The 72,089-nt window shown below is 33.1% G+C and overlaps 4 protein-coding genes across 4 annotated transcripts; all 4 read left to right on the top strand.

Moving 5' to 3' along the window:
• Nucleotides 1–5,356: 5,356 nt before the first annotated feature.
• Nucleotides 5,357–5,960, top strand: LOC132038207 (nascent polypeptide-associated complex subunit alpha-like protein 3). The gene is made up of 3 exons (XM_059428915.1): nucleotides 5,357–5,471; nucleotides 5,549–5,667; nucleotides 5,757–5,960. The coding sequence occupies exons 1-3, from the start codon at nucleotides 5,357–5,359 to the stop codon at nucleotides 5,958–5,960; spliced, it is 438 nt and encodes a 145-aa protein (XP_059284898.1).
• An 18,125-nt stretch (nucleotides 5,961–24,085) lies between these two features.
• Nucleotides 24,086–27,572, top strand: LOC132036250 (F-box protein SKIP27-like). The gene is made up of 4 exons (XM_059426535.1): nucleotides 24,086–24,240; nucleotides 25,586–25,812; nucleotides 26,336–26,410; nucleotides 26,514–27,572. Exons 2-4 carry the CDS (start codon nucleotides 25,615–25,617, stop codon nucleotides 26,721–26,723), a joined length of 483 nt encoding a protein of 160 aa, XP_059282518.1. The 5' UTR covers nucleotides 24,086–24,240; nucleotides 25,586–25,614; the 3' UTR covers nucleotides 26,724–27,572.
• An 18,913-nt stretch (nucleotides 27,573–46,485) lies between these two features.
• Nucleotides 46,486–51,931, top strand: LOC132037368 (sugar carrier protein C-like). Its single transcript, XM_059427869.1, has 4 exons — nucleotides 46,486–46,714; nucleotides 47,454–47,776; nucleotides 49,731–50,354; nucleotides 51,174–51,931. The coding sequence occupies exons 1-4, from the start codon at nucleotides 46,573–46,575 to the stop codon at nucleotides 51,660–51,662; spliced, it is 1,578 nt and encodes a 525-aa protein (XP_059283852.1). The 5' UTR covers nucleotides 46,486–46,572; the 3' UTR covers nucleotides 51,663–51,931.
• Nucleotides 51,932–56,990: 5,059 nt separating this feature from the next.
• Nucleotides 56,991–65,124, top strand: LOC132035896 (uncharacterized). The gene is made up of 5 exons (XM_059426050.1): nucleotides 56,991–57,232; nucleotides 59,938–61,240; nucleotides 62,147–62,416; nucleotides 63,519–63,674; nucleotides 64,479–65,124. Exons 1-5 carry the CDS (start codon nucleotides 57,225–57,227, stop codon nucleotides 64,596–64,598), a joined length of 1,857 nt encoding a protein of 618 aa, XP_059282033.1. The 5' UTR covers nucleotides 56,991–57,224; the 3' UTR covers nucleotides 64,599–65,124.
• Nucleotides 65,125–72,089: the final 6,965 nt, after the last annotated feature.

Below are 72,089 nucleotides of genomic sequence, written 5' to 3'. Positions count from 1 at the left end.
AAAGGACTGGAAAATAAAAGGGACATGTGGGAAAGAGTAAAAACGACAGTAGGGGATCAAAGCTTTGTCAACAAAATAGGCAATGTGGTAATAAAAGAACAATTCGACTAAAATCAATGAACTAGATGACCGAGAGGTTAATTGGGGTAAGAAGTTGATTGTTGGGCTGATTTAGACAAACTAGATGTCCCAATGGAATTGAAAAAAACAAATAAACTTTGATGTATATACCATATATTTTCTGTGTATATTACATGTAGGATTTAATATTTTTCTAACTTATGCCCTCCTGGCAGGAACTGCCAGGAGAATGTTTCACAACCCAACTGCACCTTGGGCTTCTACTCATATATTTCTAAATATATAAACCATTCTTCTCAGTCTTCTCGTGTTTGGAAAACTTTGATGCTTGGTTGGCAGATGTGTCAAAAAGGGATTAAATGGATGCTTGTACCAGCTGCTTCCGTAGCAGAGTGCTTTGACTATGCTGTTATCTGCCGCCTAAACAGCTGTTGGCGGAGACTGCTCAGCGTTTATGATTCTAATTCTTTGATATTATTGGGTTTTGAATTAATAATTTGTACATATTTGACAAACAAATTATTACAAATATATGGCTCGGATCAAAGCTACTGGATTCGGTCGAACCCACGCCCGTGGCTCAAGGGATTCGTGCTTGAATGCCGAAATCAGGGGGACTCTATCAATTTATGCGGCAAATCTGTTTGTGGTGGAAAAAAGAAAAACCGGAAGTCCAAGCGAGCCGGGCTGATATTAACAAAAAAAGATACCCTCCTAGAAAGGGCCTAAAATCAAAGACCCAATCAGGGATAGAGTCTCTTCAGTCTATCGCTTTATCTAAGCTCCAGTTAACTCAATGAAAGATGGAGGGATCTGTAATCAGAATGTAGAACTAAATGATCTCTCTTTCGGCATAGCCAGTTAGAAAAAAAAAAAGGCGAGTGCAGCCTAGCTCACCCAGCTCAACAATAGAAATCTTTGCAGTTCAGCGAATAAGTCTTTCTTATAGCTCTTTTCTCCCTTTGCTGTGGTTGTGTCTAACCGCGCTTAAACACAAAGAAAGGGTTATTTAGCTAATAGTAATAGTTCGAGCAGGTAGCAGAAAGCGAACGAGCTAAATAATATAGTTGTATATGGAACCATAGGCTCCTACGCTGGGAGCGCAGCGTAACTAAGACAGTCATTCCATTTAGGGAGAGACAAAATGGGCTGGCACGGACAATCTGGTGTTTGGGATGACCGGAATTAGTGGATTCCTTTTTTTTTAATACTTTTCTTTAGTTTTGGTTTTCCTGCAGCTCTTTTCCTGATCTTTTTTCTTCATTAAAAGGCTTTACAAGCTGCAAACATATGGCTAGGGAGTGTCATCCCTAAAAAGGAAAAAAAAAAGAACTCTGTTAGAGCTAGGACTTAGTTTAATCCTACTAAAAGAGCAGTAAGTGACCTAAATTGAGTAGGAATAAGGCAATATCCCCTCGTTGCCTAGGAGCTCTCCTAGGTACATTGAGCAGGTCTATTTGTCATTTTATTAAGTTCTGGACAGACAATTGGCTAGATGCACAACTTAGTATGAGACAACTTATAGCCTATAGTATGAGACAGCTAAGTATTTAGTTCATCATATGCACTCATCTTTAGCTGACTATAGAACTAACAATAGCTGGGATTTAAATCTTCTATCGATCAGTTGTTCTACCCATGGAAATTGTGCATAAAAATGAGTCTATTAATTCCCCAAACGTAGTCTCACATGACAAGATCACTTGGTCCCTCACCTCCACAGGCCAGTTTACTATTAAATCTATTTATCATGCTATTTCAAACAACTTCGCCCCTCATGTTGCCAAAATTCAAGCACTTCCTATGGCTAAGTTGTGACAATAGACTGTCTACAACAGCCAATCTTCATCATGCTAAGATTACTAATAACCCAAATTGCAAGCTATGCAATATGAATGCAACTGAAACAGCTGCAAATATTTTATTTGACTGCCCGAATGCCATTCAACTTTAGCAATCTATAGACTTAACATGCTTTGTTAACAATATCCGCATTTCTCCTCCTCCACAACTCCAAATGATAAATATTACGCTGTATAAAAATGGTGTTCATCCAATCCCTCAAAGTTTTACATTGTTTATACACTGTTAAAATTAATTTTTATGTATATATAGTAGACATTGAACCCCCTTTGACTTCTTCGTGTGTTTATTTTTTTATATTTTGAACCCCCTTAGTGAAATCCCTGGCTCCGTCACTGATTCAAAGACCAACATCTAGCACTATCAGTGTCTCTCCTGAAGTCTTTATCCCTTTCTACTTATGGCACATTTGGACAACGCTCAAAAAACACCTAATAGAAACCCAAGGTCCCCAAAAATATTTCTCAGTTGATTAACCGTATTATGATATTCTACTACTTTACCTAAAGTTGAACCCTTCGCAAGCAGGTTACTATAAGCTTAACGTCAATGGTGCTGCCTCAAATGACAGGGAATATTGTGGTATAGGTGGTGTCATACGTGATGGTGATGTTCATTGAATCATAGGCTTTGCAACAAGAGTATCCACAACATCAATTGTTGTTCTTCAACTCTGGCCCTTCTTCAGGGGTTAAATGTGGTACATCAATTTAATATACATCCATTGGTTGTTGAAGCTGATTCTCTGATACTAACTGATAGAAACTAAGAGTCCACCAAACAGTATAGAGAACCAGGTTCTCTATCTATTCCCTCAAGTAAACAGAACAGGAAGTAAATGAGACACAATATTTACGTGGAAAACTCCCTGCTCAAGGGATTATAAACCACGACCTATCGGAGTAAGATTTCAACTTCAATAACTGAGCAACTTTGAGATTACAACCTTAGCAACCTGTGAATTAAACTCTTAATCCCTCACCCCTTACAATAACTCTATTGTAAGCTACAACCCTTAACTAACTCTAGCCAAGCAACCAACTCCTATTGACTAACTCTAGCCAACAAACTACTGACCTTGACTAACTCTAGCCAAGACAACAAAATAACGAAGGTTGAGAAACTTTTTACAATGACATTTCTCGAAAGTAGTGTAGGATTACAAGTAAGAACAAAGTAACAAAGACTTAACAAACTTTAGGACTTAAGATATCTTCAGTTGTTGGGATCTGGTCCTTGAGTTTGATGAAGCTTTGTTCTTGAAAGCACCAAGAGAGTAATGGCGGCTACACTTGAGAGAGAATGTATTTTCTGATTTTGTAAACGATACATTTAACCTAGTAACATGTTGTATATACATTGGGGAGCATGTGAGTAGCACGTGACCATGGATAGGACCTTTCATCTTTTACAATTGGCCTTTAGCTACAGGTTTGACCTTCAAAGACGCCGCACCGTGTTGTTGCGTTCGCTAGCCCAAGACAAAAAGTACCGCAGCTTTACAGCTGTGGCGCGTTGATTGTACTGCACTCAGGGGACCTAATCGAATAACTAGTCCCTCTAGTGTTTGTCAAATCATCAAAACACAATTGATTTGCGTATATCACATAATTGATTAGAGTATATTGCGTAATTGTGCTCTTTTTTCTTTTTTTTTTAATCACGTAATTGATTATTTCGTCAGTAGTATATCAAGAACATGGATCCAGAAGAAAAGTCTCAATTACTACCATTGAACAACTTATTTACAAATAGCAATCCTTTAGTCATCGGAAGAGGGAAGAATTTCTAAAACTTGGTAGAAATTATAGTGATCCTTCTCTCTTGGGTTGTGAGTCTAGCCAGGGAAGGAGGCGTAAGGCGGGGCATTTTACATTTGTCTCGGCGAGGCATAAGCCCCATGGGTATTTAATTTTTAGTATTTCATAAAAATTAGTGGCCTAAAGCTAAATTTAAATATGAGGCCTTAAGTATAAACACATATACAAAAAAATTAGTGTTGCCTTTTTATTTTTCATACTTGTTGTCTTTTACTTCATATAGTAACATTATTATTTATATTAGTAAGGATCAATTCAAGTCAAAAAGATACCAGCCATGTGTTTTAAAGACATTACCTAGGATGTTATTGTAAAAACTTTATTTAATAGTATGATGACTGGAGTAGTTTACTTCAAAGTTTTAAAATATTGCTCTTAAAACGTAGATAGTGTTTTTTCTTTCTTTTGTTATATATATTTTGTACTTCTTTTTACAATCTTCAATACCATAAAATTCATCGGTAAAATTTTTTTGGGCCAAAACCAAAAGCTTTACTAGCCTCACCCTTGAGCCACCCTTGCTTACAACTTGTAATTATATATAACATAATTTTACAAGTATAAACAATACAATGAAATAAAAGCTATTGTGCAATACAAATCAACTCTAACATCTTAACTTTCAAATGATGAAAAAAATCAAAATTTCTTAAAATGATATTACTATCATACTGTTCATTTTATAGCAATAAACTTTATTAGTATTATAATTAAAACTTAACTCCTTCATGAATAAAATTAAATTACTTTCAAATAACGAAATAATAAAATATGATAATTTTGATACATACGACAAAAGACCAATGACACGCGAAAATGTACGAATCGGCTATGTATTTTTAAAAGAAATATTAAGTGATATTCACCCTCACGATGTTCTCAAATAGTAAATATGCAATACTACGACTTATTATTTGAGTTACACACAATCTTATTATTTATATAGATGAAAAACTATTAAGTATCATTCATTTGTTAAAGAAGGGTCAACGATTTTAATTAAGGAATTTAACATATAATTTGTGTAAGAACTATTAGGCGAGCCACAACCATCGGGCGTGTTTAGGGCGTACCGTCGGGCGCTTAGGGCGTAAGCCTCACAGGGATTAAGCCACGCACGTAGCCCTGGGGCGTTTAGCCAGTGCCTCACCCTGAGGCGAGCCCCGGGATGATTCCTGAAACTGCCTTTTAAAACAATGATGATGACGACCTTGTATCAACTAAACTTGAGATCTGTACCTTGCTCCATTTCTATAACTATGAGTTGAACATTTTTTATGCTAGGCGTAGGGAACAGGATCTGTATGGTAATAGTGGAAAAGACTTCTTATACGAAATCAAATTCATATATATGATGATTGAATATCTCATATATCGCATTGAGAATTTTAATATAAGTCTCAGCCACTTCACAACAATAAGGGAAAGGAAAGAAGCCGCGGAACTCCTCCGTTTGAGGAGGATGACAAAGAAGATGGACATAACTGGTTCTGTTGTTGAGTCTGAAGAGTCTTTGCGGGAATGACATAAGTTTGTGTGAAAGAAAAAGGGATGAGGCTAAAGCTCACGCGTAGAATATATTTGGAGAATTAATGAAATTTGAAGTGAAAGTCCAAATACTTGGAGCATTAAAGGATCAAGCTACTATTTTTGAAAATCTTGCTGATGTTTTCCTCAAAGATGTGCAAGCGTTGAAATATAGTCAAGGTATATGAAACTTCAATAACTTTTTATGCGGTCCACAATGCACCTAATTACCTGAATTGCCAAATAACAAATTGCAGGGACTAGTGGTAGCTCAAAGCTGAGCAGAAGCAAGAAGAAGAGCCGAAAAGCTATGATCAGGCTTGGAATGAAGCCATTCCCGGGTGTAAGCAGTGACACGCTCAAAAAGAGCGAGAATGTTAGTTACTTATGTTACTGATTTCTTAATTATGTTACTGCTTTGTTGCTTTTTCTTTTCCGGCATTTTTTTTTTTTTTTCTGTTCTAGTGCTTAGTTTTCTCCTTATATTTTCTTCTCTGGTTTCAAATTCTATATGTCATCTCGGAACCGGATGTTAAGAGCCCTGCATCAGACACATATGTTATATTTGGTGAGGGAAAGGTTGAGTACTTGAGCTCTCAATTGCAGTCTCAAGCTGAGGATGTGGATGAAAGGAGAGCTGAAAGATGCCAAGATCATTCCAGATGCTAAACACTGCGTTTACTTTCAAGGTAAGAAGCAATTTATGCGTTTCAACAAAGTTGTTGGAGGCAGCAAGCACTGAGAGTACTTTGGTCTCAATTTTCAGAGTAGTAACTGACCTGTTTTATATGTTTTCCCTGAGGGGGGACTTTAGGGTTGAAATCTCCCTAAAATCCCCCAACTATGTTTCTTACGGATAGTAGTGTGACTATGCTATTAAAGCTACTGGTTTCTGTTTTTTGCAATTTTCCTGACAATTCTCCCTCTATGAGGAATCTACCGGTACTATAGTATGTCATTTTGAGACCAGCCTTGCAATTTATGAAGTGCATTGAGTTTTTGCATTTCTATCCTTCCCCTGCTTCCTGAGTTGTTGCAGTGTTATTGCTATTGTAAATTGATTATTGATTGTTTGTTGAATTGTGTTTAACTACGTAGTTATTTTAGATTTTCAGAACTCAATTCGCCTTTAACTCACCTTGACAACCATTTTCCGGTTTCTTGGCACTCCAATATCTTTTCTGTTTTGTTTCTGATCTTTGGCCAAGGTGAACAGGTTATGTTGTTACTAATATTATGCAATATCTATTAATGCTTCTTAGTTTAAAGCTTAAGAAATTTGAGAGTTCACAGTATTATGGTGATGGGTACATTTCTCAATTTTCAGCTCAGTTTTGTTATCAGGTAATCAGGAGATTTGTAAAGTTAATACTCTTGTTATCAGTTTTGCACTTATTTGATTGTCAAGGGGTGTGATTGTTCCATAATGGAACTTCCGTTTACTAACATTTTCACGTGGCTCGGAGGAGTTCGTCCCTCTTATATGAGTATCTTTTTAGAACTTCTCCCAATGCAGTGATATACCTCCAAAAAGATTTATTCTGGAAAAGTAAATGAGATACATACATATAGGATTCAGCAAATTGTAATGATTTCAATGTTAAATGAGTTTGACTTACAATTGCCTCTTTGCTTTTTGTTTGCAACTCGAAAGAACTTCTGTTTTCCCATTCATGCATTACACTAGTAACTTTTATATTACAGTGAAAAAAAACTACGAATAAGAACAATGGATTTCGAAATTTTTATAAAATTATTAAGTCATCAAAGGAAAGAGAGGGGTTCAAACCCTCAGTACGATTTCCGAGATACAACATCAGGCCTATCTAGGTTAGGTTATCAGGGGACGTTAGGAATCGGAATTTAAGAAGTTCTCTCCTTTTTTTTTTTACAGTGGATTTTGCTCATCAATTTCTTGTTTGATCTGCCGCTGTTAGAACACCACATTCTTATGCATCAAGATATCCAATTAGGTTATTATGGTTGGATTCTATTATAGATTTCTGACCATATTCTCCATAGGGCCGGCCCTCTATTCTTAAAAAAACATATATATTTTGGTTTAACCCTGCAACAGAGGAGTAGGAAAGGACATTCTAAATTCTCCTTAAGAAAACCCTGCAAAATCTCAAGTTACTCCAGAAGAAATTCTCCACTATTTAGAGTTTTAAATCATAGCCACATAACCTCATTTGCCATGTTTTTGAATTCAACCCAAGTAACAATGCAACTTCACTGTTTTCCAGCGACTTCTATTCATGTATTGAATTTGAATATTCAATTTTAATTGAATTAGACCAATTACTTACTGATAATTCAAATAAAAAGTTTACATAGTAATCCTACGAAGATCAACTTTTCTTGTTTACAGTGAATTTAACTTTCTTCTCTTTTTCCCCTTGCTTGCTTTTGTTAAAGCCTCAATAAACAAATCTCATAGCTCACGTAGGACTAAGAGCTAAAAGAACAGCCCAGCGCACAAAGCATCCCGCGTTTACGCAGGATCAGGGGAAGGACCGCACCCAATGCAAGAATCAGTGGCGCTGATTCCACGGCTCGAACCCGTGACTTATAGGTTACACGGAGATAACTTTACACATAGGACTGAGAGCGAAGCACTAAAAAAAGGAGAGGAGAAGAGAGACGAAAAATTGAAAGTGATTGGACAATTTGCACCTAACATTGCCATTGTTAAACAAGTATAGAAAATCCTCAATGACCTTCTCAACACATACAGGCATACAGCTGTGTACAGCCACAACATACTACTAATTTTGACACAAGAATTCTGGTGATAGCACAAAATTCATCATGAATCAGAACTCATAAGCAGAAGCAGGGCTTAACATCATACACTCGGAATTTATCGATTCACTAATCACCAAGAATGATATACACGAAACAAAGGCTTATTTACTATGTAGCTCGGACTCTTCAAAAATATCGACGCGTGTCTCAAGAATAGTACAGTATTGAAGAGTCCGAGCATTATAGCTTATTTACATACTGATTCTTTTTAGTTCTTTCAATTGCTAAAGCCAAAAAAGGAAAAAGAACCCAAAATTCTATATAGTTTATTTATTACTATATGTTTTGGGACAGAGAATTTAGTCTATCATGCTTAACCAACCTCAGATATGTCAAATAAATAAGACCTCTATTAATCAATATCCATTGAAATACAGGTAGACATGTATTTGGCAGTCTATCAACGAATAAGTCCAAATACTAATCACCAACTCGTCAAGGAAAGTCAAATAGCTATAAAGATTAAATGTTCTGCACACAAGCAAGTGAAAATTCTCCAAATAAAATAGTCAATTTAAACAGCAAAATCCATAGCTAATTGATGCAAGGATCAGACCATCGAACTGGATCACAGTGCACAAGCGGTCGCAGAATTGATTAGTTAGTTGTAAGTCCCGTTAGTTAGTTACAAGTCCCAAAAGTAGTTAGCGTCAACTTAGTGAATTCAATTGATTCATTCATGTATAAGTACTTGTAATACACATTCAATCTCATGTCATGAAGTAAAAATATCTTCCTTCTCTGTCTCATTTCTCTTCAACTAACATCTCGAAATCCAGCTCCTTTACCCTCCTAGCTAATTATGGCTTCAAACTAGCTCAATTAACAAAGGGGAGCCTTGGCGTAACTGATAAAGTTGTTGTCAACAACTGGAGGTCGTGGAATTGAGGAAAACAGATTCTTGTAGAATGTAAGATAAGGCTACATACAATAGACTTCCCGCGCAGACGCTCTTCTGACCCCGCACATAGCGGTAGCTTAGTGCACCGGCTGCCCTTTAAACTAGCTCTATAAACAACACTCTGTAAGATCAGTTTGGTCACAACATCCTGATTTTTAATTTTTACTTGAAACACTCTTTGATTCCTCCCTTGCCACAAGGTGTAGGTGCATCAACATATGACAATTCTAAGCATCTCATGTGAAGCATTCCTAATCATAATTATTGCCACAAGGTGTAGCCAGCCTTTTTTTTTTTTTTTTTAATCTCACCACACTTATTCATAATGTCTTAATCATAATTATTGATTACTTCCTTCAAATTTAATTAAATTGCTTATTACCTTAAAAGAAAAGACTATCTTTTTATCTCCCTCTAGATATCTTTTATTTTTATTTTAGTTAATTATTTGAGTTCCTTCATTCTTAGGTTGGTTTTTATTACCTTAAACAAAGACTACCTTTGAGTATCTCTCTTTTAATTATAAGTAATTATTATTCGGGTTTCTTCATTCTTAAGTTTTTTTTATCCGAAACAAAGACTGAATTGTAATTAAAATTCGTGATTATAACGAGTCATTCTTAGGTTGAGAGCATGTTATTTAAACATTTGCCTTTTGATTTACTAAATTATTTGGTATAAAGATGTCTCTGACACAAGAAAAAAAAGGTAAACATGGAAGAAAAGGTTCCGAAAAGAAAAAATAAAAAAAAATAAAAAAAACGCCGCAGGAATGTGATTAAGACGTAGTGGCTACCACAAATTTAAAAATGTGAACTATTAGTTCGAAATAACTGTTGTAATAAATTTCCTACAAAAGTTTTCACCATGTTCATCTAGTTTAATTAGTGCAATCTGTTGTAATTCCTCCATTTTAATTCATGTGATATAGTTTGAACCAATATAAAAGCTATTTTAAAAATAAAATAAAAAAATTGTAGTCTCAAACATGCCATAATAATTACATGGTGATAAAACTTTTGAAGTTATGGTCTTACATATAGAGTCAATCCCACTTTATTCCCCTAACATTTAGGGGTTGGGAAATAATACTCCCTCCATATATTGAATGGGAACGATAACCCCCTTATGCAATATTTTCCGTTGAGAATTTTCTTTTTTTGAATAAATGTTTTATTTTTAGTTTTTAGAATTAAAATACAAAAGTATATAACTCTTATTATTACCCCCGTTCACCTATTACGTTGAAGATAATGTACTCCTTTTAGGATATAATTTTAGAACACAAAAAAAAAAAAAACATAAATAAATTAATACTTTATATAACAACAATTCCATCATCTTACTAGCAAAAAAAAAAAATCCTTCATCTAAATATATTTCATAAGAATTTCTAAAATTTCACATAAGATAATTGACTAATTTTGTATATAATAACTTTTTCTCTTGCAGAAATTTTAGCAATGATTTCAAAATTAAAAAAAAAATCTTAATTTTTTTGCAGAAAGTAAGAAAGACGAAAGCAAATTTGTTTTGGATGAACATATTATACTTCTCCGTTAAATAAAATGCCATGTTAAGCTCAAGGTACATAAGAAATAATCACAGATCCATAATTTTAATAAGCGAGAATGTATGATACATGCTAGCAATCTTATGTGAAATTTTAGAAATTCTTATGAAATATATTTAGATGAAGGAATTTTTTTTGATAGTAAGATGAAGGAGTTGTTGTTATATGTAACGTATTAATTTATGCATGTGTGTTCTTTGTTTTCTAAATTTATATCCTAAAAGAAGTACATTATCTTCAATGGAATAGGTAAATGGGATAATGATAATAGTTATATATTTTTTGTATTTTAATTCTAAATAGTAAAGGAAAAAAGATTTTTATTGAGAAAAAAAAAAGATTCTTACTGGAAAATAGCATAAGAGGGTTATCGTTCCCATTCAATATGTGGAGTGGGTATCGTTTCTCAACCCTTGAATGTTAGGGGGGTAAAGTAGGATTGACTTTTAAATATACCTACTAAAGTTTTTACCATTTTCATCTATTGTTTTTTTTTTTTTTCGGTAACTAACAGATTATAAATCTCCAATAACATTCATTACAAAGTTAGCACGGCTACCACAACTTGCTAAGGTTTCAAAAATAAATCACTAAATACTATTACAGAACTGAAAATTATGAATTAGGCTCAAACCTTGGTCAACACAGTCTTACTCTTGGTTTCAAATAGTCTCTGATTTCTCCCAGTCCACAAAAGCATAGGAGCATTCAGCCAATACCTTTTTGAATATCTGGCCAGGCTGAGCTTTCCCTTTAACATGTATGATTCCTATTGAACCAAACCTTCCCATGTAGTAGCACCACAAGCTTGATTGTTACCCCATCTCAAGACTCAAGCCCACATTGTTTGGGCAACAAGACATGTGACAAATCAATGCTCATGCGACTTAGGAGCTTGTTGACACATAACACAAGTTGGAGAAGCCTCTATACCCTATTTTGATTAGTCTATCAAACAGTTAATAACCTTTGTTGCAGATACAACCACATAGTAAAACATGTTTTTGGTCTAGTTTTGTTACCAAACATCAACCATTTCCACTTATTGTGGTGCAATCTATACTTTTTTTGTTTCAACTTATTGTGATATCATTTGAATTGGTACGGAGTTTAAAATAAAATTGAAGACAAAAACTTATTATCTTAAACATGTCATCAAATTATGTAGTTATAAATATTTAAAACTTGTGATATTAAATATATTATAATATTTATGTGATTATAAAGATATATGAGGATAAAAATGAGGAATATAACTACTTACAAATATATAAGTCAGCATATTTCTGTCAATAAGCACTTTTTTCTTTCTATTTCTCCTTAAACTTGCTACCGAGTTCCATTTTCCAACAAGAAAAAAAAATCTATTTATTCAAATAGAGTCAATCATTCCATTAGAAATGGATAAACACACAAATGAATTGGACAAAATTAAAAAAGAACAAATGAATAAAAGATACATATAATGAATCTTCAAAGGTCAGTGCTTACATGCTCAAACGTGGCACATTCTCAATTAACTACTCCATATGTGGTTACTCCAATGAATTAGAAAATAGTTATAAACAAGCAATAATTTGTGGGAGACATCAATAAATATACTTATTTTAGGTGGAAACAATTCACTTTACTTTGTACGATTGTCCTATAGTTCCTTATGTCCCGTGAAAAGTAATAAATTCATCATTAAGGATGCGGTGGAATGATAGATATTTTATTCCAGCCCTTTGAATGATAGTGGCGGATCTAGAAGCTTGGTTACGGGTTTACAAGAATTCAGTAGCTTTTGTCCAAATTATTTATGCGTGTATATATGGTAAGAAACTACTTAAAATATGTATAACGACAATTAATTGTTATTATAGTAGTAACTTGAGATACTAAATAATTAAACAAAAAAAAAGTGCAAAAATCCACTAGAATTTTTTTTCTCTCATAATGACTATCAAATATAGTATGATTAATTACCAGGGTAGTTGGCCAACTCCAACCGATATAACTAGAGAAAAATTTATACACCAAACTAAACCAATAAAATTCGAAGTTTTCTATCTTTAAAAATCTTTCATATACACTTTTACTTCAAATATTTCTTTAGTCCTATTAAGATGGTGAATTGCCGAGAAGAGTGATGACATTGCATTAAAATATTCAATAAAAGATAATAAAATCGAATTATTGTAATTAATAAGAGTTGATAAATTTCAGATACTAAATAATTAAACAAAAAAAAAGTGCAAAAAATCCACTAGAATTTTGTTTCTCCTTTTTATCCGGAATGAGCTATCTGCAAAAGTATAGTATGTATTAATTTGAGAACTAGGGTAGTTGGCCAACTCCAACTGATATAACATCATGTTTTAGTTGAACTAAATCTCAATCCAATTTTAACTATATTACCATACTTCTTCTTTTCTAGGCCATATCTTTCAAATTTGGCAGCTATTATGACCTAAATTGTCATAATTTAATGTGATAGCAAATATAGGAACTAGGATTTTTTATGCTTTCGCTGATTCTAACTACTCTCTTCCCTTGAAATTATTTGACTCTTTCTTTTGAAATATTCTAAAATGTTTGACATTATTTTATCGACACATCAATATCTTTATACAACTTTAAGGAACTCAAACTTATTCAAGTCTAATTTCAAACAATCGATGTTTTTCTACTAAATTAACCGTCTAATTTCATACAATCGATGTTTTTCTACTAAATTAACTTCTTAACCATTCAATTGATTGATTATATCTCAATTTCAGAACAATTGGAGTGTGCTTAATAAATCATTTATGTTACCCCCGTTCATCTAGATCAATTTCATTCCAAAATGATAAAACAATTTAATATTTGTGACTCAGTTCCAAGCTAGTTGAGATTGCCGGCATAGGAGTGTTCTTACTTCTGTTTCTCTATATGTGAATAACATGTCATTTCATTATTCGATAATTACGACTTATCCATAACAAAGATGAATACAAATTGACTAAACCAGAAATGCAATGGAAGAAAAAATTTAAAAACAAAAATTGAATAAACAAAAGTGAAGTTGTATAAAATGAGCCAAATGGACTATAAAAGGAGGAAACAAATAAACAAATTAATGTATTAAAGGACAAAGAATGAACAACCAAACTTAGCCGGTCATTACCGTGTGGCTGGACTTTAATCACAGCAGGTGGCCACTATAAACAGATTTTGACCCTCAAGAGGGATATCAATATCGATAATTAATAAGGATTTCACTCATAATTAAATAAAATAGACGAAAGAAACATGCATCGAATAATGTGTATAAAAAAGTATTAAGTGAGATACATGTCATTATATATGCGCATCTCATAAAAATTAAATAAGTAAAAAGTTACATGTATCAGATCAAATTTTAATTAGTCATCTTTATATATTCGCTTCGCTCAAAGGTGGAAAGAAAGGTCAGCACTTGAGACACTTGTTTCGGTAGGAATCAAAATGAAAAGGCTCAAGAAGGAACTGCACTCAAAGAACGGAAAGTCGAAAGAAAGGGCACTCGTCAGAACCAACCCTATCTTAGGCTGATTCGCGTTGTACGCAACTTGGAGGTTTTCTAAGTGGGTTTTCCCACTTAGAAAACCATTCAGAAACGTGGCCCACAGATGGCCAAGTGGGAAGGGCCGGGGGCCGGCCGCCCTTAGAATCGAATTCTAAACCGGCGTGGTGCTGCTGGATGCTTCTGATCAATAGAACACCTCGATGTTGACAAACAAGTCACTATGATGATTTATATTAAGCAACCACAATAACAACATGTTACGCCTCTCGTTCTCGTCGTAGTAGAACCTATGGTTTCATAGTCGGGTATGCCCTTGGAATTGAGATTCGTGTCCGATTTTTGGAGATAGAAAGTGCCTTACCCCGTGTACAAAGATACCAGCAGGTATTCCTGGCAATTTACAGAGTTAGAAGTTGAACGAATCGAATCGACACGATCTGAGCTGAATTTGAGAAATCTGCAAACACCAGTCATCGTCGACGAGCCGTCAACATGGTCGATGGACCTTCGTTGTGCGGCGTCGATAGGGTTCCGCAGCTGGAAATCTATAGGCGCAGGTCGACGGACGACGACCCGTCTGTCGATCCGCACCGTTGGAGCTTTTTAATTTCCAAGTATAAGTATGTGGTTCACGACCTTATTTCTTATTTTCCTCCATTCCAAATCAGAGAAACCCTAATATTTTCTCTCCCAATATTTTCCATCATATTAGTGAAGATTTGGCAAGATCCGAACCCCGTAAACCCAAGCTTGTAAAGAAGAAGGTTGATTCTAGGGTTTCTTCAAGATTGCAAGTGATTCTTGGAATCTTAGGCCCCTAAAGGTAGTATATATTTATATATAATGTTGTTATTGTTTTTGTGGTTGATGTTGAGGCTATTTTAAGATTGAATGAGATATATTTATATATATGGGTTGTTAAGCTTATAAGGGAAATGTTGCCCATAATTTGTCAAGCTCTATTCGTATTTAAAATGATTAGTAAGCGAGGTAACTAGTCTAATCAAGGCTTACGTTATGTTAATTGTAGACTTCCAAGTTCAAGAGGTAGAAGTTGGACGATTGGGTATACTTCAAGGTATGTTGAGGCTATCCTTTCTTTCTTTTGGCATGACCTTATGACATGAACCGAACGAGTAAGCGAGCGTCCATATTACTCCACTCTTAGCAGCACTAGGAGTACTTCAGTCTTTGATGTTCCTGTACTCCGTCTATGATCGTTCCTTCTGTTCATGGGTCTTGAGATTTCTTATATTGATGGTGATAGCTCAGAGAAGGTTCATCGGAGATATTACGACCTCATGTCACTCCGAGAGTTCTATGTATTCATTTCATTTATGCATTGCATCCATATTCATATGCACATTGACCCATGACCAGAAGGCGTAATATACGCACTATTATATTATTATATATATGGATCGGGTCTTACGTTCCTCGGCATTATTATATTATTATATATGGATCGAGCCGTACGTTCCTCGGCACTATTATATTATTATATATGGATGGGGCCGTACGTTCCTCAGCACTATTATATTATTATATATGGATGGGGTCGTACGTTCCTCGGCACTATTATATGATATATGGATCGGGTTATACGTTCCACATCACTATCAGTTAAACTATGACCTATATATATACATGAGCATGATTATCATCGAGAGCATGCATATTGTGCAGATACACACAGTTACTAGTTTATACAAATACATGCAGATAGCCATTTAAGTTTATGAGTTTAGATTTTATTCATGATTCTCATATATATATATATACATGTTGTTCTTATGCCTTTCATACTCGCACATTATCCGTACCGACTCCCCATTGTTCGGGGGCCGCGTTCATGCCCGCAGTTCGGTAGACCGATTGTGTGGTCCAAATTTTAATAGACTTCTATCCGTGCGGGTCAGTGCGCTCCATTGATCCGGAATTGCAGTCTATTTTGGTATGCTAGCCCTTTTGAGATGTATATGCATATGGGTATGACGGGACCGTGTCCTGTCTTTTCTACAACTTTCATTCCAGTAGAGGTCTGTAGACAGTTGTATGTATTAGTTAGATGATGTAGCCTTGTCGGCTCCTATTCTTTTGTGTACGATATGTAGCGGCTAGCCGGCTTGCACTTTTCTTCGCATGTATGCGTGTATACGATTGTACGAGTTTTTGATGTTTTCCTTTCACGAGATCGCCTATGCCATTTATGGGCCCTTGATGTTCAGTATGGTTCAGATATGTGTTTAGGGGTGTTTGGTCGCTAGAGGTCAGACACTCGTCACGACTCATCGGTTTGGGTCGTGACACAACATACCCAATGTAATCCCACAAGTGAGGTTTGGGAAGGTAGAACGTATATATATCTCACCACCTTTGTTGGGTCGAGATACTGATCCTGACAGACTCTCGGCTCAAAAGAAAGTTTGCAAAGCGGAGTTGCGAGAAAAATATGACAACGAAATATCAAAATATAAAGCAAATGAAGTAACAAATAGTAATACACATTAAAGAATAAGAAACTAAACGATTATTAAATAATACTATTAATAAGGAGAAGCTAACTTTTCCCCTACTTCTTCCACATAAAGTGCGGCAACACTCAACTACCTAGTAACATTCTATTCTAGTCATCGACCTTCATATCTTCTTATCCAGGGGCTGAAAGTATGCTATGTCTCGTCTAATTCCCTCTCTCACTTCTTCCTCAACCTATCTCATCATGTCTCCTAACTCCTGTTATAGCTAACCTCTCATACCTCCATATTAAGCAATTTATAATTATTTATTCAAATTTTTATATTACCAAAAAACTTGTAATAAAATATATATAAAGACAAAAGAATGAACAACCAAATTTGGCTGGTCATTACCGTGTGGTTGCCCCCACCAAAGACATCAATCGTAACTGGTAGCTGCGTAAAAACAGATTTCGACACCACCAAAATGGATGGACGGTGGATCATCTATTAGTGAATGAAATGAGTTAAGAATTATGAGGTTTCAAGTTTAAATTTCTATAAAAATAAAAAAATATTAAGTAATTTCTTTCTGTTTATTTTAATTTTGATGGACAAAGTTACCTGATATATGTTACTGCCTTACTGGTGAGAGTTGACAGGAATCTTATAAAATTAGTCGAGTTATGCCCAAGACAACCGGGATACCCCGATTATTTAAAAGAAATTGGACTTAATTCCCTAGAGAATTTGAATATGTGGAAATCATTTTACGCTGAAGTTCTATTGTGATAAAGACAAATACGAGGCGACTTGCTAACGCTAATGATATATAGCCCCAAGAATAAAATAGCCCATAAAATTTAAAAAGAAAAAAACTCAAATACTACGAAAGTAAAGTTATATAAAATGAGATAAGTGGAAAATAAAAAGAAAGAAAAAGTGATGAAGTATAAAGTGGTGGTCATTACTTTATATAAAAGAAAGAAAAATTTGTGATGTGGCTAAATAGTTTGCTCACTTTTCGTCGTCAGTCATATTTAAAAAAAAAAAAAGGTGGTGGTCATTACTAAAAATATAAAAGAAAAAAAAGTGATGAAGTATAAAGTGGTGGTCACGCTATAGTTGTGTTTGGATAGTGATAATAAATATATTTTATATTGCTAATAAACATTACTTTATATAAAAGAATGAAGAACCAAATTTGGTGGTCATTACCATGTGGCTAAACTTCTGATAGCTATTATAGGTGGTCGTTATAGTTTTATATTTTATATTTAATAAACATATATAAATTTGCAGACATGAGTGAGTTTGGGGTCCACTTTTTTTTTTTTTTTTTTTTGTGTGTACGAGTTGGAGGACGGACGACGTCCTCCTCCAAACTCATCATTTAAAATATATTCTATGTTCAAAACACGATTAATATAACATCCCATATAAAACTTTATTATATTAGGGTTTCTACGAATATCAAAGTTTGTAAAAATTTATTAATTTTTACTATATAGAAGAGAGTTTGCTCACTTTTTCGCGCATCATTAAAAAAAAAAAAAAAAAAAAAGGTGAGCCCCATACTAAAAACGCCAAGCAATATGGCGTATGCCCGGGCGCATGGATTATAGTGTATCTATGTGTATGTAGTTGTGTTTGGATAGTGATAATAAATATATTTTATATTGCTAATAAACATATATAAATTTGCACTGTTTTTACATGAGTTTGGAGGTGGTGGGGTCCACTTTTTTTTTTTTTTTTTTGTGTGTACATGAGTTGGAGGACGGACGACGATCCTCCTCCAAACTCATGTTTCTATAATAGTAAAAATATATTCTATGTTCAAAACACGATTAATATAACATTGTAATTTGTGCTACGTATCCAAAACTTTATTATATTAGGGTTTGCTACGAATACAAAGTTTGCAAAAATTTATTAATACTTTTCAAAAATACATGATTGATTTTTTTAAAGCGTATGTAGAATAGTGATAATAAATATATTTTATATTGCTAATAAACATATATAAATTTGGTCACATGCTTATTTTTTTTTTTTTTTTGTGTGTACATGAGTTGGAGGACGGACGAGGTTTCTATATATAAAAATATATTCTATGTTCAAAACACGATTAATATAACATTGTAATTTGTGCTACGTATCCAAAACTTTATTATATTAGGGTTTGCTACGAATACAAAGTTTGTAAAAATTTATTAATTTTTACTATATAGAAGAGTGAGTTTGCTCACTTTTTCGTCGTCAGTCATCATTAAAAAAAAAAAAAGGTGGGCCCCATACTAAAAACGCCAAGCAATATGGCGTATGCCCGGGCGCATGGATTATAGTGTATCTATGTGTATGTAGTTGTGTTTGGATAGTGATATATATATATATATATATATATATATATATATATACACACACACACACACTATAATAGTAAAAATATATTCTATGTTCAAAACACGATTAATATAACATCGTAATTTGTGCTACGTATCCAAAACTTTATTATATTAGGGTTTGTTACCAAAACTTTATTATATTTTCAAAAATACATGATTGATTTTTTTCAATACTTTCCTATATATTGGGTCAAAAATTTATATATATACTTTTTAAAAGAGAAAAAGGATATATATATATAGACACACACACCATTAATATAACATTGTAATTTGTGCTCCACATCCAAAACTTTATTATATTAGTGTTTGCTATGTAAAAGTTTAAAAATTTATTAAAAAAAGAGAAAAAGTGGACCCCATATTAAAAAAATCATGTAATATTTTTTTAAAAAAAGCGAACCCCATATTAAAAAAATCAAGTAATATTTTTTTTAAAAAAAAGTGGACCCCATATTTAAAAAACAAGCAATGTCAAAAAAAAAAACGTGCACCCCATATTAAAAAATTAAAAAATATTCATGTAATTCCCAAAGTATCCCCATTAAGTCAATAATGGTGGATTCATTGCCGTGCATATCAACCCATTAGTGGGAGCCAATGAAATTATTGTACAGTAAAAAACATGGACCTCATATTATTATTTTTCTTCAAAAGGTTAAGTAGTCAAACCATACAATTTCCTTTCTTTTCTTATATTAGCCTGAGATCTAATCTAGATATTTAACTGTTGTATTTGCTATTCCGCCATGTCATTTATTTGTTATGTTTACTAAAATAAATATACTTAAAATATTTATATTTTAAAATAAGATAGAATTTAATTACTTTTTCATTTTTTTCCTTACTCTAATAAATGTGAAAAGAGGTTAATGTCGTAAAAGAAAAAATAATATTAAATGGATATCAAATAATTAATAAGGTAAATTAGTCAAATTATAATTCTAATTAATGTTTTCTTAAAAAACCGTGCAAAAGACAATATGACAAGTAAAATGAGCTAAACCAAGAATATTTACCAAAAATTAAAAAACAGTAGTTCTTGGTTTAAATAGAAAATCAAATTTCTACTTTGTTTCATTTTAAACATGTAAAATTAATTTAATAATTTGAATTAGAATTATCCAAATCAACATTTGATAAAAAAATAATAAGTATTGTTTAGGTCCAATCTACATACATTAACAATAGAATATTTTACACCTTTAAATTAATTGAATTAAAATTCAAAGTATCAACTGATGCTTAAATATTGCTATTGTTTTATCTCAAAGAGAGGAAAATAGTTTCCTTTTAAACAAGTTTTCTCTTTTAAAAAGTATTAATAAATTTTTGCCAAGTTTGTATTCGTAGCAATACTAATATAATAAAGTTTTGGATACGGAGCACAAACTATAATGTTATATTAATCGTGTTTTGAACACAGTATATATATATATATATATATATATATATATATATATATATATATATATATATATATATATATATATATATATATATATATCACTACCCAAACACAATGTTTATATATATATATATATATATATATATATATCTACACACACACATACACATAGATATACTATAATCCAAAGTGCGCACCGGCATACGCCGTCTAGTTATATAAAAGAATGAAGAACCAAATTTGGTGGTCACTACCATGTGGCTAAACTTCTTATAGGTAGGAGTGGGCTTTTCTGGATAAAATGAAAACTTGATTCATATAACAGGAGAAAGATTTCTCATAGATACCGATTATCATATCGAAATCAAAAAAAATTATATCGCGATTTTGATATTATGGTATTTGATACGGTATTTGGTATGTATTTTTAAAAAGTTTGATATTCGGTATGGTATTCGGTATTCATAAAGAAAATACCGAAATATCGAATATCATATCGAAGTATATAATTACATATATAATTCATATATCTTAGTATTATCATACTAACAAATATATAAACTAGTATTATTAGAAAACTAATTGTTTAAACGTGGAAACTTTGACTACTCTATCTTAATTTAAATGTCTTTTTTATGTAATTGATTTACGAAAGAGATTGCTTGTACTTTCTTATATATTTTTATATGTGTAAGGTGTTTAGTACATAATAATTGAGACGTTTCTTCAGTAGTGTAAGTCATAATTCTCCACGATATGAGTATATGTAAGTCTGTGTCCGACAAATTATAATGTTATGTCCGATAAATTATAGTACCGATTTATCGTACCATAATATACTAAAATCGTATTTTAAAATACCGAATCATATAAAATTAATTTGGTATGATAATGATCTATATTTTAGAAACCGAAAACTAAAATTATCGTATCGAAATTTCAAATACCATATCATATCGTATCATGTCCACTCCAACTTATAGCCCCCACGAAAAACTTCAATCATAATTGGTAGCCTGCCTTAAAACAGGTATTGACCCCACCAAACCCCGCCTGCAAATGGATGGGCGGTGGGTCACCCAATTTCCCAGTTCCACTGTGTGAAAAAACTAGTAGTATCACAGCCGTCACTATTTGTGCCGTCAATCCTCACTCCTCAGCCGCAAAATTAGAATTTTTTGAGAAAAATTTCGGTAACCTACAATCTACTGTACAAAATTATATTTATATAGTTATATTTTTAAATTATATTCGCATAGCCATTTTTTGATGGTATACAATAATATATAACTTTATATACCTATTATAGACAATATATAAATTTTATATAATAATATATAAAACTAATATACAATATTATATAAATTTATATAAGAGATGTTTATACATGAAACAGATTTATATATAATGTATAAGGGGTGTTTATAGGCTGTACAGTGGCTCGTGGTGGAGGAGCTAGTCGGACTCAATGGAGCTCGTTAGAGATGATGGAGGAAGCAAGAATAGAAGAGTGAAAAAGTGGCTATAGCAGATAATAAAATAAAAATGGGCTAAATCGGGTAAATATTTTGCCATAATTGAGATATAGAGTCTGTTTGGCTAGGCTTATTTTAAGCAGCTTATAAACTGCAAACAACTTATAAATTGCTTTAGATAAGCTAAGCCAAACGGGCCCAATTATTTTTTTGAGCTTATTTTAAGCATAAAATGATTTTAAACGTCATAAAAACACTCAAAAAAAGTTCGAAAACAAACTTGACTTTATAAGCCAATCCAAACGGGCTCACACTGTTATTTTACCCTTTTTTTGGTATATATTTAGAATTAATTTTTACATTTGGGGATTCCAATTTACAAGATAACTATTGTCCCCCTCACCAACTCCACTAGAGAGAACCAATCATATGGGTACTTGGAATCAAATTATTTTAATAATAATAAATCTTTGGATAAGAATGAAAATAAATATTTAATAATTGCAATTAGGTAATAAAAATTTGTTAAAAGAAATGTTTTTTCAAAAAGATTCGGTTCTAAAATATATTGATTCAATTAATCTAAATTTACCCTAAAGAGGTTTAACATTAGTTTTTACGGGTGTTAATTAATGATCAATGAAGTGGATTGAGAATTTTAAAGTCTCACGTTCAATTTTCAAGAGAGGCAAAAATATTAGTAGGTGATTTTTCCCTTCTGTCTAAGTATTGGTGAACAGAATTATCCGATACCTATATTGTTGTAAGTAACAAAAACCTCATCGAATTAACCGAGATGTGCACAAGTTGATCCAAATACTATAGTTAACTCATTATTGTCTTGTATTTACTTTACACTAAAAGAATGAATGTAAGATATATATCGTGTATATGCATATAACTCGTATTTAAGGCCTATCTACACACTCCAGTTTGCTTCCTTTTGAGCTAGTCAAGGAGGCGTTGAACATGATTCTATTCGTGGAAGTTAATTATCCAAAAAGTCTCCTACCTCCATGCGTCATTGCTCCGTCAAGTTTCACCCATTGCACAATATTTCTCATAGCTACCTCCCGTAGGAGTCTAGGTCGTGTTTTTTTCACTTACCTTTGTGTTAAAGGGACACATATTTTCACTTTGCTTATAACATAATAAAATTAAATTATTTAATTTGATGTAAATATAATATATGCCAATAAAAATTAAAGAAAAATTGGAATACTTTAATATCGAAGCTCGAAATTACTAATTAAGATAAGAAGTACACCATCGAAAGTTAAACCATCACATGTAATGTCTAAGCATTTTGCACAATCATTGTACATTATATATATTTATAATATATATTTTTTAATTTATAGTATACTTTTATACAACCTTTTAAAGGCGTAAAAAAAAAAGGCCCGACATACCAACGTGGACAGTACATATCGCCGCATCATCTAAATTTTTTTTGGGTATATTATTTAAATGACATTCCAAAAATCTTTTTTCACAAGAAAATTCTATTCCCTTTTCTAGATTAAGAGAATCTTTTCACAATCTTTCCATACCATTTTAAAAATACGTCTACTATAATTTCTTAGAAGCAAAGCATACACTGTAGGATCAAGCCAAAAAAAAAAATAAAAAAATATCGTGTTTTTGGTCCCTCAATTATTTGTAAATTCTTATTTTGGTTCATGTGATAAGATTATCTAACACATTTAACATTCAATTAATAAAACATGTATTTTTGGTCCCTTTTCATAAGAAAATAATCATATTTGGACTATTTTTAAAAATATATTACCCTTAAATACGAGGTAATAATACACATTTAACATAATACATGTGTAATTAAATGACGGAACGATCAATATTTCTGAAAATTTCGTTAATATTCATAAGTAAAGCAAATCGAAAGTGCATATTTCAAGTAATTGCAACAACAATAATAACATATTCAGTGTAATGTGTATGCAGACCTTATTCCTACACATAGAGGTAAATAGATTGTTCCTGAAAGACCCTAGGCTAAAAAAAAAAAAAAAAAAAAGCAACCACGTCAATCCGGTAAAAAAAAATAACAGCAGTAATGAAGTCTTAAAAAAAAAAATACTACATAAAGCATGATCCACATTTTCAATAATTAAAAATTAAATATGCTCAATAAAAATATTATAAGAACTTAAATTAGAATTTATCAACAACCGAGGGTCCAAATATGCTATTAACCCTTTTAAAAAACCCTCTCTATATATATAAGGAAAAAAAAATCCAGTCATTACAGTAAAGTATGAGTAGTTGCAGTTGAGAAGTGGTTCTTGTTTCCTTCTACATAAACAACCGTTACTTCAATTAACAATTTAATTTTTTGCCTTCAATTAAGGGTTCTTTTATAAGGTTTGTATATCCTATATATATACACATATATTCTGCTGTTTTTTGAAAGAAAAAAATAATAATAACATATGCTGTTTATACAGTTGGCTCAAGCTATTCATAATATCTTTTAGGTATTGATTGATTTGATAGATTAAATTTGATTTGGTTTTTGGTTTAAGTTTTGGTACATATTTACAAAGATTTTATTTTTTTAGTGTTGGATTATGCTTAGAGTTGGATTGGATTTTGGTTTCTTGGTTGTTGGATACTTTGTTGTTCATTTTTGCTAAGTTTGGGGTATATTTTTGTTTAATCTAATTGGTTATTCATTATAGTTATGTCCATTTCCAAAGATTCCATTTTTATAGTGTTAGATTATGCTTAGAGTTATTTTGGATTTTGGTTTCTTGATTCTTGATTTCATCTGGTTTTGGTACATATTTACAAATATTTCTTCTTTTTTTTAAGTGTTGGATTATCCTTAGAGTTTGATTGGATTTTTGGTTTTTTGGTTGTTGGATACTTTGTTCATTTTGCTGAGTTTGGGTTTTTTTTTTTTTTTTTTTTTTTTTTTAAAAAAAAAAAAAACTAATTGGTTATTCATTATAGTTATGTCCATTTCCAAAGTTTTAATATTTTTAGTGTTGGATTTTGGTTTTTTGGTTGTTAGATACTTTGTTCATTTTGATGGTTGGGGTATTTTTTTTTTTTTTAATACTAGTTGCTTATTCATTCCTTTCGAGTTCCGCGTACCCTACCTTCTCCCAGACCTGTTGTGGGATTTCACTGGGTTGTTGTTGTTGTTGTAGTTGCTTATTCATTATAGTTATGTCCATTTCCAAAGATTTAATATTTTTAGTGTTAGATTAGGCTTAGAGCTTAGTTGGATTCTGGTTATTTTGGTTGTTGGACACTTTGTTCATTTTTGCTGAGTTTGGGGGTTGATTATGTCCATTTCCAAAGATTTGGTTTTGGTTTTTTGGGTCTTTTTAGTTTGGTGCATTTCCAAAGTTTCACTTTTAATTGTAGATTATGGTTAGAGTTTAATTGGATTTTGGTTTCTTGATTGTTGGATACTTTGTTCAGTTTTGATGAGTTTTGGGGGTTGATTATTAGGATAATACTGATTGGTTATTCATTTTGGTGTCTGTTTGGTGGAAAAATATGATCTTGCACTTGGGTTTTTGGGTATTTCTAGTTTGGTTCATTTCCAAAGATTTCATTTTTAGTGTTAGATTATGCTCAAAGTTTGATTGGACTTTGGTTTCTTGGTTATTTGGTACTTTATTCATTTTGCTGAGTTCTGGGGTTGATTATTGGGATAATACTGACTGATTGATTATTCAAAAATTGGATCTTGCAGTTGCTTTTTTTGTGAAGAAGAAGGAGAAAATGGCATTAGTGAACAATTGTGAAAATTTGGGGTTAGGCATTGTGAGGAGTACCTCGTTTGGACGAAAAAGAGTCACTTTATCGAATACAGTAGATGTCGATTTCATTTCAACGACACCTACGAAGAAAATTTGCAGCCAGAACTCGTTTTCTGCGAATGAGAAATCTCCTCTTGAAGCCCTGCCTAAAGATATCTTGGTTAGTTCAGAATCTGTTTCCCTTAATCTACGTTGTTTTTGTGTATCTCTTCTATATTTGTGCTGATTCTTGATGTTCATGGCTTCATGCTATAACGACATACCCGGCATGTTGTTGTTTCAAGGTTGTAGCTTATCCCCTCTTATGATAATTTTTGAAGTGTTAAAGAATTAGTTCATGCTATGAATTCAAATTTGTTTTTATAGTTCAAGATTGTAGCTTATCCCCTCTTATGATAATTTTGGAAGTGTTAAAGAGTTAGGTTTTTTTTTTTTTCCTCGAGAAATTGATATAAATAACCGCCCACAAACATAATAGCCAGCAAATCTATATTTCTTATATATTAATGCACATAATATATTTTTTTGATACATACTAATATATATTTGGCTAGTGAATGTAATTATTTTTGGCTGAGCGGCCGAATGTGTAACTTGCCCCTTTTTGTTCCCTGTATAGCTTGGGAGATTTGAGCTTAGTTTTGCTGAAACAGGATGTGTTAACTTTACTCATTATTATGCAGATAAGAATAGTGTGTGGAGTTGATCATGATGATTTAAAGAAACTATTCCATGTATCAAGGGCATTTAGAGAAGTGGTAAGCTTTAATTATCACTGAAGTATTATCAAATATTAGTAATTAATGAAGTGTTAATTAGTGTAAACATTGATGAGATATTGTTTTTTCTGATGGCGTTCAGTCCCTGATTGCAAAAGGATGGCATTTTGATTTTAGTACGCCCCGAAAGACGCTTCCATTTCGGAATGCTCTTGAGGTGGAGGAGTTAGGAGATACCGATGAGGTAGAAGAAGCGCCAAATGCTCCGATGCAATCGAAGATTGCAAGGTCTCGGTTGAGCAGGAAGAAGCTGGCTGACATCTCGGTAGCCTTGTTTGCCTTGGACGATTAAGAAAATTGGCCGCGAAGAGAGTAATTGATACAAATGGAAATGGAGGTATGGAGCTCGAAACTGATTAGGTATAGGTATTGTATAGTAGGAACTCAAAAAGGATATCGTTGTCGAACGAGGGGCTTGATGTGATAGCTTTATTGGGTGGAAGAACAGATTGGGGGATCGACGCCCTTGAAGATCACTTGCCAGTTATGGAAGGACATGAGTGGAGAATGTAGTCGGAACTCTATATGGATATCTTAGTCTATGTTGCTCGGACTCTCCGAAAATGCTCCTGCACTTGTGTCGGGTCCTCCAAAAATGCAACACTTTTGTTGGGCCTACGACCCGACACGCACCCTTCTGCATTTTTGTAGAATCCGAACAACATAGATCTTAGTCAAACTGAAGGTGCTTGACCTAATGCCTTATTGGGAAGAGCGTATCAGATGCCCTTGAAGAACACTTGCCCAACTCTGGAAGGACACAAGTGGAGATTTGTCACCGAATTTGACCATTCTTCGATTCGATGTTCATCGATAGACGAAGCTCTCTCTTTTATCGTTTCGTGTGAAAAGCAACGTCCTTTTTCCTAATGTGGTTCGCGCCTAGCACCCATGGAAGTCCGTTCAAACGGTAGACTAGGCTACACGCATACAATAACAGTTGAAAAGGAGGCACATCAGAAGAGTCTTTACACGAGCCATTGTTCTTCAACCCTTTCATTGGAGATGGGCTGGCTTGTTTGTATTTGCTTGTACATTTCATAAGAAATTTCCTGTTGTAAATACTAAAGTCCACTCTTTCTTCTGATATTAGTATTAAAAATTGATGTTAATGGAATGAAAGTAATTTCTTTTCCACTTCCATCACCCAAAAAATTGACTTTTTTCATTGATTTATTTCTATTTAGATCATACTTTCTTCTGTAGTCTAATGCATGAGAGTCTAAAATTATGGGCTTTTTTCACTAGGATGTGTTTGGCATGGAGGAATAAGTTTTTTCTATGTTTGACGAGAACATTTTATCTAGGAAAATAAATTCCTTGAAAATGAAGAAAATAACTTCCTTATTGAACTTAGGAAAAACAAGTGACATTTATATTAATTGTCTCCTTTCCGCTTTCCAACAAAACCAAGCTTATATCTACTCCCATATAGTCCCCATACCTACTACCGCACACCTTATCCCACACCGCTCACCTCCTAGTGTTTGCCTGAATTTTATATGAACGTTTTATAATATTTTTTACTTACGTACCGGACATAAAAATAAGAAAGAAATCACTTATTTCTTACCAAGCACACCCTCAATTTCACTGCCAATTGTATCATAAGCATGTGATTTTGGTGAATCTTGACTTTATCACGGGAAATAAAAGACAAAATAGGGAATCCTAAGTTGAAATAAGACGTGGTAGAAGACAAACTCAGTGTCTGTGTCTTGTGTAGCATAAGTGTTTTGGTGGTACAAATAATTTACCTAGGGAGCAAGTTCAATTATGCTCATGTCTCTATTAAAAATTGAGCAATTTTATTTTTTTGTAAAATTACAACATTTGATTCTACGCCCGCTATTAAGATAAAGTCTCATTTTTGCACTTAACTCTTATGAAACTCTTCACTATAAATTGAAATCTTCTTCAAATTTGATGCACAAATAGATAGAATAGCAGCAACTTCAACCTAAATAATCTTAAACCATTGTAAGAACTTAGGGGTCGTTTGGTACGTAGACAAAACTATCCCAGGATTATAATCCTGGGACTAATTTATCCCATCTCTTGGGACTAATTTATCCCATCTAGGAGATGGGATAAAATAATCCCAGGATTAATGGGATAAGATGGGATATCCCATCTTTAAGTTTCGGATGCACTTTATACTTTGTTTGGTACAAGATATAAATTTATCTCAGGATAAATTTAATACGTGGTACAAATTAATCCCACAGTTAGTGTTGGGATATCGCAGCTAATACCATGTACCAAACGACCCCTTAAGGTGTAAATATAAATATTTTTTTCTAAGAATTTAATACGTGGAGTTTACCTATTTAACGTAGAATTCTGTTAATTATAAAAACAAATATGAGATTATTGTACCAAAATATTAACCAAGGACAAAATATCAACGTACAAAGGCAAACTTGAATCTTTCACATTTATAAGCCGGTCAAATCAGCTTATAAGTCATTTTTAATTTTTTTAGTTGTTTGGCAAAATAGAAAAGTGCTTAAAATTAGTTTAAAAGTATTTAAAATAAGACAAAAACATGAAGTTGGGGAATCCCAACTTTTTTCTTTGGCTTAAAGTCATTTTGGTTTGACCAACTATTTTACTCTTTTATCCCTTATACTTCCTTCTAATTCCAATATTACTCTCACTACTAAAAAGCCTAAACTATCATCTTTCCCTTTCAACAACTTATTTTCAACTTTAGCGCTCTTCTCCAAACACGTAACTGCTTATTTATAAAATAACTTTCAGCACTTATACTTAAAATGTCACTTTTTTTCAGTTCATCCAAACGGGCTCTTAATTGTGTTTGCTGGTTTATGGAGTCCGTTACATAAAAAATCACTAAATTATTGGAAATTAACAGCCATATAGAATTCTTTTTTCCTCAATCCACATGGAATCAATCACTCTTATCACTTACATTTGGCGAAAAAGGTTGTATTAGTGTATTTAAATTGTTTTTTCCTCAATCCACATGGAATCAATCATTCGTCTCACTTAAATTTGATGAAAAAGTTGTATTATTGTATTTAAATCTTTGTACGTGGGCACAGGTTGTAAGTGACATAATAATTGGTGTTATTTTGAAATGCTAAAATTAAGGGTATATATGTATTTTTTTTAACGAGAGTTATATCTGTTATAAATTGCAAAATTGAGTAGTAAAACTTTTCCCAATAAGGAAGTACAAAAGTCCATTGCATACAAATAAAAGTGAATGAGGAAATATTCAGTATAGTCATCTTTTTATTTCATAACCATTCTGCCGAAATTTGTACGAATACATTCAAGAAAAACTAATTTGACACTTTATTTAGTCCATTATATACCTTTTTTTTTTTCCTCAATCCACATTGAATCAATCATTCCTATCACTTAAATTTGGTGAAAAAGTTGTATTATTGTATTTTAATCATTGTACGTGGCCACAGGTTGTAAGTGACATAATAATAAATGGTTTAAAGAGAATTTGCGGCCTTCATGCCATTGTTAAAGCCTTGATTGCCTTTAATCAGTACTAGTAGCAGTATATTTAGGGATTGATTTGCCAGCTTGTGAACCTCCCATTTCTCTCTGTTTATAAACACTTTCGGCTGACACGACTGGTTTTGCTGGAAAGTCATGACCGCACCGGCGGATGTAAAGTTCAGACTACAGCTTTTTCGTTTGGTGGAAACAAGTTATCCCGAGATTAGTTATTTCACTCTCTCATAGGAATAAAATAACATTATAATTTCGAGATTAGTTATACCGCGATTTTATCCCAACCAAACGTGGGATAAACTCATCTCAAATATAATCCTGAAATTATTTATTCTTATCTCTCGTACCAAACGAGCTACTTTGCAATTTGCACATCATAAAATAAATACTCACTCTGTTCATTTTTATTTATCTATTTTTAATTTTGCAGGCCTCTTAAGAATTACTCCCTCCGTCTACTTTTATTTGTCATGTATTGACTTGACACCTCTATTAGGAAGTCAAAAATAGAATGACAATTTACTTTATCACCCTTTGAATATAGTGATTGCAATGTTTTGGGAAATGCATTGAGAAGTGATTATAGTAAATAATAAAGGTAAATTAGGAACTAAGTGTTACATTCGGTCTTAGTTTTCTAAGCGGGTGAAAATCATCCCCAATTTTACTTTAAAAATCAAGTGAATAATACATTCAAACTTCTATTTTCTAAAGTAATATTATAAGGATAATCCTTTTATGAATTTATCACAAAAATCTAATGTTATTTTTTATGATTGATATTTTAATATTACATGCATTCATCAACTATATAATATGTATGTATGTGCGCGTGTGTGTATGTATATAAATAAACACACACACACACACACACACACACACACCAATATACATATATAAGTATATTTATGTATAGTCTCTCTTGAAAAATGAGTAATTAATGTTAATATATAAAATTGTCATTAATGGATTAAAAAATAATTTAAAATTCATTTATAATATAAATAGATAATCTTTTAGGAATTTGTTATAGAATATACCTCCATTTTTTAATAATTATTTTGAATTACAAGTAAATAGTGAAAAGTTATTATTAACTGTTATTTTTACTTGTATAAATAGCTATCAAAGTTTTGATTATTATTAATAAAAATATTCTTATTCTTCTCATTTGTTCAATTATAGAATGACATTAATTTATATATTTAACTAGTATTTCTCACTTTTTTTTAAATCCCAAAAATATTAATAGAAAATTTGTTACATAGATTAAAGAGATAAAAAAATCATAATTTTAAAAGTAAAAGAAACACAAATAATGTATAATTTATTTTAAAGGGGAGAGAATATGTTTTCAAAAGTCTTCATTTCTTGATTTTCTCCTAAACTTCGTATCTAATCAAATTTTCTTTCATATCAGGATAAGTAAAAATTGACAAAATAAATAAAGTATTTATTTTACCATTATAATAAATTTAAATTTGAGTTAATTTAAATAATAAAGAAAAAAGTTTATCTTTCTCTTAAATTATACTAGAGATAAACCAAATAAATTTATACTCCCTCGTCCCAATTTATGCGATACACTGTCCTCTTTTGTCTGTCCAAAAAAGAATAATACATTTCTATATTTAGAAATAATTTAACTGAAAAGCCGCACAAAAATCTATGATTTGTTTTAAACTGTATGTTTCAAAAGTCTTCATTTCTTTCTTAAACTCTATATCTAATCAAACTAGTATGTCACAAAACTTGGGACGGAGGGAATAGTAAATCTAAATTTGAGTTTATTAAATTTAAAGTGAAGATATGTCTCAATTATACTAGAGCTCTAAGAGTATAATCAAAGGCGAATTTATGTTGAAATATTGGGTCACGTGAACCCATGGTCACCCGAATAAATTCGGTATACTATATGTATAATTTTTAAAATGTATCTAATATTAACTGAAGGAACATATAGTCAAACCAGACCAAGTGGAGCACTGGTTAGGCGATGAGTTTAATTCTTCAAGGTCGAGGGATTGAACCCTATTGGTTGCACTTTGGCATTTTTTTTATATCTTAAAAGTAACGAAAAAGGCTCAAATATGCTATCGACCTATTGAAAATGGCTCATTTATACCACTCGTCAATAGTTTGACTCATTTATGCCATCGCACTGAATCATCCATGCATTTTTTTTTTTAAATACCTTGATAATGGGTTGGATTTTTTATTAATTTGTTTAAAATTGGGCTATTTAATTAAACCACATGTCATATCTCAATGAAAATGTCATAGATGAGTCATTTTGATCCTAGATTCATAAATGGGCAGCCTATGAGTATAACTAAATTCAATTGAACTTGTGATAGTTCTGACACATTTGAGCCTTTTCATAAAAGATGATGAGGTATCAATTAGTAGTAGTTACCAAAGTCAATCCTAAAATAATTTAAGAAGACAAGATATGGACCAATGACCTCAACATTACGAGCCTTGTGAGCTCTATATTGATTGAAACAAAGTGCTTAGAAATTGAAGAAGAAAAAACTATTAATTTATGAGTTTTGATTGAGTTTGACTTATATAAATATTTATCAAACGTGTGGGTGAGTAAAAAAGTGTTTTAGTCTATTTAAATGTAGCTTTTCTGATCCAAAGAAAATGATGAGATTCAAAGTCTAGCTTCTGTGAAACATCTCAGTCCAAATTCTGAGATCATTTTCTAAATTTTTGAATAAGATCTACAAATTGAAAAGTTATATAAAAGATTATACATTACTATTTTTATAATTATAAAAGTTTGAAATTGTTTGAAAACATAGTTTAACAAAGTAGTGTTTGGTTCATTATTGTGATTCAAGTTGTTTAATTACTTTCTAGAATTTGTTACCTCGTATATACCAAGTTGCTTCCACTTTCCGTAATCAAACAATGGAAGGGATATAACTCAGCACCGGAATGCTATCTTGACATAGTGAAAGTCATCAGTTCGAGCCTAATCATCCTCAAGTTCAATGTAAGTTTTTTAGTTGGATTTGCTAAAAAAGAATCAATGTTAAGTAATTTTAGACAAATATTCTGAAAACAAATTACGCTATATAGTCTTATATATAATGAAGGTTAAGATGTAGATACTAAATTTTGGATCTTAAAAATTATAACTAGTATAATGCGTGACAAGATATATAGGAGTAAAATTAATCAAGATAATCAGTAAGACAGATTACGGCCATAAGTTGTTGTAGTGAACTGTTGTAAGCAAATGCTATAATTTTGACCAAGTCCTTTAAAATGTGCTTTAGGATCGTTTGAGTTAAAATAAGGTTATTCAGAATTATAATTCTAAGATTAATTATAATCAAGATAAATAATTTCATCTTTTATATGTGATAGATAATCTCATAATTTTGATATAAATTTTATCGTGATTTTAACTATTACCTTCAAGTAAATACTGAACAAATTTAATTTCAAATTTTATAATGAGATAACATCTAATCCCTCTGACCAAACGGCTCCAAAGTGTTTTACCTTCTACATTGTGGGACATAAGCCCCAGATATAGGGCATTACCCTTGTAATTTCTCCCCTATTTTATAAGTATAAAATAATATAAAAGTACAAATTTAAAAATACATGAAAGTTGTAAAAATATGAAAGGATTAAATTGAAGAATGTCATTCATTGTATTCTCTAATCATGGCAATATAATATTAATCCCACTACCGGATCCTAAGACCGACAAATCTTCTGGTACAAAATTAACGTATAATATCATTTGAGAGGAATACAATATTATTGTGGAAAGAACAAATAATATCATTTGAGAGGAATACAATATTAAACACTTCACGGTTTAATAAATTATTTATATTATAGAGATCCGTGAAAATTAGAAAAACATTTTGTTGTCACTAGGACTTATATTTTAATTTTTCCTCGAAGTACGGTGTAATTGGCTTATAGTGGGTTTTAAATTAATTATCAGCACTAATTAGCAAGTACATTGTAATTGGCTTATAGTGAGATAATGTACTTGATCAAAATAGGATTGTTAGCTGATGAATAAGTTGGGCTAAAATAAGCTAAAAAACGAGTCATAATTCAACCCGTCCGCTTTTTATTAAGTTTTCATTTTTTTTGTTTGTTCTTTTACACAACTTTAAGTATCTAATAAAAAAAAAATCTTTATTATAGTTATATATATAGCCTTTATCAAATAAACATATGTAGTTTTGAAAAAAATGTGATAGTTTTTTATGGATCAATTTGGGCTACATATCAGCCTAATTTTAGATGGACTGAACTGAAGGGGTAAAAATGGCTGAGCAATAAATGGGTGAAAAGCGAGTTGATCATGTTTTCATGGGCTAATTTTACTGCTCATTAGAATAGCCAATGGAGAATCAAGAGGTAGATTTTCGGGTGAGGGGGTTGCTATGTTATGAGAAAGAGAAGTAATAATAATAAAAATGAGGTGAAAGAGAAATGTAAAACTAGGCAGGTTTAGCTTTACATGACAGAGGACTACTTTATTGGGCCTCCAATATTGGTAATGTGGGCTGTGAGTTGTGACCATAGTTATGGCAAGCCCATGTCCTTGTAAAAATGGGAGGAGAGTACATTTTGAATAAGGAAAGACCTTCAAATACACGTGAATTCACATGTATTTTCTTTGATGTTAGCTACGAGCCGTAATTGTGAAATGGTGGCTTTGAATAAATTCTACAAAGGTAGTTATTGAAATCGTTTATTACAGACAAGAGGACTCCTTTATTGGGCCTCCAATATTATTGGTAATGTGGGCTGTGAGTCAGACCATAAAGGCGGGAGGAGAGTAATTTTGAATAAGGAGCCGTTTGGACATCTTTGGTCAAACTATTGTTGTATTTTTCTTTTAGACATAAAAACCCACAAGTTGTGAAAACTATCAAAATATTCTCAACTCTTGTACAATCTTACCAAATGAGCAAGTTATAGTTCATAACAAAATTAATACGCTACTACAAGGCCTTTCTGAAAATACAACATCAATTTATCAAACTTTAGTTCAATAAAAAAGAAAATTTAACATGAATAGTAATATAACTACTCTTTAATATAATCCTCCCACATGATAGACATAAATAAAGGTTGGTAAATAGTTGGTATGAGTAATTGTTAAAAATATTTACCAACTTATGAGTCTTTTTTTAACAAAATATAAGCTTATAGTCAAGTTTTATATTTAAAAAATTTGAAACCATGAGATGAAATACATGTCCAAACATTGATTTCATCTCATGGTTTCAAATCGCATGTCCAAATGCCTACTAACTATGAAATGTGTTTCTATCATTACAATTGTCAATTAATTCATGTGGTAAAATGAATAAAATACCTCAAATCTTAACCATAAATTTAGAACCCGTTTGGCCATGAGAATTTTTCACTTTTTCCGGAATTATTTTTCACTTTTTTGGAAAATTAGTGTTTAGCCATGAAAATTCCAAATAAAATTTGGAAAACAACCAAAACCTTATTTTCACTATTCTCACTTTCTGTTTTTGACCCTTGCTTTTGTTTTTCCTTTTTCAAATTTTACCTTAAATTTTTTATTTTTATAAATTTAACCCTTTTTGTTCTAGTATTGATAGTGTTTACAACTATTTGTTTTAGTTCTTGTTGGGTTTTGGTAATGAAAAACAGGACGTTGGTCGAGATATTTGCAAAAACCAGAAATTTGCAATAGCAAATAAGATTTTGTAACTTAAATTTGTAATAACAAAGACCGTTGTTATGTTCCGCTATTAACTTTCTTTCTTTTTTAATTTTTTTTTCTTTATTAAAAAAAAAAAATGAATTCTAGACCTTAGTTTATTATTTATGGTTAACTTAACCGAGATGGTCAGAAACAACCGGCACAGGATAAGTTTTTACCATTCTTCCTCAAATGAGCTTTGGTTCCTTTTTTTTATTTTTTATTTTTATTTGCGGGGCGAGGGTCATGGTCGCAGTGATTGTATTGCACTCAAGTTTTCATTCCCGCTCGAAAGTTGCTTTCACTAATGTATTTGTTTCTTGATATAAATGTAATCGCCTATTCTGATTCAACCAGCTGGTTATGTCTATGAATAATTTTTGGCGATTTTGCTAGTTTTTAGAAATTAGGGATATAAATTATATTTCATGTTTTTTAGAAAAGTACATAAACTACCAAATATTATTTGCAAAAACTATAACCAAACATAACTCCAACCCCAACTCGAACTTCAAAAATTCAAAATAAAGTGAATTTTTTTTTTTTTTTTTAAGTTTCTATGGCCAAACGCCTACTTAGGCGCTCGAAATTCTCCGAAAATAAACTTCTTCACATGGAGCACTTGCCTCCTACGCGGGCCCTATATTCTTGTTGCGCGAGCTGAACACAAATTGCAGTTCCAGTACCAATTAGTATTCTATTTAATGTGGGCTGTGGCACCCGTACTTAAAAATACAACTTAACAATGTTTGTTTATTTTCAGCTGTATAATATTTGAAGAGAATGGATTTTTTGTTCAAAAGAAAGACCTAAGAAACCTAATTAGCTTGTAAAATTCCTGGGCCTTAATAGCCAATTTTTTTTTTCATGGATTGTTCTTCATTTGGGGTGCGTCTTTAATTTTGTCCTTCAACTCTGGTGGTCTTTAAGTTTTTGCTTCGCCTAATACTCCGAAGTGGCCGGCTCTCAACTCCGTCTCATTAAAAAAAAATCACAAGGTAGAATTTGCAAATCTGTCTATGCACAAGAGAATTTCGCCTTGGCGCAAAATTCCTTAAGGCAGTAAATTTGCAAAATTCTCATTGCGAAAATTCTACCCGAGGCAAAAGTTAAAGACCACCATTTTGAGGGACAACAATTAAAGACCACCCCCAGTGAAGAAAAATCCTGCAAATTGCCCAAAATATTTCAAGGGATGTATTGTTGATATAATTGGCCCAGACAGTTTGTTCTGGCCCATTTAGGAGAAATAAATTCTTGCTCAGTTTATTTTTCAGAATAGGTGCATTAGCAGGGGAGACAGGTAGGGCCAAGGGGGTCCGAACCCCTCCGACTCGAAATCACTATATTTATACACGCTTAAAAATTATTTTATATATATATATAAGTAGATATCAATCTCCTTTCTTTTTTCGCGTGTTTACATTTCTTCATATTTTTTAACCCTTAAATAAAATTTTGTTTGCCATCAAGCATGAGAAAGATGCCAGTTTTCAAGGCATAATACATAGAATAGATTTTGTCTTGGCATCCAAGAAGAAACACCCAACTTTTTTGACGCATATCCAAGATACCCTAACTCACCATCAGTATCTCGTGGAACACCCGACCTCGACGTAGCACATAAATTTTAGGTGCATTCACGATCATTTTCAGGGAGCTGAAATTTCAATTATATAGTGGAGACGAATCGAGGTTTAAATGCATTCTCAAAGTTGGAATGTTTAGTTGCCAGTTGCAGTCAAGTATGTGTCTATCTATGTATTACGCCGTTTTTCAACTTGTACAAGGATCTTCTTCGAACCTGTTGATCCACTTTAATTTCTTCAGTCTTATCCAAATCCTATGCAAAAGCTTAAAGAATGATGTGATAACAATTAAAAATCAAAATCTGAATCCATAACCGACTTACAGTTGGAATAGTTTTCATTTGGTGGATAACAACATTAACTGTGTTTAGGGTTGGCAAGCATATATTGGCTGTCAATTTGTTTCGTTAATTTACGCCGGACCTTCTCTTCACAAGCTTTAAACCATTTCTTATCCAAACTTTATTCACATTTCTGTTTTTATGGTGTTATTCCCCACATATATGTGACGTGGACTTAATGTAAGATATTAAATCGATAACCGTAGTAGAAATTACGATATAATTATATAGGTATAAAATTATAATCTTGAGTTAAGGTCAAAGAAGAAAACCATTCAACTCCATCCGCAAGGCTAGCAATCTTCAGATAAGCATGAGACCAACTATCACAAACCACTAGCTAAAGCATGACGGGTAATTTTTACTAAGTGCCACAAAGATAAAAAAGAAATATACGACAAAATCCAAGGTGTTCCACACAGTGTGTGTGTATATATATATATATATATAAAAATTTCTTAATTTTTACGTTTTTACACAAGATAAATTTTTCTGGCGAAGTGACAAATATGGTATGTGGCTCCGCCACTTCTAGCTATCAGTCGTTACCATATATTCATGGACAAACTATACTTGAGTTCTTTCTGACGGTTAGAAAAAGAGAGTTGACTACACATTACAAGTCAATACTAGTTAATAGGCATTGTTTATCTGCACACACAATAATTTAATAGTAGGCCTTTATTTTATCTATCTTTTTTTAGGCTATAACCCATTAACGTAAGTCCATATTCTAATATATATCTAAGTTATATAAAATACCAGTGTAAATAATTTCTCATGCCATCAGTGTAAATATGACATTTTATAAACTTTGTTCCCTTTCTTAAAGATTATCAACTCATATTTGTTAGAGAATAATGTGAACACATTTAAAGTTCGGAAGAATATACTGTCTTACAGTTGGAATTCTAAGTGGATAAGAACATTTAGGTAGGTTACCTTAACACTTTATGATAAGGATTCCATACATTTTCATATATGATCTAACAATAGGTAAGGCCCTTTTTCCTGCCTATTTGTAGGAGACCAAATACGTGCATGGCATATGATATTAAAATGGACAAATGAAGTTCTTTTCTCTTTTATGTGAACAAGTGTGGAGATTCATATAAACGTAAACTAGTGGTGCACTTAAAACGCGTATGATAAATGCATAGGCATTTTAGGGATGGCAACTGTTAGATGTATATATATATATATACAAAATTTACAGTATTGGAAAAATGGACTAGTTTCTTTTGATTGTTGAGGAATCATTATCAAGTCCACATTTAGTTTCCTTTCCATTTTGAGGAGATCGTCAAATGTGGTATGTTGGGTGAAATCGTGTGGGATACTGGGCTTGACCTAAAATTGACAGTAACATATTGTTAAGAATTCCTTTACGCTGGTTGCATGCGATTGATATTTAAATATTATGGTTCGGCAAGACAAGTATGGATATGATAGCGATAGCGAGGAGCTTGGTGTACTATCTTGATGACGCCAAAGTAGCTTGGATACACATATACAAGAAGAAACTAGCTTATGGGCTTTAATGGCCATAAATACTCAGTCGATGTGAGTGACACACAATTAATCTCCAAATAAGCAAATTATGGGCCACTTGAAACTTTGGTTTGGGGAGGGGGCTTGGTGATGGGTGAAGCCGCAGATTGTTAAATTTGCAAACAAGTCAAATTGTAGATTGAAAAGAAAAGGAAATTGCATATAAGGTGTAATATTAAGATTCTCATATAATTTATATTTGTATTAGTTATATGATGTTTGCTTCCGATAGTAAATTCCGCATAAATTCTATTGTAGTATTAGTTGTATGGAGGATTTTATACTACATGCCAAATACCGTATAAATAATACTGATTATTTAAGCCGTAGAAGGGGCCACTAATGCTTGCGTTAGGGTAGGCCGTCACACCCTCGGCGCGACCCTTCTCGACTCGCTAACGCGATGCTTTCTTGTTGCGTTAAATTGGTTCCGCTTTTTTTATTGTTTTAATTTGCTCATACTTCTAACCAGACGTACACTACTATATTTAGGAAGATTCACAGCTATCATCCTTGGAAAATATTGCAATTTCAACAACCTTGTTCGTATATAAATGCACCTCCTAGCTAGAATATCACGGAGTTTTCTTGTCTATTTTTTCCTTAATAATCATGGATAAACCCCACCGTCCACTCATCAATGGCCAACTTTTCTTCTTTTTGGAGTAAAAGGTCATTAACTTTATTTTATAAACGTATAACTCTATCCAAAACTTTTATTACTACTAAATTATATAATTTCAAGCCCGACCCATTGGATTTTAGCTGTTTTTCTTTGCCAATCTGGTAAAGCTTTCTACAAAAGACAAATGAATTTATACAAGTGCTATTAATTCTAGAGAAGATACCTTACTCGCACCTTAAATTAATGTGGGAACATGAGAATCTTTTAACTTCAATTGATAGAATTTTTCATTGGATAAAACTTGTTTTGCAAGAAAAACTATTTAAACTCAGCATGTTCTGGCAGGTTACATGTCGTATGGATATACTAATAATATCCGATATATCCGTTGACAATAAACCCATATTTCCAACCAAGAAATTGAATGGTCAACCTCTAATAAAATTACTCCCTCCGTCCCAGGTTACTTGGTCACTTTCCTTTTTCACATCCCTTAAAAAATCATAAATAAAAAGATGTATTTTACTACCTTACCCCTATCTCTCTCCAATAAATACATTCTAATCAATATTGACTATTTTCAAGAACATTTAATACTAAGGGTAAGATGGAAAAGATTTAATTAATTTTATCTTGATTTTATAAATAAACAAGTAATTTGAGACATGTATTTTTAGTAATGTGGCCAAGTAATATGGGACGGAGGGAGTAATGTTCTTTTTCTCAATGTGAGCATTTATGTGCCACTTAGCTACTTTTGAATGAAGATAAAGAGAGCCATAATGGGTTCTTGTAAAAAGAAAATGAAATTAGATATGAACTTCGTTGCTAATATGTTACTGAATTGCTCGTAGAATCGTAGCTAGCTAAATTACTTGATAAACTACCACTAAATAAAATTAGCGATGAATTTTACTATTTAATTACAGCATTCGCCCGTCGCTAATTCCTATATTTTTAGTAGTCGTTGACCAATACCTAAAACGTAATAATTGACTATTAAAAGTGTGGTGAGTAAAATTGCATCTATTACTCGTGTGTGGTAATGATGATGGATCTAATATAACGACACATACTTTTCAAAAAATTCCTAAAAGAACACACACATATAAGAGCCTTAAAGTGAAACTTTTCGCGTGAATTCATATTAATTGGGTTAAAAAGGAATACCGAACAACGAGTGGAAAGAAAATAAGAAAAAAGGGTACGTGAGATAGGATGCAAATATGGAGTGAAAAAAATTAGATTTAATCTTTTAGTCACAAGCAGAAAGAAGACCACCTACAACCTCAAGGTTCCTGGTTCAAGTCACCAAAAGAGTAAAGTGAGGAAGCAACCGGGAGGGGTCAGGAGAAAAAAGAAGATAATGAGTAAATTAATATCTCACTTCTCGTTTCAATTTATCCAACCTATTTCCTTTTAACAAGTATCAAAATGAATGGCATTCTTTCCTAATTTGGAAACAAATTCACTTTATGAAATAATTTACAACCACACAAATATTCAACACTTATTTTGAACCACAAGTTTCAAAAGTCTTCACTCTTTTTTAAATGTCGTGCCCAATCAAATGGGTTCACATAAATTGAAACGGATGAAGTGTCAAATTCACCCCAGTTGGACCTACAATATCCAAAGGCCACAAAAATCTGCAGCTTACTGAGATTTTATGTGGGCCCTTCAAACATGGGCCCAGTCAGACCTAATGACCTCTAAGTCAAAGTCAAGGTCAAGCCCAGTAAAACCTGGTTTGAATTTTATAAAAATTTGCTCGAATCAGTTGAACAATTTATTTAATCGCTATTTGGAATGTAATTGAAAAATAACTCCTTGTGAGACGAAAATAACACTTGGATAAAAGATTCTAACTAAAACATAAAATAATTTAATAAAAATTTGTTGGAGTTTACTAAAGTTCAAAGTTTTATTACTTCAAACTCCGAGAACGATTTGTGAATTTTAAACTGTACATGCTCAAACTCCAACAAATTCTTTTTTGAAGTTTTTTCATGTTTTAACTAGGATATTTTTTTCAACATTTTATTTTTAAATTAAAATAGGGGCTAAAGATTGAATAATTTTGGAATGCGAGCTAAAACTTAATTAGTGATCCCAAAACAACTATTTACAAATTTCTCGAATTTACTGATCTAAAATTCAACAGTAAATCTGAACTAAAAAGGGGACAAGTTTTGTTTCTCTTCTAAGAGTGTGCTTGGTATGGAGGAAACATTTTTTGGAAAATATTTTTCAATTTTCCCATGTTTGGTTGGTCAAAATGTCTTGGAAAACATTTTCTCTAGGAAAACAAGTTCTTTGAAAATGAGAAAAATAACTTCCTTAATGGAAGTCGGGACAACAAGTTTTTTTTGGTTAAACAGATACTACTGATATATATTTATAGCAAACATATCTACATCTTAGTTACATTAGAGTTACCGGCTCCAGCGCCATTTAGTTGTCCAAAATTATCACCCCCATGGGTGGGATCAAAATTTACAACCCGATTAAATAAAGTACCACATTGGTCATCAAAATATACATTTCTAACAAAAATAGGAGGGACTTCCAATAGCTTCACTTCATCAAACAAAAGTTGCTTCTCCTTCTAGCAAGTCCGCCACCTTGTTCTCGCACTCGGCTATGCCTTAGCTCGGACAACAAATTCCAAAGAATATCAAGTTCATTGCTTCCTCCCACCCGCCCAATACCCCCAACCCCTACCCCTCGACCTTCCCATACCCCGCCACTACCGAACCCCCACTCATAACCCCTACACCGCCCAAACTACCCCACCCCACCCCCACCCCCACCACTTAACCACCCCCACCCTCACTACCTCCTTCCCCACCCCTATGACCACCTACCCCACCCCTACCCCTATAACCACCTACCCCCAACCCCTACCTCTCACCTCCCTATCACCACCCCCTATCTTCAACTATGCAAAACTAGGGACTTTGTGAAAGTAGTAACTTTAAACAATAGCAACTTTACAAAAGTAATCACTTTATAAAAGTAGCCAATTTTAAAAAATATTACTTGCGAAAAGTAGCTACTTTTCAAAATAGTTATTTTGCAAAAGTAGTCACTTTTAGAAAATAGCCACCTAGTGAAAGTAGATACTTTTTAAAAATACTCACTTTTTGAAAGTAGCTAATTTTCATAAATAGTCATTTTGTGAAAGTACTTACTTTTAAAAACTAGCTACTTTGCAAAAGTAACCATTTAGTAACCATTTTTAAAATAGTCTCTTTGTGAAAGTATTAAAATAACAATTTTTGCAATATTCCCTTTCCAAGATAGTGGCCACTTTTGTAAAGTAGTCATTTTTTAAAAGTCAAAGTGGTCATTTTTTTTAAAATGACAAAAAAGTTTCTATTTTTCCAAAATCTGCATTTTCAGTCTTTTTGCAAGAAACACTTTTTTGCAAAAATAGCCATTTTTATGTCACTTTTCAAAAAATGACCAATTTACAAAACTAGCCATATTTGTGTCACTTTTAAAAAATGGCTACTTTACAAACACCGTCACTTTTTTTTTGTTGTCTTTCAAAGTGCAAAGTAGTCATTTATTTGGTTGTCTTAGAAAAAGGCCACTTGCAAAGGTATGCACATATTTGCAAGTAAAAGTAGCATCTTTTTCAAAATTGGGAGTGGAGGTAGTAGGCAAGGTTAGAAGAGGTAGTGAGTTGGGGGTTGGAGGTGCGTGTGGTTAGGGGTTTGGATTGATATTTCCGTCAGATCAAGCACTAGAAAATGTTTTCCTCATCCACCCAAGCACAAGAAAATAAGTAGCAAAATTACTTGTTTTCCAAGAAATCATTTTCTAGGAAAACATTTTCCATCATACCAAACACACCCTAAATGTATCCCTTTTTTCATTTTTGTCTTTATTGGGACCGGATCTATTTCGTTAATAATAATAAAAAAAAGATATGCATCTCGCAAAACAACTAGGTTTTGATGCATCTAATTGTAGAAGTATTACCATAAATGAAAAAGGTACATTTATGTGTAATATTAAACAACAACAAAATTATGGATAAGGCTGTGTTTCCATCGTTTGGCGTTCGTTTTTTATGATTACGGCCTCATAATTTATTTTGTTATTCCATTTTATACATTATGAACGCTTGACTGAATTTTAAAGTGTTTAATTTTAGTAATTGAATTTTTTCCCTTAAGTATCTATTTAAGGTACAGAATGACTCAATGGCTAATCTGATAATATGACGGTTGATCATTATGATATCTTGCTGGTGGACGGTGGTAATATTATTAGCTTTAAATGAGTTACAAGCTTTCTTTTTTCGTTTATGAGTTACATACTTTATCTGTGATTGAATTGAGAAAACAAAAATGGTGTTGGTTTTTTTTTAAAATTTTGCAATGTTGGTTTATCTTATTTCACTTCAAGCACTTATGAGAAATTTTGTTGTTGTGCTGAGATAATCCATTCACTGTTCGAAATAGTTTCAACCTATGTGTTGTGTTTTTTTTTAAATTTATTTAATTTCAGCCCTTAATTTTGCAATGTTGGATTTATCTTATTTCACTTCAAGTTAAACAGAACGTCACCCTTTTTTTTGGGCTTTAAAAGGCTCAAATTTTGTTGTTATACTATTTGAAATCGTTCAATTGTCATATGTTATACTTTTAATTCATTCACATCCCTGTGCTTAGCAAATTCTATTTGGCTTTATCAATAACTGCCCCACTACTAATACCCGACACCAATTTGAAACCATATATAGAAACCATAAAAACTTTCATTTCCCCCAAAGATTGGAGTGTATTTTCCATGCTGAGTTCGTTTCGTCAAGCAACAACACACAATGAAATGTCATTCTAATACTTTTAGAGTAGATAAATCAAGTCAAACTTATTTAGGAAAAAAAGAAAATACTGTATATCCCAACTGCGATGTAAACATATTCATTTTTTGGTCATTGGAGTTAAAATCAAGAATAACAGTGGAAAATGACAACGTTTGACTCCCTAAAATCCTATTGCTGTATTTTGTCTAAAGTTTGTTGAAGTTATTATTTAACACGAAATTCATCCCTTTAATTGTAATGAAATACATGCAACAACCATCCAAACAAACCATAAGGGATATTGTGGGATGAATCATGAGATTTACTTTATTCTTAATTAGAAATCATGAATTCAAGCTCTAAAAATAAAGAAACTTCTCATAGGACGCTTTCCCTACGAGTCTTGCGTGACACAAATTCAAATGTGTAGTATAACGTTACGAGTACTGAACACCAGATATGATGAAAGAGAAGGGATCAAAAATCGTTTGGAAGGAAAAGATAATGAAAAAGAAAGGGCAAAACTATGAGGGGTCGTTTGGTAGCTGGTTAGAGTTATGCAGGTGTTAGTAATACATGGATTGGTAATGATGGAATCTATGTATTCTTTTATGCAGGTATTAGTTATGCGGGATTTAGTTATTCATGTATTAATCATTCCACCTTTTGCCCTGCATAAAATAATACAAAAATACGAGGAAATTAGTTAAAAGGGGTCTTTACAAAATGAATAAAGGTATATCACCCTCTGTATACATGGGCGGTTCTGAAATAACGAAGGCTATCTGTGTTATTTTGGAGAGAGTCATTTAATCAATTCATAACTTATACATGTATTAGTTATGCGGGTTTTTAAATTACAAACCAAACACCATATTGACTTTATAAGTCAATAACTTATTTCTTAACCAGCTAGCTACGCACCAAACGCAGTATTACTTATGCAGGATTTTAATGCATGAATAGCTAGGTTGCTCCTAATCAGCTACCAAACGACCCCTCAATGTTATGGTGGAAATTTATTGGCACGTAGGTGCCATTTCACTTCCCAAAATATTAAATAAAAAAGATAAGGATAAAATTGTGATGACTAAAGGCTGAGTTTACATGCCACGGTGTGAATCCTTCGTTTGACTTACGTCTTATCCCACTACAAAACCCAATGAGAATTAATTAGTACACTAATTTTTATATGGATAAAGTTAATTTTTATATGGATAATGTTAATAACTTAATATTTACATAATTAAGTTACTTAAAAATTTAATCACATATAGTATTCTTAAATAAAATGTAAATGAGTTACTTAAACAATAAGGTAATTATTGTTATAGTGCAAAAAATACTTTACATTATGATATATATGATGACAAGACAGTCGAACATCTTGATTTATACGTGAATCACACGTTGATTTCTTATTTTGTAAAACTTACTTACATAAAAAACTTATAAGTTAAAAAAATTCTTAAATATCTTAGTAAAAAAAAAAAAAAGAAATTGCAGGCAAAAATCGATTTGACATTTCAATTAGGAGTAGTAAGTAATCTTGCAATTCTTTGAGAAACATAATACAATGAAAATAATGAGAAGAAAAAAGTACAAAATTTAACTTCAATCTTTAACTAGAAGTATAATATAGAAAAAGCATTAGCATTAGCATAACTATTTTGTTAAGTGAATAAAGTTTCCTATATAAATTTCATATTTATTGATACTTATATATTTACTATAGTAAGTCAATATATAGTTTTTCAAAGTCCATCATTACCTTTTTGGCAGTTGGTTTACCGTTTCAGTAATTAAGATTTTGTATATAATTTTTGACAGCTAAGTTTATAGTCTGAATATATCTCATTTTTTTCTATATATACTCACTCCTCTATTGTCTCTTCATATACTCTGTATTCATACTATACTCTCTTTTTTCCTTCATTTCTCATATCTCTCTAAAAAATAATTCTTACTTCTATAGTTTTTATTTGTTAATATGGCTGGTGGTGGTGGTGGAATTACCTCTGGTCCAAATAATGGGAAAGAATATCCTGGAAATCTAACTGTTTATGTTCTTGTTACTTGCATTGTTGCTGGTATGGGTGGCCTGATTTTTGGTTATGATATTGGAATTTCAGGTACGTTTTCGTGTGTATATGTATTTGTACGCGCATACGCAAATTCAAGATCTAGAGTCTGTGGACTATAATTTCTTGTGTGCATATATACATAGTTCAGGCTAGTTGATATGTTTGCCGGGGACGGGGGGGGGGGGGGTGTTAAGGGGTTCATTTTAATCCACTTAGTTGAAAAATAAGACTGTATATGAGGTTAAAACATCTTTTTTATGAATATAAAATAGATGTCAAATTCTTTGAGCGTTTTCACGTGTTTAGTTCTTTATATTTTGAATTCGAAAGATGGATCCAAAATAAGAACATGATGGACTAAACCTTTAAATTCTTGTCATTTGAACTCCTTATACTTTTGAAATTGTGAATTAAAAAAATTGTATTTTTTGAAGTTAATAGTGATTTATTGCACAATATATCTATGTTGCGTCTGGAAAAACTCAAATTCAGTTGAACATGTTAATTATAGGCTACATTCGCTCCGAGTTCAGTTGAACTCACAGAAGCTGACTTAAAATTGCTTTTCTGTGTATGAAACATTGTCTATGTTGTTTTGATCCTCCAAAAAGGGCGTATCATGTGTGTCAGATCCTCTAAAAATTACTTCTAGAGTAGTCGACACACGTGTGATAGACATAATTGGAGGATCCGGGCAACATATATAACTTGTGTTGTGTTAAAACAAAAAGATGAACATGGTTCTTGATTTTTCTGATGTTTGTCTGTGTATATGTTTTTGGAACAGGTGGAGTGACATCAATGGAGCATTTCTTGAGTAAATTTTTCCCATCTGTTTATAACAAGGAAAAAGCAGACAAATCAACAAACCAGTACTGCAAATTTGACAGCCAAACACTTACAATGTTTACATCATCATTGTATCTTGCTGCACTTTGTTCCTCACTTGTTGCATCTACTGTTACAAGAAAACTAGGAAGGAGGCTTTCAATGTTGTTTGGGGGTATCCTGTTTTGTGTTGGGGCTTTGATTAATGGATTTGCTAAGGATGTTGCTATGCTCATTGTTGGAAGAATTTTGCTTGGTTTTGGTATTGGATTCGCCAATCAGGTCAAATTTCTTTTTTCCCATCTTTACCTTTACAATTTTTAGCGACGTTTGGACATAAAAAAATGTGCGAATGTTTTCATAGTTGCTGTATTTGTGCTTTATTTGAGCCGAGTTCTATCAGAAACAATCTCTTCATCCTCTCTATCTACCAAGGTAGGTAAAAGCCTCCGAGAACTCGCCATCCGCAGACCCCAATGGACACACCGGCAAGGGCCAAAGGTGTTGTTGGACATAAAAATTTTAAATTTGGAAAAAATTTGAAAAATCGTATTTGAAAATTGGAGTTGTTTGGACATGAATACAATTGAAAGAATGTTGATTTTTTTTTTTTTTTTTGTGAATGATTTGGAGTGAAGAACGTGAAGACAGGGATTAGGAGTTTTTTAGAATTTTAGAATTCAGCTTCAAGTTGAATTCCAGAAAATTATAACAATTCTATGTCCAAACATGATTCCCGACTAGAATTTCAGAAAAAAGTGAGAAATTACTGTTAATCCCACTATCTCAATTTATGTGAAGGGATTCCGTGTACCAAAATCAAAATACTTTATTTCAATGTGAAATCGGGTATAGATTCTTCATATTTTTCAAAATAAAATTTACATACTACAAATTATATGAAAAAGCTCGACAGCGCTAAAATATTTTTAAGAAGTCTGAAAAACTTAAAAATTGTTATTAACAAAATGTTTAACTCTTTGAATAGTAAAAAATGTAAGGAGGGAGTACAACTTATGGTTTTAAACATATTATCACATTTTTATAGAAAAAGAGAGGTGACATAAGATGAAAAACATGGAGAATTTACTTTCTGGTTGTACAATTTTTTTTTGTTGCAGTCCATGTTATTTTATTGATGTATTAAATGTGGTGGTTTTCCATTTTTTTAGTAATATTTTTTTTTTTCCAGTTTCAAGGTTGTTTTATGTGTGTTTTTTCCTCTTGCCATGGAATAAGCTGCTTTTACAAATGTAAATAAAAGAAACTCTGTAGTTTTGAAGTTCAAAATATACAAATTGCTGGTCAACAGACTAACACTTTATAGTACAAGTTCAGGTCTGAATTTTCAGTAGTACTAATGAGCAGCTCAGAAAAAGTAAGGTCATAATGACAAATTTTCTATAAAAGTATAAAACAAATTAATTTAATGTTATTTTTCAATCTATTTTTGTATCGTCATTTCTCTGCTCAGAAGAGCAGTATGATAACCCTACAACTTTTACAAGTTTGCAGTTTTACCCTACTTGAAAAACGATTACTTATGAATTTTTCCTAAAGAAGATATATGGTGCATTTCCACTACCTGAATTTTTTGGCAATTACAACATTTACTCCTGTATTTTATTTGGTATGTAAATCAGACACGCAATAGTTCAGCAAGTTGTAACACTCACTATTTTGTTTAAAGTGTAGTTGTAATCTGTAATTTGTAACTTGTAATGAGATAAATAAAACTCCCTTGTAATGGTTGCAAGTTCTTAATTGGTTTAAGAGGACCAAATCATAGAAATTAATGTATAATCAAGAATAATGTACCCTTTTTTTGTCTCATTAGTCTTGACAATAATATATGATCCTCTTGAAAGTAACACAAAATTCCCCTTTTAATTTGTTCATTTTTTATTTTTTTTTGGTGTTTTTCTCCCTTTGAAGTTCATTTCGAATGTGTTTCTTTTTACCCTTTTTTGTCTCATTAATCGTGACAATCTATGTTGCTCGAACTTTTCAAATGTCATTCCCGTGTCGGAATCTTCATACCTACACTACTTTTGGAAGATTCTACACGCACCTGTTGGCATTTTTGAAGAGTCCGAGCAACATAAGTGACAATAATATGTTAAACACAAATTTCATTTTCTTTGGTGTTTTCCCCCTTTGAATTTCATTTAGAATTGATTCATTTTTTTTAAACCATTTGTTTGATTAACATGTTCTTGGTAAATTTGTTATGCAGTCTGTTCCCTTGTACCTATCTGAAATGGCTCCATACAAGTACAGAGGAGCACTCAACATTGGCTTTCAATTTTCCATCACAATTGGCATTCTTGTAGCCAATGTGTTGAACTATTTCTTCGCGAAAATCCCTTGGGGATGGCGTTTGAGTCTAGGTGGCGCTATGGTCCCTGCATTGATCATCTCCGTCGGTTCCCTCCTCCTCCCTGAGACTCCCAATTCTATGATCGAACGTGGCAACAACGAGGAAGCTAAAACGAAGCTCAGGAGAATCAGGGGCGTCGATGATGTAGACGAAGAATTTAATGATTTAGTCGTGGCTAGTGAAGCCTCAAGGAAAATCGAGCACCCTTGGAGAAATTTATTGCAAAGGAAGTATAGGCCACATTTGACTATGGCTATTGCTATTCCATTTTTCCAGCAACTTACTGGGATTAATGTGATCATGTTTTATGCCCCTGTGTTGTTCAAGACTATTGGTTTTGCTGGTGATGCTTCATTGATGTCTGCTGTTATTACTGGTGCAGTCAATGTTGTTGCTACCGTTGTTTCTATTTACTATGTTGATAAGTTGGGAAGAAGATTCTTGTTCCTTGAAGGTGGGCTTCAGATGCTTGTTTGCCAAGTAAGTATATCCCTTTTTCTTGCATATTTTCATTAGAAAAAAAAAAAGTCCGATGCACTAGGCTCCCGCTGTGCACGGTGTCCATAAAAGGGCCGGACCACATTTGGTTATTGTTCGAGGCATTGCATTTTGCAAGAGGTTGTTTTCACAGTTTGAACCCGTGACATTATGGTCACATGACGGAAACTCTTAACCTTTGTGTCTAGGATCCCTTACATATATTTTCACAGTCAAGAAAACATACGACTTTGTTTACTAACATGAATTTTGTTTGGCTTTCAAATGCTCATCTACCAAGTAAGTTAATTCCATTTTCATGAAAAAAGGGCAGTCAAGAGGCCAAGCAGTTCCATTTTCTTGTATATTTTCATGAAAAAAGGGTAGCGAAGAGTCTGTTTCCACGACTTGAACTCGTGGCCCTACGCCACATGGCGGCAACTCTTATTGTTGCGCATATAATTTCCTTCATATAGTTTTATAGTTCAAGAAAAAGTACAATATGTTTTTTACTATCATGATTTGTTTTGCTTTCAAATCTTTCAAATGCTCATCTGCCGAGTAAGTTAATTCCATTTTCTTGTATATATTCATGAAAAAAGGGCAGCCAAGAGGCAACCAATTTTCAACTAATTCGATATTCTTGTATATTTTCATGAAAAAGGGGTAAGCCAAGAGGTTGCTTCCATGATTTGAACCCGTGATTTTTTGGTCACATGATAACAACTCTTGTCGTTGCCCCTAATCTCCCCGTCTTCTATTTTCATAGTTCAAGAAAAAACACAAGTTTTATTACTAACATGAACTTTGTTTCGTGTGTAGATTGCCGTGGCAATTTGCATTGGATTGAAGTTTGGAGCTGAAGGTAATGGAGGGGACTTGCCAAAGTGGTATGCTATAGTGGTAGTAATGTTCATCTGTGCTTATGTAGCTGCATTTGCTTGGTCATGGGGTCCTCTGGCATGGTTAGTCCCTAGTGAAATTTTCCCACTCGAAATTCGCTCTGCAGCACAAAGTATCAACGTATCGGTAAACATGATCTTCACATTCATCGTCGCGCAAGTGTTCTTGACGCTCCTGTGCCACTTGAAGTTTGGTTTGTTCCTCTTCTTCGCGTTCTTCGTGTGTGTGATGACTGTGTTCATCTACTTCTTCTTGCCCGAGACGAAGAATGTGCCCATTGAAGAGATGGTTATTGTGTGGAAAGAGCATTGGTTTTGGGCTAGGTTTATGACTGAAGTTGATTATCCTAGCAAAGGGAATTCATCTATTGAAATGGCAAAGGGGGACAATGGTTGCAAATTAGTATGATATAAAGATTTTTATGTTAGTATTAATTTGGAAAAGAAAAAAAGAAGGAGATGAAAGGGGTTTTATATAATGTTTTGTTATTTGGGATGATGCTGTTAGATTGCAGTGTTTTCGTTCTCTATTTTGCATAGGAAAATACATATTTATGAGGTTCAATTTCAAAGGATTTTTAAGAACTCATTGGTGGAATTGACCTGTATTTTTGGATGAATTTATTTGTGCATTTGGCAGTGTTAAAGATGTTCGAAGAATCTCTTATTATTTCAGAACTCATCCATGTTCTCCAAAGAAGATTTGATTTGGACAGTAAGTAGGCTATGGCAATAGTTTGAGATTCTTGTTATTCAATTATTTTGAGAGAAGTGATAATAATATTCTCTTCGTCTCAATTTATGTGATATTTGACTGGACAAAAAATTAAGAAAGGAATAAAAACTTTTTAAAGTTGTTCATAACTAAAATACCAACCATCAGTGAGCTATCACTGTCCTTGTATGGGTAAAGTTGGTCATAACTAAGAATTTGTAAATGAGATCAAATGCAACTCTTTGCAACTTGGAAGGAAAAAGGCACAATTTTCGCCTAGTAAATCATCTGCATACAATTCACAAAGAATTCGATGAAGACTGAAGAATCTTAAGCTTCTCCACAGTATGTAATGTTAAGATATCGAAGTTGAGAAAGAAGATGGATATCCACCAAATAAACAAACTTGTTTCTGCTCAAATTTAGTTCAGATAAAGAAGACAACAACCTAATATCATAAATAATATCCTCGTCAAGCGGATTCGCAACCACTGAGATCTAGATGAATAGCATTTAACATTAGGATATGAATGGAAAAATATTGGTTCATAGCAAAGCCATTCGAAAGGTTAATGATCACGCCCAACTCTAGTCCTAAAAAGGATAAGCCGTCGCTGCAAATATAATTCGATTTTTAAGTCCGGAGTCGAATCCCATAGAGAACTAACGTTAGCTATAATAGTTCAATATTACTAAGCAAATAAGTTCGAATAATATTCTAAATTATAAAGATTAAGATTTTATTTTAAACTACTTAGCTCATAAATAATAAAGCAGTAAAAATTGTCAACTAAAGAGGATGAAGTTGGAAACAAGATTAAGGAGGTCTAGGGTCATGATTTCCCCAATTATCAGAATCCTTCTCACTACGTTATCCATAATCTCGCCCATTTATTCTCTACAGATCGTGAGCACTCAACTTATCGTAATTCTCTCTAGAGCAATCACAATAATTTACTAGACGTATTCTCTCGAACTAATCTAGCTAGCAATTTCTCACCGCTCACTATGACCACGTCAAAGCTTCGTTATCTCTAATCCCGCTTTTAAACCCGCCGTATTGATCTCTCATGTACCTAGGGAGTGACGTTGTTCAACAACTACCTAAATATGCATTCTCTCTCAAGCAACACATAATAAATAGGAACAGCTAATCGATGGCCATTCAATCAACTGAAATAAGCATGTAGTTGAACAAGTAGAAAATCCAACGACTCAATTATATAAAAACGTAACAAGAATTCATCCACAAAAGGTTCCATCAAAATCCTAGAAAAGAAATCTAGCTACTCATAATATTAAGAACATAGCATAGAATTCCATAGGAACAAGTAAAAGAATGGAAAAAAGTGAAACTCTATGTGAATTTCTGTCGCTTCCGCTACTAGCGTGTTCTTGCCTCCCTAAATCGCCTCCAAAATACGGTCTCCCCATCAAAAGATGTCTTTTTGGGATTTAAATATAACCTAGTGCGTGTAGGAGGTCTCCCTTGCCAAGCCCAGTTCGAAATAGAAAAACTGGTCGGGCTCGTCTATGGGCTCGCGTGGCGAGGAGGTTGATGAGCCCTCTCAGGCATGTTTTTGGCCTGGCTCGTCTATGAGCTCGCGTGGCGAGGAGGTTGACGAGTCCTCTCAAGCATGTTTTTGGCCTGGCTCGTCAACTTCTTTGCCATTCCTTCGCTTCGCTGTTTTGCACATGGCTTGTTCTCCAGGCTCGTCTAGGCGAGCATGGAAGACGAGCTCTACTTCTTCGATTCTTTATTTTCTTCACTCCACTTGCACCAATTCATTCCTTTTCAGTCCGTTTTCGTCCAACACACTTCCTACACACTTAAAACACGTAATGAGCTCGAAATAATCAGGAAACAATGTAAACCATACAAATATGATCAAGATATGAGGTGATAATGTACTAGGAATATAGACTTTTAGCCGAATATCAGTTAACAATCAACAAATGAAAATTTAAGTGGACCTGACCTATTGAATCATGACGACTAACTGAGGAGATCAATTCCTGTATTGCGTGTGTGCTAAATGGAGGTCAGTTACTCACATATCCTATTTTCTGTAAAGACATCATATATATCCTCATTATGCCATGCTATCTTCCTGGCATGTTGGGGTCCACGTCACGTACCCATTTCCCAATCTCGATTATTAGGAAATACAAATTGGCCTCGCAACAAAGAGGCCAATTTGGGGTGAACGTCACATACCCTTTTCCTATGTGCAATAGTACTCTACTGTGTAAACATTTCAAAAAAGTGTATCATTTTCGTTAATTGGTTTAAATAATGGATTACTTCTGTCAAAAATTCCAATTTCTAAGAAGACATGACTATATATATATATATATATATATATATATATATATATATATATATATATATATATATATATATATATATATATCGGAAGCGTGATATATTAAAGTACTTTTAGGGGATGGAGATAGCTCAATACAAAATAGATACTTTATACCATCAAGTTACATTTATTTATTGTAACAGAGATAATAAAGCTTATCTTGCAAGATTACGAATCTCATATTTTAATGAGACTTTAATTTACCCGTAGATTATCTTATAAAACTTAAACTCTTTAATTTAATATGCTTCAAGTGCTTTGAGGTGGTTTTATGCAAAAAATAGTTCAGAAAATTGCAATCGTTGCCTATTGAAATTTAGGAGACTCAGTGCGTAGTTAGAATAGCTTTTTGTCGACTCTCCGGGTTTTCCATGACATTTCAACATGTTGTCCATTGTGATTCATGTTGCTTTTGTGGTAACACAATATTATATATCCATATATATATATATATATATATATATATATATATATATTTTTTTTTTTTTTTTTTTTTCGCTCTTTAAATAAACTTGAACATTTCAAAGGGGAAAAAAATCTCTTCTCCTACGCCATGACTCATGAGCTATGATATCCGATGGGGACCATGGGGTGGTCAATGTTCGTTTACCACTCATGAACGAATTCAGAATTTTAATTTTATCGGTTTGAGGCCAAAATTCTATCACAACTCATTTAATTTATTATGTTTGAAATCTTTTAGTTATATTTATCTAATAAATTTTTAATACATATATATAGAATATGCACACGTCAAAATATTGAGTTCAGATAAATCTGACTCTGAATAGTAGTTGTCGACTTGTCATTTGAATTCATGACAAGTGACAGTTTTGAAGAAAAGAAAAATACAATAAAGAGGAGAAAGAGGTGTTCAATTTTTCATTTCCTTTTCTCTTTACAAGACTGGGCCCTTATTTATTATTTTTGGAAGATATTCTTTTTAGCTTGAAGGAAGATATCTTCTTGATTTGCTTGGAGAAGAAGGTAGGATTGACCCCAATCTTGTCTATAACATACAAAAATGAAAAATTAAGTTTTGTTTATACCAAATAGAAGAAAAATTAAGTTTTGTTGATTAAATATAAATTAAGTCTATAACATATGAATGAAAATTTAGGGACGTTTGTTTATATACCATCCCATAAGTTGAAAAGATAATTAAAATTCGCAAATGGTAAATGAACACTAAACGTGTATTTATGGATCTTTGCTCATTTTTATCTCTTTCTTTTTTTCATCTATAGAGAATTTTTTCTTCACCAAAGATTAAGAAAATAATTAGCTGTCTCCTAATTAGTAGTCCAATAAAAGAATCCAAATCTGGCTGAAAACTGGCTTCATTTTGTCTTGCATTATAAGCTCGTGTGTCACATTTTTGACCATGAAAAATTGACAGCTCATACAATATTATTTTTTATAAATGGTGGTATATCGCATAGATCTCTTTTAGTTTTTTTCAATGGCTTTTGGACCAAGAAAATGGTAAAGATGACGAAATCTTTTTAAGTTAGAACAATATTGATAAATGAATTTGCACGGTTGTGAATTAGTGTCAATAAAGTGCATAAAAGTTATAGGACTTCAAATCCAAATCTCATTAAATATAAAGAAACTTAGATAATTTCTTTCTGGACAGATTACCTTATTCTAACGGAAAAGGGGTAAATAACCATGAAATATCCTTTTACAAAGAAAAATGACGCCACTAAGTTTTTCTGTGCATTAGTTTTAGATTATTTTACCGATCTCTCGTAAAAAAGGACGTAAAAGTAAACTAGAAAATGAAAAAAATACCCGATGCTGATATTATCTCATTAGAAATAGTTTGAATAAGTTATTATATTGGCGAGATGATGGAATAATAGTAGGATTTTCTACTAAATAAGATGTAGGATATTTTTGTAAACAAACAACTTTTTCTCAGAAATTATTCAGTGCTTGTTATTTGTAATACAACAAACCAAACAATCACTGAGAAATAATATCAGGATAGCTAATTCCAACATAACTTATTTTCAAACCAAACGACCCTTACAATTATAAAAATAAATTAAAAAGTACTATTCTCTCTGTCCCAAAAAGAATGACACATTTTTAAATTTAGAAATAATTTAACTTAAAACTTCTCTTTTTACCTTTAATGAAATGATTTACAGCCACACAAATATCTATAACTTGTTTTAAACCATAATTTTCAAAAGTCCTCCTTTCTTTCTTAAATCCGTGCTTAATCAAACTATATCACATAAATTGAGACGGAGGAATTTGTAGTACTCCCTCCGTCCCAAAAAGATTGTCCTCCTTTTCTTTTTAGTCTGTCCCAAAAAGATTGTCCACTTTCTATATTTAAACAACTTAACTTTATGAAGATGATTTACGTACACAAATATTAAGGTTTATTTTGAACCACACATTTTAAAAGTCTTCTTTTATTTTTTAAATTTTGTGTCAAATCAAAAGAAAACTTTTTGAGACGGAGGGAGTATTATATAATTGAAAATAAATAAATATGTTCAAAATTGACATGACTTGAATCTTGGACCCCAAGTGGGAGTTGCCCTCCACCCCAAGATCTAAACCAATTTTTCTTTTGTCTTTTTTTCATTTTTTTTTATTTCTTATTTTTTCCTCAGATTTTTTCTTCTTCTTCTTCTTCTCCAACGCCGCCTAGGTTTTAACAAACAAAAACAAAAACAAAAAACATTATACGTAGCAAGAAAGAACCAAAAATCCTATGTGACAATGGTTTCTTTTTCTTGCTCTTCATCATCATCATTAATAATAATTATTTACCTTAAATGTTTGCTATTCTCCGCCTCATGCGCACGTTAGCTTCAACAGAAAGAAGAAATAAATCTTAAATATTCCCTTTTTTTGCATCACCATGTCAAGGTCAGTTTGAATGATTTCTATTTAATGGGTTTTTTTTTTTTTTTTTTTTTTTTTTTTGTTGATTCTTGATATTGTTCTGCTTTTTGTTTCAATATTGTTATTTGTCTTAGTTTTGGGCTAATGAGTATTAGACTTGGATTCTAAATTAGTTGGGATAATATTAAACCATAGTCAAAAGTAGATGGACCTTTTATTCCATAATTATGGAGTTTGGGTCAGCTTGCGTGCACCTTGACTCATTGTACGTGTACCTACTACCTCCTGCCAGCACAGATACCGGGTAACTTTGTCCGACAAGGCTTGGACAGATGGGAAGAAATCACTTAGGGGGGGTAGGGTGTATAAGAATAGTACTGAATAAGGTGTATTAATAATGATGGGATCATTTTTTATCGACTGTTTGGTTTGTTATATTGAACACATTGCATAATTTCTAAATAGTACTGAATAGAGTATATTAGAATAGGAATAGTACTGGTATTGTTATGCCATGTTTTACTATGATATTAGTTATACATAGGTTGTAAACACTACCAAACAAGGGATAAAATAATACCAAAGCTAATACTAGTATTATTTTCTCTAATAGCTTCTACCAAATGATCTCTTAGTGTTTTTGCCTCCACTAGAAACCCACTTCATTGACGACTAGGCCAGTGCGTAAAGTTAGAGCCTTTTACCCTATGTATTTAGATAATTCCACGTACACCGTGCTGGAGCTCCGTAACATACGGTAAAATTAAGATATTTTGTATAACCTGGGAAGGGGGGCGGGGGATTGTGGTTAAGTTGGATCTTTTCCCTTCGGTGGGTTGATCATAATTGTGCTGTTTTTATGTTGTTCGTCAATGTATTGCAATGAGTGAGGTAAAGAAAGGATTTTCTTCAGATAAGAACATTAGTCGGTCGGTTATTTAGATGTGTTCGTGTCTATGCTGGTATTGGTGACCCAACTAGTTTAGATAGGTAAACTTGGACCCTTTACCCCAAGTATTTTGACTATTCCACGAAGTCCGTGCTAGAGCTCGATAACATAGGGTGGAAAAGTAAGGTATTTTGTATAACAGGGGAGTAAATTTGGTTCTTTCCCTTCTGCAGAATTGATCATAACTTGACTTGTTTTACGTTGTTCGTCAATCTATTGCAATGAGTGAGTGAGGTGAAGAAAAGGATATTTATCAGATCAGAACATTAATCATTTGGTTATTTGGATGTTTTTGTAGCTATGCTATATGGAGACTCGACTAGTTACTAGCTGAGGTAGTGATTTGGAAAGTTAATTTTTCTTTCCAGATTCCTGTGGGCTTTGGCTTCAGAAGAAGCTTCCTTCTTTAGATCTAGGCTTTGTAATCCTTTTTAGCTTTTACTGAAAAGAAGTAGGTATCAAAAATGAAGGTAACTGCGTACAAATAAGTGAAAGATGAGAATTTACTTTAATACTAAATCTCCACCACACTGCATGAAAATATAGTAGCGTAGAAACGAAAAGGTAGGAAATGTAAGAGCAAAATAAAATTCAGCATATCGATCTCTTGTTCTGGAACATCTCCTTTCTTTTTTTGTAACCTAGATAACAGTCCAGACCCTTAAATAACAGAAGCATAAACAAGATAAGTTTGTCAAACTTTGTCAAACTAGTACTCGGCATGTTGCAGAAAGCTTTTAGCAATTGATTAGTTGACCCTTGATAGTATTTATCAACAGCAATAAAATTGAATCCTTATGTAAAACTTATTGGTCATTGTTTGCTCAACAATCCACATTTTGTATCGGTAGCATTAACATGTTTTGAGAGTAGAGCCTAATAGACCACAAATGTGTGTTTGACCTGGATAGGAGGCTTTTTTAAAATAATCGTGTTTGACCTGGATAGGAGGCTTTTTAAAAATAATCATGGTGTCTGGGCCAGCTTGCAAGTAACTCTAACCACCAAGGCTTAGACAGATGAATGAAATCACCTAGTGTTTTTTTACCTCCGCTGAGATTTGAACGTGAGGCCTCATAATTCTGAACCCACTTCATTGACCACTAGGCCGCACTCTTGGGTGCATAAAGTTAGATCCTTTTCCCTGAAGTGTTACGACAAGTGGCAACATAGGGTAAAAAATTAAGAGATTTTGTAGAACATAGTGTAAATTTGGACCTTTTCCTTTCGGAGGGAGCATATTTGAGAGAAGTTAGAATGTGGAGGGAGCATAGCTGTTCTTGAGTTATTTGTGATTCCACTCATGAATTCCTAATGGATGTTGTTTTCGTTTATTGGGTTGAGTTGCGGACCCCACTCTGAAAACGAAGATACCCATATTAACAGCCGGTCTGATTCCAGAATTGAATAGGTCGGTGGATAAGAAGATTTGTCCATCAGTAGTGGAAACTAAATTATCAGGAATATAAGCCGAAACATTTAGATATTGATTAGTGCAGTTATATATGAAATGAACTAAAGATATAATTTACTTCTTTATCAAAAAAAAAAAAAAAAAAAAACTAAAGATATAATTTACTACTCTAGGGGATATCTAATTCAAGTAGACGATACTAAATCAATAAGGTATCGATTAGATCTAGAAATGAATCAGCAGAATCTTCTTCATTTTAGGATTTTATACTTTGATAGTACTTAGGTTGCTTTTGAATGCCTTGGTCTTTTGTTGTCTCAGAATGCATTTTGTAACTTGTGATTCTACTTTTGACTGTTAATGCAGATTCTTTAGAATTGGTAGTATTAAAAGCATTGCACAATCCCTTGAAAAAAGTCAGAGAAGTTCCTATTCAGGAGAAAAGCACGGATTGCTTCTTAGGGTTGGGATATGTTCTTCAAAGTACAGATTTTATGGGCAATACACATCTTCTGCTAGAGGATACACTTCATTTACAGGGTACAAAGTACAAAACAGTATGTACAACTTTCACAAGATACAGTCAGCACATCATGCCCGACTTGCTTGGAGGAGGTTCTTAATGATTTCTTTGTACAAAGGAAGAACTTTTATGCCACTAAGTAGAATTGCTCAAGCAGTTAGTTTGGCTTTGTGCCGCTCTGCGGTTATTGTTCCTGGTATATTTGCTTTAGGGTATGGAAAAAATTTAGCAGCAGCAGAGGCCCTGCCAGATATGGACCTTTCAAGGAATGATTTTTATCTACGTGCACAAGATAGTCATGCTTTATTTACTCGACTAATCCTTTCAGCATTTGAAGGTGTTGTTCTTTTGGTGAGAGCTTTTTATTTGGCGATCCTGTTTTCCCCGAGCATTGCGATGGCTCCATTCGCAGAAGTTCTGGGACCCACGTACCGGAAAATATGGCTTCAGGTTGTTCACCGGACTCTCGAAAGAGCGGGTCCCGCATTTATAAAATGGGGCCAATGGGCGGCTACGCGTCCTGATCTATTCCCGAGAGACCTGTGTGCTGAGCTGTCAAAGCTTCACATGAAAGCCCCCGAACATAGCTTCGCCTACACGAAAAAAGTGGTCGAGAAAGCTTTCGGTCGCACACTTTCCGAGATTTTTGAGTCGTTCGAGCAGACCCCGGTAGCTTCCGGAAGTATAGCTCAAGTACATAGTGCTTCCTTGAAATCTAGATACCGTGATCGAGAGCTTAAAAAGCCTGTGAAAGTGGCGGTAAAAGTTAGACACCCTGGAGTTGGTGAATCAATTAGAAGAGATTTCGAGATTATCAATATAGTTGCAAAATTATCGGGGTTTATTCCATCGCTTAAGTGGCTTAGATTGGACGAAAGTGTCCAGCAATTTGCTGTCTTTATGATGTCACAAGTTGACCTAGCCAGAGAAGCTGCTCATCTAAGTCGTTTTCTTTATAATTTTCGGAGGTGGAAAGATGTCTCTTTCCCTAAACCTGTTTATCCATTAGTACATCCGGCCGTGCTGGTGGAAACTTTCGAGGAAGGGGAAAGTGTGGCCCACTATGTTGATGAACTTCAGGGCCACGAGCGACTTAAGAGTGCTCTTGCTCATATCGGAACTCATGCGCTTCTCAAGATGCTTCTGGTAAGGTTTTATTTTGACGGACTTTTGTTCGAATTGCTTGAATATCATGGATTTGTTTGGAGAAAATGACAAAAATGGTCCCTTATCTTTGGTAGTAGGTTCAAAATAGTCCCTTAAGTATTACTTGAGCAGTTTTGGTCCTTTAAGTTTGCCAAAAGTGAGCACTTTGGTCTCTGCCAGATATTTACAAAACTCTAATATTAAAATTTTATTGGACTGTAAAGTAGAAATTAGTTTACGGGAACTCACATGTTAAGTACAGATTTTGTAGTGTATATTATTTCTAGTCTATGTCAAGAGTCTAGTGCAATTTTTTGAGGTGCAACTTCTGTTATTTTGGGTCTACTTTTTGTGTTTGGTGTAGTTTTTTATGTTCGGTTTCTAGAATTTTGACGGGAATTTCTGGTGCTTCTAGTTAATTTTTTTTTTTTCACGGTGCCGGTTAAATTTAGCAATCACAGTTCGGCAATTATCTGGCGGAGACCAAAAGTGCTTACTTTTGGCAAAAAATAAGGGTTAAGAGTCTATTTTGAACCCACTACCAAAGATACGGGTTCATCATAGAGTAATTAGTTTCTCATAGGTCAATTTGGGCTACCTATCAGCCCAATTTTTAGAATGGGTTGGGCTAAAATGTGCTAAGCCAAAACTTGAGTGGGTTGCGGATCATGTGTTTTTGGGCTGATTTTTCCACCCCTTGCTGTAGCTTGGGTACTGGCGCAAGTGGCAACCTACTTATTGTTGAGAGTGGGCAGAGCACCAAATAGCATGTTTTTTTCATGCTATTTTGCTATATCATGTGAAAACTTAGATGTTAACCCGACATAATTGATGGAAATCTGGAGATGTGTGTGTGTGCGCGCGAGGGATATTCTACTGGACCTAAAGTACACTTCTTTCTTTCAGGTTGACAACTTTATGCATGCAGACATGCATCCAGGAAATATTCTTGTCCGTGTACAACAGCACAAATCCTCTCGGAAACGTATCTTCAAGTCAAAGCCCCACGTGATTTTCCTCGATGTAGGCATGACTGCTGAACTTTCTCAGAACGATAAGTTGAATTTGCTTGAATTCTTTAAGGCTGTTGCTCGTCGAGATGGTACCACTGCAGCTAAGTGCACTTTAAATCTATCAAAGAAGCAGAATTGCCCTAATCCAGATGCCTTCATTAAGGTAAATTATTTATTCAACCAAAAATTCTTTTCTATTTCAAGGCGATTCTCCAAGACTCGATTTAAACTTGGATATGCTTGTTTCTATTTACAGAGGGACTTTTGTTTTAGGACTGGTTTAACCAGAGTACTTTGACTAGTTAGCTATCCTAAAAATTCGTTGTTTTCTATATGGCTTCTTCTCTTTTAGGAAGTTCATCAATGTGCCTTTTGGGTGTCGGCATTAGGGGGAATTGGCCTGAATGTTTACCCTTTGATAGAAGAGCATGCTAAACTTTTTTTGTTTTTTTGATAAAGTAAGAGCATGCTAAAATAATTAAAAGATGAAACTCAAGGGATAAGGAAACCAAGAGGCTATGTGCCACCACTTTGATACTCCTCTTGTCCCAGTTTATGTGACACTCTTTCCTTTTTAGTCAATCCAAAAGAATGACACCTTTCTATATTTAGTAACAATTTAACTTCAATATTTTCCATTTTACCCTTAATAAGATGATTTACAGCCACACTAATATCTATGGCTTATTTTGGACAACAAGTTTCAGAAGTCTTCCGTTTCTTTCTTAAACTCCGTGCCTAGTCAAACACATTCACCTAAATTGGGACGAATGGAGTATTATCTCGCCATCATGGTAGCCTCATCTACTCAGGATTACGACTTGCAATTATTTAGTCCTTTCCTCCATAATCCAATTATACTCTTTGAGTTCATGGTGTCTGGAAAATCATATGCACAGAGATAGACAGATAGTGCCCGACTTTATCCGTTCTCCTACCGGTGTAGATAATTGTGAAATCAATTCGCATGCTGTTCATCTCTTGGAACGATCTGGTTATAATGAATGGTGAAAACATGGTTTTTGATAGTCCTTGGACTGCCGACAGGCTACTTAAAAAATCATTATTTTTTCGAAAACTTTCTATGTTGTCGAGAAATTGTAGAAAGAGAAGTTGATACATAAATGAAATAGGTTGTCATGGTGAAACTTAGCGTCTGTTTTTTTTTTTTTTTTTTTTTGATCTTAAGACATTTGTATATGAACAATTCCTTTCTTTCTCTTTTGTTCCTTACAATATTTTGTCTTTATCTTCTTATTAAACAGGAAGTGAAAGAGTCCTTTGATTTTTGGGGGACTCCAGAAGGAGATTTAGTCCATCCTGCCGACTGCATGACACAACTACTCGAACAAGTTAGGCATCACAGAGTGAACATCGATGGCAACGTCTGCACCGCGATGGTTACAACATTAGTCCTCGAGGTAGTTTCGTCCTTCTATCAGTTGAGCTTTTTTAGATTATAAATAATTAATTGAACATAGGATTTCTGCTTTTCCGTAGTTCAGCATGAACTGGTAAATATAAAAGCTAGAGAAAATGATAAAAATGGTCCCTTATGTTTGACAGTAAGTTCAAAATAGTCCTTTAAGTATGTATTGAACTATTTTGGTCATTAAAGTTTGCTAAAAGTTAGCACTTTTAGTATCCGTTAAATATTTAACAATTTATGTTCGTTAGATTTGATGAAAACAATGGAAAAAAAGATTTAACCATGAACACCAAGAAAGTCGCATCAAATTCTAAAATATACAACACAAAAAACTACATTAGATGCTAGAAAGATATAAAAAATAGCAGAAATTACACGTCAAAAAGCTGCACTAGACTCTAGAAATGAATCAAAAATAGCAGAAACTACAAATTTTTTTACCTCTAAATGTGAGTTCCCTCTAAATTCTTTTTGAATTGTTCCTGTCAAATCTAACAAATAAAGTTCGGCAAATATTTGACAGAGACAAAGTGTTAATTTTTGGCAAACATGAAGGAACAAAACTGTTCATTACATACTTTAGGGACTTTTTTGAACCTATCATCAAGCATAAGAGACCATTTTTGTCATTTACTTGTAACTTATTGTCTTGCACTACCAGTGATTACTTGACAACAGATACAACTGACATTGTCCCTATGCCCCCGTCACCTCTGCATGTGGACGACAAAGGGCATATAAACCTAATGAATCTGTTGCTTCCATATTTTGTATAACTCTGTTTATGTTGTTGTAGGGTTGGCAACGGAAACTTGACCCTGATTATAATATAATGCACACGCTACAGACGCTGCTTCTCAAAGCTGACTGGGCAAAGGATCTTACCTACACAATTGAACAGGTCATGGCTCCTTGAAAGTTCCCCTCAGCGATCACTTATGTTACTGCAAAAGAAACGCCTCACGACTCGTGATATACAACACACAAATGTATATTTTAGCCCCAAGAGACCAAAATCATGTCTAGTTTACTTTTTAACCATTTAGCTAGCCACACATCTGTCTCACAAGATTTTGTTAGGGAAAAATTTCTCTATATATATTGATCACGCATAATACTGACCTCTGGAGCTTAACACTTGCGGCAACAATGGCGAAAGGAAGTGCTATCTTCCTAAGTTAATTCATTACTTTTTTCGTTTCCATTTTTTTTTCTTTTCTTATATAGTTTTTTCTTTAGGGAAAAAAGAGAAGATGTTAGATTTTGTTCGGATCGCTGCAGTTTTCCCCTAAATGTATGTAATTCTTCTAGTTGCTGTTGTGCTTATTTTTCCATACTAGACAGAAAAAGCCAATTTTGTGTGAAGCTGTTAATGTTGGTTGCTATTGTTAAGGTATTGAAAGAACAAAACGTATATATGAGTTGTGTCTTTTTTGTTTATACAAGCAGCATATTTGTTATCCTTTATTACAAAATTTTACTGCAAAACTGTTACAATGCTTTATTGGGTTTTGATTTGATCTAAAACATTTTGCATTCGCTATGACACTTGGGGTTGTTTGTTATACTTCATAGCTATAAAGGTATTGGTATAGCCTCCGGGCTTAGTTCAAGTGATAGTGGTTGAGGGACTTGTGACTTAGGTCACAGGTTCAAGCTCAATGATGTGCAAAATAAGTTGACCCCTTTTGGGCTTTTTAAAAAGCGAACATAAGCGAAAAAAATTCCAAACAGGCTCAACTTGGTTATCCTTATAGAGTAGCTTTTTTGGGAAAGATTAACTTGGTTATCCTTGGAGTAACTTTTATTCATTGATGACCCTTCCACTCGGTACTATCCGATCACTAAGGCCGACTTCTGTCCTTGCTCAATGGGTGGGCAAATCTCTGTGCCCCTTGGAAAAACCTTGGCATGCCCTTGGTTACCTTTTGGAAGGCCTATGCCCAAAGAAATTATCTACTTGATCTTCGTATGCCTTCGTTATCTTTTGGAAGGCCTACGCCCCAAAAGAACTATCTACTTAAGATTGTCCCTCGACTCTAGGTCTTGGCACAAGGCTAGACTGATTTCTTGGTCATAAATAAAGAAGGTATTTGAATAGAATCATCATTCAGTTGTATTTTGTCTTTGAACTTAGGAACTCCCATGTCCTCATTGGCAAGTGTTAGTGGATGCACTTGTTAATTAGCAAAGATGTGGGTTGGCTACACTCTACTAATCCTCTGCTTAGTTTACTTTTTTTTTTTTTTTTTAATTTAAAAATATTTTATTACATAGGGGTAGGGGAAGGGGAAATTCGGGAGGAGATTACAATGTGGGGATTCGAACCCTCACCAATAAGGTGAAGGTTCAGGTAGCCAACTAATTGAGCTACTAGATCCCTACCTGCTTAGTTTACTTTCATTTTCTGTTGTGACTAAACATACCTCAACATTTTCTGTTCCGATTATAGTTTTCTTTTCCCAATGACATTATGATTTTGAATGCTTTTATCTCTTTCTTTCTTTATTTTTTTGGGGTCAATTTATCAAAGTTTGTAATAAGCAGCTAAATACGCAATGTTAAACTTTGTATATAAACAACAGAAAGTGGTCTAATGGTATGAGCTTATCAGCATTCGGTGTTTATATCGACCCAATAAATATATATATGACACATGTTTTAACATATATTCTTATCACTAAGTCACAACTAGTTAGTATATATTCTCACCTTAATTTATAACTTAATCATTGTTAATTAATATAATTTGATGTAAAATCGCGTGTGGCTAAGTTCTGCATTCGACTTTTTTTTTTAATGCCGACTCTTGGACTGTTTACAAATTTAACATATGAGAATAAATAGACAAATAATTGATCGTTGGAAAAAGAACTTTGATTTGTAATTGTACTATCACATTCTTTTTTCCCTATTTTCCCATCAGAATCATTCATAAAAGACACTTATGATTACAACAATTATGAATAATGATACAATATAAACAATTAATTGACAGGTGCCTATTTAATCCTACTCAAAATACATGTGGAAATCTGACAACAAAATTAAATAGATTTTCCTTTCTATATCCTTGTTAGCAATCTGATTTATTCATCAGTATGGCATCTTATGCAATTAGCTAGGTGAAATTCTTACCAAACTAAAACCAATTACTTTTTGTACAAACTACCTATATATCTTGAAGGGAATCTTGGAGTAGCGTACGCTGTAGTTATCTCTGTGTGACTGAGTTATAGGTTACGGGTTCGAGCCATGAAATCACTCACGGATACTTGTGTTAGGACAGAAATGGCAACATCACACTCCTTGGGTGCTATCCTTCAGGGCCCCTGCATGAACACCTTGACGCTTAGTACACGAATCTGTCTTTTCTTTATTTACAAAATACCTATCTTCTGCGAAAATATGTCTTACCCTCAAAGATCATCATTTACAATACGAAGAACTTGTTTAGGAGGAACATTTCTCCAAATTTGAGGCTTTTTCAAATGATGTCCCATTTGTGCAAATTTATCTGCTGCTCGATTTCCTTCCCTAAAAACATGCGTTACGATACAACTTTTAATTTTAGGAATAAGCAAATTTATTCGATTAATTTCTTTTTGCACTTCTACACATCTAACAACTCTTTTTTGTGCAATAACTTCAACCAAAGACTTAGAATCTCCTTCGAGCCACACTTCGTTCCAACCATTTTCAAGTATTAACTCGAGACCTCTAGTTAAAGCTACCAATTCAGCAATAGTGCTATTGGTTTTACCGATGGATTCAGCGTACCCTAGTAAAAATTCGGCCTCGTGGTTCCTGAAAATACCTCCAATGCTTGATTTTCCTGTTTTGCATTTGCATGATCCATCAAAATTTAATTTTGTCCATCCTATTCTTGGTTTTTCCCATGCTACTGGAATTAAATTTAAACTTTCCTTGTGCCAATTCCTTAGAAGTAGTTGAAATGGCTTTTGAATCACCCTTTGATATCCTAATATTCTTGAAATATACATCTTTCCTTCTAAGATTTTTTTTGTTTTAATTACTCTCTACTTGTATAAGTAATCATTAGGAAGAACTGAAAATGTAAAAAATGAAACTGAAAAAAAAAAAAAAAATCGGATGAAAAAAATAGCTCCATGTGCAAAATTAAGGTTCAGTCATAATGAATCAAAAGCTTTTCTAATATTGCATACCTTTTTGAGTAAGATCATTGGGAAGAAATGAAAATGTAAAAAATTGAAGTTATTAATTTCTAATGAAAAATATAGTTGCACGAGCAAAAGCTCATGTCATAAGGACTCCTATATGACTAATGAAGAAAATATTGCAGAATCAAAAGTAACCTTAGCTTACGGTCAGATGAATGAACCGTCAGAAACTCGCGTATGAGAGTTGGTTTATCAAAGCTATTGAAACAAAGTGCTTGAGAATACAATATATCAAGACATTTTAAGGATGAGAAATGAGAACATCTTAAACAATAATGAAGATATAAATATGTATTTTATGCATTGAGGATTTTGAGTGCAAACGAAGGAAGGTAGATTATGCATTTTTCATTCACGAAGGCAAGGCAAAGAATGAGCTTTTCTTGAATGAGTTTGCATGAATATGCTATAAAGGCCATACTATGCAATTTGATTATTTGAAGATCAGTCATCATTGAGTGGACTTGTTTCAATGTACTAGTTACCATTTACTTCTAACTGTCAAAAACAGTTGATGATTCTTAAAAAGGCATCAAGAATATTCATTTTTTGTGTTTATGGTGGCTACATATCTATCACCTACATTAACCCTTAAAACTAGGAGATTTTACCTATTATCCATTTAATTTCGTATTAGTAAAACTTTCAAGGATGATACTTTGAAAAGCCTAGATTTATTTCGACATTTACGTTTAAGGGGCATCGTGATCATTGGTGGAGCTAGCTTCTAGCAAGGGAATTCAGTTAAATACCTTTCACTAAAAAAATTGTGTGTGTAAATAAGATAAAAACATTTTTTTTCTATATATAGATTGTTGAATTCCCTTAACAAAATAGAAGATTCTAGCTTAGGAGCAAAGTCATAGATAGATCACCTAGGTTCGGGTCCATAAGCAGTGATAATTACCTTATGAAGACTCGTTTTCACTACGCCTCCGGTGGTCGGTTCCATTACCGAGCCACATTCTTCAACAAGCACGCAAGCCAAAAAAGGAAAGAGAGAGACGAAGTTTCCCTCGCTTTTGGCATAGTGGGTCCCCAGTAGCAGGCTCGCAAAAGTTGTTTGTTTTGAGGGACAAAAATTAAAGACCAGCACAAAATCGGAGCAAGAGTGCCTTATGACAAACTTGTACAGGATTGGGCTTTATAGATCATTACATAGCCCACTATATAATTGGTTACTTTCTAGGCCTTTGGATAACGCAAGGCCCGGTGCTCGATTATGTGGCCTATCGTATTTCACAAAAGAGCCCAAAAACATTTAGGGGAAAGATCACGGATGCCCCCTCAAATAAAAAAAAATTATGCACCCATATCCCCATTATTTTCATGCCTCCAGAAAAAATTTAAAATATTTACCCGAGATGCCCCCTAGTTATGATGCCAGCATGGTATATAAATATACTGAGATGGTATCATGGAAGATGTTTCAGTCCTTATTCTCCATGATACTACCATCATGATATATAAATATCTTAGAGACGGCATTATGAATGATCATGTTCATTTATTAAAAATGGCACACTTTTTTCCAAAAAAAACCTCTATGATACCAACGTCTTATATACATATACCGTGATGGTATCATGAAGGAACAACCATCTTTCAATGAGACACTTCTCAGGATCATGATACCATCGTGGTAAATAAATAATACTGAGATGGTATCATGGAGTACTGTTTCAGTCCTTCTCTTAGTCCTCCATGATATCATCGTGATATATAAATATACTGCGATGGGATCACGGAGAGGAGAGGGTTTAGTAGAGGGTATAGGGTAAATACTTTCGGTATTTGGGGGTAGAAATAAAATAGTATGGGAGGGTGCATGGGCGAGTAAATGTTTTGTATTTTGGGGGCAATTAGTGATGTTTTCCCAAACATTTATACTTTTTCTTCAAATGCCCTTCAAAAAATTGTACGGATTGCACTTCATATGGACTGGTCTTTAATTTTTGTCTCTCAAATCGTTGGTCTTTAATTTTTGTCCCTACTTCTCATTTAATGAAAATTTGTGGGCCAAAGTACCCTTATTCGTGGTCTATGAAACCAAAGATTCTGGGTCTAACCCAGCAGAATAAAAAAAACAACAATTTCGCTCGGCAAGATTTTTATAGAAACTATGCCTATTGGGGGCAAAGTTATGCCTCAAGGCATAGTTTCTATGTAACTTAATTTCTGCAGAACTATGCCGAACAAGACATAGTTTTGTAGAAATTAAATTATACTATAAAACTATGCCGATAAAAGCATACTACAGAACTATGCCTTATGACATAACTTTGTCCGAGTAGACATAGTTTCTATGAAAATCTTGTCTTGTAATTTTTTTTTTTTAATGTGCTGGAGTTCGAACCCAGAACGTCAAGATATTTTCGATTACTTTTTTATTACTTAAAGTGCGGAAGGAAAAAAATAAAGACCAGCAATTTGAGGGACTAAAATTAAAGATCATCCCCCGAAATAGGCCATTTATGCGAATGACCCAATGACCTTTCCCTCTAAAATTGGAGTGCAATTTGCATGAGGTAAGCTTGAAGTCATGCAACCATCAGTTGCAACTTGCAACATTGGGGGTAATTATCACGATCCTTTCTATAATATTGATATGCAAAGCTCATACTTCCTCCATTTTAATTTATTTGTCTTAATTTCTTTTTAATCCATTTAAAAAAAATATTTATTTATTCTTTTGACAACTCTTTAATTTCAACTTTCCACATGACATGTTTAATACTACTACAAGATTAAAAAGCATGTGGGAAATTCTACATTTCTTTAATTTAAGATCACAAGATTCAAAAATCTTCTTTAATTTCTTGAATTCCGCAAACAAATTGAAACAAGGTGTAACTTTGTTCAATCCCCATGACGTGGCCATTAGACATCAAGTTAAAGCTGGATGTAAAATAAAAAACGAAATAAGAAAGAAAGAAAAAAGTGAGAAAGTGATGTACTACAATAAAAGATTATGACGGTGCTATCTTCATAGGGTGAAAGCGTGAAGGTAAAGAATTCATCAGTACTGTCTTGTCCAACACCCTGACCACATACAAATTTTGAAGCACAAATTTGTGTTTTGTTTATTGGTATTATTATTTAGTATTCGAAATTTATTGGTCCCATCGATTAAGATAGTTTCGTGTCACGTAGTGCTCATTAAATTACATTAAGTAGGCCGTAGGGACTGCATCAGTTCCACAATAACCCTTGATAGGGCAGACCAAATTGTCATCTGGGTTCATTTTATTTAGCTTCAAAATAAGAAGGAAAAAAAAAAAAAAAGATAGAGTTTAAGTTTCGTACATAATAAGTATAAATAATTTTTTTCACTGTCAGGTCATTCAAAAAATAAGCGTCGTTAAAATGAGATTTAAAATTTTGGAAGTAATATATATATTACCTGCTACAACAGATGAAAAAACTTGATGATATAAAAATTATTTATATTGACAATGTATATTACTTAAACTGAAAAAAATAAAATCAACACGAATTAACTTAGCTAGAGTTTCTTTTTGAAATATTCCCTCTGTTTCAATTTATGTGAACCCTTTACTATTTGGGGAGTCTACGAGGCGGTTCTTTGACCACGCTTTCCTTAGATTTTTTCTAAATTATTTGAATTATAAATTATCATGATTTATAGTACTTTTAATGTAGTTTCAAAATATATAAATTTTATTTTTACAAACTTGAAAAATCTATATCAAAATTTAAGGTCAAAGTTATAAAATTTGATCCTCATACTCCGAAAAGGTTCATATAAATTGAAACGGAGGGAGTAGTACTTTTCCCCCAATAATTTGCTCACATGTAGTTGTTTAAACATTAGACAGTGATCACCATGTACAGTCTAATTATAGGAAAGTGATCATTTTAGTATACACTAACACAATAATTGATCTAGTTAACTCTTTAAAAAAATTGTTTATGTGAAACGAGTCAATTATATTAAGGAGTACGACAAAGGAACATGTGTACTTAGTCATTTTGAACTTTGACACTTTCACATGAATCAATGAAAAGACAGAATCATTTGGTAAAAGACATGATTGACTGAAAACAGGAAAAAAAGGAACATATATTGCGAAAGAGGACCGGCTATTACATTCTTTTATAGACAACTTGCATGCAAAAAGAAGCAAGGTAGGTCATGCGTATGAATGAATTGAAGCTACTACGTACTAAAGTTTTTAGGCTAT

Source organism: Lycium ferocissimum, chromosome 11 (genome assembly GCF_029784015.1).
Source record: "Lycium ferocissimum isolate CSIRO_LF1 chromosome 11, AGI_CSIRO_Lferr_CH_V1, whole genome shotgun sequence".
Taxonomy (NCBI): domain Eukaryota; kingdom Viridiplantae; phylum Streptophyta; class Magnoliopsida; order Solanales; family Solanaceae; genus Lycium; species Lycium ferocissimum.
This window is presented reverse-complemented; position numbering and strand designations above follow the sequence as displayed.

Bases quoted from the DNA above. Each gene is read 5' to 3' on its own strand.
- LOC132038207 (XM_059428915.1), top strand. From the start codon at position 5,357: ATGAAATTTGAAGTGAAAGTCCAAATACTTGGAGCATTAAAGGATCAA. The intron at 5,472-5,548 runs GTATATGAAACT...AACAAATTGCAG, and splicing joins AGCGTTGAAATATAGTCAAG to GGACTAGTGGTAGCTCAAAG. The intron at 5,668-5,756 runs GTTAGTTACTTA...TTTCTGTTCTAG, and splicing joins CGCTCAAAAAGAGCGAGAAT to TGCTTAGTTTTCTCCTTATA.
- LOC132036250 (XM_059426535.1), top strand. From the start codon at position 25,615: ATGGCATTAGTGAACAATTGTGAAAATTTGGGGTTAGGCATTGTGAGG. The intron at 25,813-26,335 runs GTTAGTTCAGAA...ATTATTATGCAG, and splicing joins CCCTGCCTAAAGATATCTTG to ATAAGAATAGTGTGTGGAGT. The intron at 26,411-26,513 runs GTAAGCTTTAAT...GATGGCGTTCAG, and splicing joins CAAGGGCATTTAGAGAAGTG to TCCCTGATTGCAAAAGGATG.
- LOC132037368 (XM_059427869.1), top strand. From the start codon at position 46,573: ATGGCTGGTGGTGGTGGTGGAATTACCTCTGGTCCAAATAATGGGAAA. The intron at 47,777-49,730 runs GTCAAATTTCTT...TTTGTTATGCAG, and splicing joins GTATTGGATTCGCCAATCAG to TCTGTTCCCTTGTACCTATC. The intron at 50,355-51,173 runs GTAAGTATATCC...TTTCGTGTGTAG, and splicing joins TTCAGATGCTTGTTTGCCAA to ATTGCCGTGGCAATTTGCAT.
- LOC132035896 (XM_059426050.1), top strand. The intron at 62,417-63,518 runs GTAAATTATTTA...CTTATTAAACAG, and splicing joins ATCCAGATGCCTTCATTAAG to GAAGTGAAAGAGTCCTTTGA. The intron at 63,675-64,478 runs GTAGTTTCGTCC...ATGTTGTTGTAG, and splicing joins TTACAACATTAGTCCTCGAG to GGTTGGCAACGGAAACTTGA.